This window comes from Lygodium microphyllum, chromosome 4 (genome assembly GCF_053477565.2).
Source record: "Lygodium microphyllum isolate KBCC chromosome 4, Lygodium_microphyllum_v1.1.10, whole genome shotgun sequence".
NCBI lineage: Eukaryota > Viridiplantae > Streptophyta > Polypodiopsida > Schizaeales > Lygodiaceae > Lygodium > Lygodium microphyllum.
The window spans coordinates 149,648,816-149,720,904 of NC_141138.1; positions in this window are offsets into that span (position 1 = coordinate 149,648,816).

The following is a 72,089-nucleotide window of genomic DNA, read 5'->3' on the forward strand; positions in this document are numbered from 1 at the left end:
CTCGTAACGTTTTTTCTTATGGCCGACCAATAGCTTATATAGCTCAATATATCGATCATTTCTTTGCTATAGCAAAGTTTGGACAACAAGCATATGTTGTGAATGCCTACACATTACATGCCTACAAACACTTATGAGATTATACATGTGTGTATTGATGCTTCGCATTCATATATATGCCCAGATATTCTTATGATTATGCTAGTTTGCATTTGAAGCTATAATTTTGGATATATATGAGTTGGAATGCATTAATGATGTATTTGGGATTCCCAAATTCTATGACACATGTCTTGATATTTTTTTAATCACTTTACATTTTGAATTTTCTTCAAGTGGGAGACCTTCATATTAACATTATAGAACTTGGTTTAAAGATGATGCAAGTCTATTGCTTATGTATATACTCACTTGACCTATATATACATTATTTTTATAGATAGCAACTCTTATGGGCTGATTTTTATTTTGAGAACTTATACATTGTACATATGATTGTCAATGGGTTATCAATGGTTGATATATGCTTGATATGCATTAGATGTATGCATATGGGTATTTGACACCCTATATGTTTTGAAAGTTCTTAGTACTTGGTTGCTATATTGCTAGTTGCATTTCATATATCCCAACTGCTACCTAGATATTCCTAGTAGTGGGAGCTTACTTCTTTGGTCATTTACCTATAGATGTATGGTTATTTCCTATATCTAGAATGCTAACTACTAGTTATGAGCAGTTTCTTTAAGAGTAAACACCTTATTTGAGCACTCTAATGCCTATTATTTGTGGGGAGCTATATGCTTTTTTATTTCTCACTTCCTACCCTCAAATTTGGCTTAGTTTTCAAGATATGGTTTTGCACTTGTAATAGCCCATACTCTTGTACTTTGTAGTCCTTTGTAGACATAATGCTAGATACTTCAAATGCACCAAATGATAATACTATTTTTGGCATTGAGAAGTGGATGATAACAACTTCCAATATCGAAAGATGAAAATATGGCAAGTATTGGTAAAAATTTAGCACATTAGGCCATTGAGAGTCAATGGCATGAAGCAAAAAAAGTGAGATAGAGATGACAGGATGAGGTTGATGAGTTATACAAGTGGACTATCATATAATGTTTATCTAAGCAGGTGTACATTAATGTCATTTTGACTTACCATAATGACATTATTTATTGAAGAAGATATGTGATATTTATGACAAGTAGAGTCTTGGATCTCAACTATATTGATTGAAGAAGCTTGTGGACCTTTCCATGAAGGAGGGTGTCGTTATGTCTACTCATTTGAATGAGTTTCACTCTATCTTCAGCCAACTTTTGTCTCATGGCATTTAGTTTGGGGCAAACATAAAGTCCTTGTTCTTGCTTTTCACACTACTAGAGTCATGGGACTCATTATGTCCTCTTACGAATACTAGTCCTCTTGAAGGTGGTTTTTAATATAGTGATGTAGAGAGTGCTTTACTTAAAAAAGAAGTAAATAGCAAGAATATTGATGCTACCATACTATGACAAGTTCTATTAGATTGGGAGATGATACTCCATCGGATATCATTGGCATAGATGGTGTTTAATTTCAAATTTATACTCATGCTCTTTTTGTGCTTCTTGATATACATCATGTTCCACATTTGACTAAAAGTCTTATTTTAGCTCAATAGTTTGATAATGACATGTATCAAGAACCTTTTGGCACTTATGGATGATGATATTTATCAAGTACCCCTGTTGCTTGCTAGTGTCTGGGTCTATTGACCATGTTTTGATTGTGATAACTCTTCCACATGTATCTCTCTAGCATTGCCATGTTGGCACATGTCTTTGAGAGAAATAAAAGTCTTTGCTCATTTATAGTATCACCAACCTATTGATTTTTCTGATTTTAACTCATGTGATAATTATTGATATGGCAAGCAAACTTGAAACTTGCATAATAACTCTCCTTCTACATGTGTGCATGAGCCTTCAACTTTTTTGCATTTAGATGTTTGTAGCTCCATGCCTTGTTAGTCATAATTGTATGGTGCAAAGTACATTGTTATATTCATAGATTCTTGTATAAGGTTTCAACCTATCCTCTTGAGTAGAAGTTTAATATTTTACCTATGTTTTAGTATTTTTTTGCCATTGTTGAGAATGACTCTGGTAGTATTAGACTTAAATGTTCACGATCTAAACATGAGAGAATATGTCTTTAAGGAATTTAAGTAGTTTTGTGATGAGAGGGGTATTAAGCATCAATTGACCTCCCCATGCATTTCACTGCAAAATGGTATTATAGAATATATAGATAGGATTATTTAGGTAAGAGCCCATAGTATGCTCAATCAAGCAAGCTTACTACAACACGTTTTGGATTAAGAAATTACTACTACTATGCATTTCATTAATAGATCCCCATGTACTATTGTTGGTTGTAAAGTTACAAAGGAGGTATGGTCTAGCAAACTACTCTCATATGCACACTTGTGGGTCTTTAGATCCAAGTTACTTCATAAAGGATGTATCAGAGTGTCGTGCTTAGATTGTAGTGGGGAATCCTTTTTGAGGAAAAATAAGATGAGTATGTGAGCTATCTAAATAATGTATCTCTTCCCATTGATTATTTTGTACATTCATTGTATTAAAAATTGATTGATACTCAATCAATCAAAGAAATAATGGAACCCTACTTTTCCCTTGGAACCTCCAAATTGTAGTTTGACTTTAGCTATGGAAAACGATATTTATTTAAAATTGTTCCAATAGATTAAGCGAGAAATAATTTCAATATCAAACTCTAATATGAACACTATTTCATTTTTGTAAAGTTTAACTTGGGAATTGTTGAAAATTTCCCAAAATCGTGCGCCCACCATAATTCCCAAAGAAGCCGAAGAGAAGAGGAATCTTTTGAAGCAAGTCAAACCTTTGGAATTTGATGGGAGAGGTGAGAATGTGAAGGCCGATATAGAGATTTGGATTGAATCCATGAAAGATTATTTTACTGTTGCTGAAATTGTCCCAACCAACCAAGCCATGATATCTAAGTTAAAATTAACTGGCAAGGCTCGACGCTGGTGAAAAAAATGGTGCCAAGATCAACGTGTCCCTAAAAATACCATTACTTGGGATTTGCTAAAAGAAGCTATAAGAGGAAGGTATTTACCTCCAGCTTATCGCACCTAGAAAATGAATGAGTTTCTTTAATTTGAAGCAAATGAGAGATACTCTAGAGGCATATTACTCCAAGTTTGTTTCACTTCTTAAATGTGCACCCTCCATGGATACTGTTGAACTAGTGTCCAAGTTCTACAATGGGCTGAATGCTCGTTTGAACCCTTGTCTAGAATCAATGTGCCCAATAGACCTCCAAGATGCTTTGATTTGAGGTGCTCCTATTGTACATGAAGTACAATCAAAGCCTAAAAATAATAAGTTCATGAATTCCAGCTAATATGTATATACTTCCTTGCAAGAATCTAGCACCAAGACGAACCTTGTGCTACTAGATCCCTTATAACTAGAACAAAGAAAGATTCAAAGTTCAAGAAAAAAGAACCCAGTGTCCATTTCACCAAGGTCAAAGGGAAAAGGAAAAATCCAATACAATTGGAAATTTTGTTCCTACCTAGGGAAGCAAGGATGGTCTTAGGTGCTTTCACTTGTAATGACGCAGGACATTTCAGGAGAGATTGTCCAAAGCTTGGTGGAAACCATTGCCAATGCCAATTTTGAGGTCAAGGTAGAGCCGGCCTAGGGGGAGGTTAAGTAGCTATGGCAAGAGGAAGATCGCCAAATATTACCCTTTAAGAGATTACTAAGGTGGATTTAGCAAATGGAAAGGAAATACTTTCTACATAGCAAATTGCCAAGGTAGAGTTTAGTCTAGGAGAAAACCTTCCAAGTATGAGGTTTAGGGTAATGAACTTAGGAGCTTATGAGTATTTACTAGGAATGGATTGGCTGATTCCCAATGATGCTCATTCCCAAGGATTGGCAGTTTCAGTTACCCTCGACTGCCTGCCTAACCCTAACCAAGGGGGTTGTTGACCGCGCCAGGAACGTGGACCGAACGCACTGCGAGAGGTCTCTTTGTTGAGCTCTACTTGGAGCAAGAGGACACTTGAGTGCCAGGGGGGGCTCTGGCCGTAAATCCCTCACCTTCTGGGTCCTACACGAGAGGCTAACGTGACTCGGGATTGGATCTCGAGGCCTGCATACTAGTCTACGGGCAGAAGCTTGGAATAGTGATCACTATGGATTACTGGATAGCCTTCGGGCAGATTATGGACAAGCCTACGGGCGGAACTCCTTGTATTTCAAAGATAAAAATGATGATATATTAATAAAGAACTTGTTTGATATTGTTTTTCTATGTCACGTGATAAGATTACGTAAAGAAACCAGTGTTTAACGGATTAATTAAAGAAGCTGGTTGTTACATGTCAAACTAATGTGTTAGATAATTACATAACTAAAACAAACCGAGGAAAGTGCGGAGAATGGGCCGTAGGTCTCGTCGTATGGTTGGGTGGTCACGGTTAGCCAGGAACTTTTCTCAAAGAATAGCGGGATGATTGTCAAAGAAAACGAATAACGAAAGCGATGACCTAGAGTTATGTCTTAACCAATTTATGTTGTTTTAGGGAAACGAAATGGGACTATGCCTTATGGCAGAGAGGTTGAGCTTTGCATCCCTCTTGTTTCCCATTCTCCTTGAACCAAGTGCAGTGTGAGTCCACTTCGGACTTGGTGTTTCTGCGTAAAGTAGTTCGCTTGGGTCCGACGCTAGTTGCTGTTAGTTAAAGACCAGTTAGGAAAACCCTAATTCCGGTCGATCCTAAGTGGGAATGGCCAGGATACTTCCGCTACGTGGCAGACGCGGAAAGACCTAGATCGCAAATCCCATAACATTCCATGGGAGTGCCAGGTGGAGCTTTCTAGACATCCCTTCCGATGGACTGCTAAGACGTGTCCTAGATGATACGAAGAGGACACGTTACAGTTGGTATCAGAGCCGACCAATAACGGAATTGCTTTTATAAAATTTCAATTAAAAAAAGTAAAGAAATTGTTGCTGTCCAAAACATTTCGTTACCTTCAATGTTGTCTTGCAGAATTATGAAGCATGGAACAAGTTTTTGGTATTTCAGGTCATGTTTATGACTGCAATGCATTCTCCGCTTTATAGACAAAGAATTGGGATGATGAACATCCTGGAACAGATTTATAATCCATCACCTTTGAACATAGAATGAAGATGGACGCGGTCTTCAAGAATCTACTATATAGCCGCCCACCGGTTTGCTTATCTACAGACCAACCTAAAGAGGATCAGGTGGTTGGAAGACTTGAAGGTTGTGAAGCTGTTCATTTTTGTGGAAGCTCACGTAAATTCAACTCTATATATCCGAGGTCGGAGAATTGAGATGAACTCATACGTATATGAGGAAGTAACCCGTGTAATCCCGACCGACAGGATTAAAGTGTTGGGCCGCCATGAGAAGTATGGATTCCAACGGAAAGGGTATCCTGAACTTCCAATGACTTATCGATTCCTAAAGATCCATGACCCAAAACCCTACTATTACTCAGTTCCTGTAGATAAATGCAATACAACGTTGTTCTCCCCAAACTAAATGTAGCAACTGACTTATCATCACACGGAACATTGTATTCAAAAGGGCTATGCCCATGCAAATACAAATAAAGACTTCTTATTATCAATATATGGCTGTGCATAAGAGTTGTTAAAAAGTTACGTAGCTACATTGTTTACGAGATAGCTGAACTAAAAATGAAAGATAAGCTAACGTCGATTATCATATAATAACGTTAAAAAAACCTTTATTCAAGCACAACCCTAGGTACAGGTTCCAAATTCCCCTTCTACATCAAGTACTGCTGTGATCCAGGAGAAGAAGTTCCTTCTCAAGCAGATAAAGCCACCCGAGTTTGACGGGAGAGGCAGGTTTGTTCAGGCTGATGCTGAAATTAGGATTGAATCCATGGAGGATTACTTCGAAGCAACCGGTACTGCACCCTCCAATCAGGCTATGCTTGCCAAGTTAAAGCTCACCGGTGAAGCTAGACTTTGGTGGAAGCAATGGTGTAGGGATCAAGGGATTTCAGAGGGATCCGTTACCTGGGAGAAGCTAAAGAAAGCCGTGCAGGGAAGATACTTACCACCTGCATATCGCACGCAGAAAATGAACGAGTTCTACGAGCTAAAACAGCTAGGACTCACTCTTGACGCATACTACTCTAAATTCGTCTCACTTTTAAAGTATGCACCATAGATAAATATGACGCAGCAAGTGTCCAAATTTTGTGCGGGCTTAAATCCACCAGTAAATACCTGTCTCAAATCTATGCGTCCATCAGATCTTCAAGATGCACTCATTCAAGCGGCGCCTATAATTCAGGAGATGCAAGCTAAACTAAGGGGTAATAAAACTTGGTCTTATAATGACCCGAACAGAGGTGCATCAAACCTCAAATAAAGAGAGTTCAAGGTCATAATGAGGGACAAAGAAAGAAAGCAAGAATAAATAGCATCAACAACTTTGTTCCTACTCAAAGTAATGGTTGAAACCTTCGTTGTTTCCACTGCAACGAACCCGGTCACTTCAAGAGGCAATGTCCCAAGCTCAGTGGAGGACATCGCCAAACGCCTTTCCAAGGAGTAGGCCGCGGCCGAGGAGCCGCCGCCTGTGGAAGAGGAAGAACCGCTTGCATTGCCAATAGGCAAAGATGCGAAGAAGAAGAAGAGGAAGATCCGACTATGGAAGCAGAATTCAAAAGAGTGACAGTCCATGCTGCTTTACACAAGAAAGGGCCGAATCGCCAATTCTCGGTGATTCAGACACCTTCAGACTATCAAGGTAAATGTTTCAAAACCTTGATTGATTATGGCAGTACACATTCCTTTATCTCACCAACATGTGCAAAAAGATTAGGAATAGCCACAGTAGAAGCACCTACCCTGCTTGTGGAATTGGCAAATGGTCGTGAGGTAACTTGTACCAGGCAAACTACTAAGGTGGAATTCTTTCTGGAAGGAAAGAATACTTCAGTCAAATTCAGAGTCATGAATTTAGGTATCCATGAGTGTCTACTCGGAATGGACTGGCTTAAACCCAACGATGCCCACATTCACTGTGGAAAGGGTCAAGTTTCTTTTCGAAACTCTGAAAGGGAATTTGTCATAACTCAAGGTGAGGCAGGAGTGCCAAGAATCCAATTGGCCAAAGTATCTCGGATCATAAAAGGAGTCAGAAAAGGATTACCTGTTTACATGATCAAACTTAACAAGTTAGATCAAAAGCAAGAGTCTCATGAAGGACCTTCTTGGCTAAAGGAATACGCTGACGTATTCCCTGAAGAATTGACTGAACTTCCGCCTCAAAGAGAAGTAGATCATGAGATTAGGTTAGTGACTGGAGCTGCACCAATTGCAAAGAGACCTTATAGAATGTCCATACCAGAAGAAATTGAGCTAAAAGAACAACTCAAACAACTGTTAGATCATAGGGCTACATCCGGCCTAGCAATTCACCGTGGGGAGCTCCAGTACTATTCCAGAAAAAGAAAGATGGGACACTTTGACTATGTATTGATTACTGAGGGTTGAATCAATCAACAGTCAAGAACAAGTATCCTATTCCTAGAATAGATGAGCTTCTTGATCATCTTCAGGGTGCAAAGATCTTCTCCAAGATTGATCTTAGGTCAGGTTACTATCAGATAAGGATTAAGGAAGAAGATATCCCAAAGACGGCCTTCAATACAAGATATGGGCACTTTGAGTTCCTAGTTATGTCATTCGGGCTTACGAATACACCTGCTACCTTCAATAGATTAATGCATGACATTTTTAGGCCATATCTTGATGATTTCGTGCTTGTCTTCTTCTATGACACTTTAGTCTATTCTAAACAGGAAGAAGATCATGAATCTCAACTTCGGATTGTCCTTGAGACAATGAGGTCACATAAGCTGTATGTAAAAATGAAGAAGTGTGAATTCTTCAAGCATTAGATTGAATATCTAGGATTCATAGTATCATCAGAAGGAACAGTAGACCCAGCCAAGGTCAGAGATGTGCTTGAATGGCCAACACCAGTATCTCTCAGAGAAATACACAGCTTTCTTGGATTGATAGGATGGTATAAGATCTTCATAAAAAACTATGCTTTGATTGTAGCACCTCTGACGAATTTACTAAAGAAGCAGACTTCCATTACATGGTCAACTCCTGAACAGAATAGCTTCGACAAATTGAAGCAAAGTTTGGTATCAGCACCTATTCTAAAACTTGCAAACCTCAATAAAGAGTTTGAGGTAGTAACAGATGCTAGCATTCTTGCCTTGGGGTGTGTACTTATGTAGGAAGGTCATCCAGTAGTTTTCTTTTCAAGGAAATTGAAGAGTCATGAAAAGAATTACGCCACACATGATCTGGAATTACTAGCTGTCATCCATCATATCAGCCTATTGAAAAAATATGTACCCAACCCTAACCATGTACTTGATGACCAACAAATTTTAATGCCTAGTCAAGGAGTCCTTAAACTAAGGCCAGATAGGATATTAGGTGTTAGGAAGAGACAGTTAAGATCTAGAACCTTGAGAGAATGCCTCGTCCAGTGGAAAGATTATTCCGAAGAGGATGCCACTTGGGTAGATGAAGGCACTCTCAACCATCAATATCCCCAGTTTATCTCGAGATGAGGACATCTCGATTCTTCTAAGGGGGAGAGAATGTAATATATTGGGTATATAAAAAAAGAGGATTTTTGCCCCCCACGGCGGCGTATTGAGCTGGCGTGTGTGAGGGGGGATGGAGGACCCAGCAAGCTCCTCACTGGAGCTTGCTTGGCTCCCTCGCCATGCAGCCTGATAGGTAAGGGGGGGAGGATTCCCTCCCCTCTCCCTATATAATTGAGGGTAAGAATCGAGGAGGGGGAGGCCATTGTGCGCTATCGGCTAGAGAAGGAAGCTAAGCCTCTACTATCGCTGTCATTGACCGTGAGGGAGGAGGGATTGATGAGGAGGATCTGCCGTTGAAAAAAAAGTGGAGAGGGAAGCCATTAGAGCTGCCGAGGAGCTGTTGCTGCAGTCCGCCCCGGCTGCCAGCACATCAATCGCTACCGTGTAGTTCTTCCCCCCTGCCACGTGATAAGGAAGTGGAAGCTTCCTAAGGGGGGGGCTAATTAAGCCCCCTTTTACCCCCCTTATATCCCTTTTAACCTTTTCACCCCCCCCCCCCCCCCTCATAACTCTTTTTTTACACAACCCCCTAAGCCTTTTTTAATTCCCTGTGTCCCCATTATTTCTTTCTTTTCCCCCCCCCTGGACCCCAAATCCAAACCATCATCATGGGCCCGGATGTTGTCCTGTGAGGAAAAGATAAGGAAGGGAAGTAGAGAGGAGTAAAGAAGAAAATAGTGGTGTGAAAGAAGTAGAGAGTGGGAAAAGATAAAAAAGAGTAAGAAAGGAGTAAAAGAGGAAGAGTAGAGAAGGAATAGAGGGAGGTAGAAGGGTAAAAAGGGAGGGAAAAAGAGGAGTGAAGGAGGAGGAGTAGGGAAGGGGAAGAAAAAAGTAGAGGAAGTGCAAGGAAAGAGAATAATTTCCTTCTATACCTTTTACCCCAAGCCCAAAGTTCTCCAAGGATTCATGTGGTTGCAAAACCACACTCACCCATAAACTTTTTGCCAAGTATAGACCCTATAGGGCCTTCTTAGGCTTTGTAAATATTTCCCTCTCCGAAGAATCTAAGAATCTAAAGGTCCTATCATTCCTTCTCATGATCAACCATTCAAACGACATCTTGCCTCGAAAGAGAGTCGGTGGAAATTTGGAAGAAAGAGTAAAAGCTACCTTCACATTTGAACTGCGATGCCGCCTAAGAAAGTCCAAGGAGTAGCTGTGGGAGGGTCATCTCCCGGTATCCATGTGGATATCTCACCCCAAAACCAAGTTTTTCTTCTTGGCTTTAAATCGGTTTTAAGTCAATCATGCAAAGAAAATGTTAGGGATAGGATATATTTGTCCGAGTTATTTATAATGAAGGAGTTTAGCTTATTTGAATAAATGATGATGTATAGAACATAGTTTCCTTCGAATAGCATCATGCATTATAACGAATTACGAGCAAGATTATCTATTTACTATAGTAGTATATTGCAGTTAAATCCTGAGGGTATAGGAATTGTATCTTGCACCATTAGTCCTATTCCTTTTTGCAACGAATCATTGTAAATGATTAAGTTCATGAAAGGTGTCTTTCGTTGCTCAAATTACTAGGAAGTTATCATTGCTAATTGCACATCTTAGCAAGGGAAATGATTGTTATTTGGCATGAGTTCATCTGCAACAAAAAAAGAAAGATTAAATTGAATTGTATCGACTGAAAAAAATCAATTGTCACAAGGATAGCAAAACCGTGACAAGGCGATCAGTATTACCTTTCAAAAGATAACCAAACCAATCTAAATTTAGAAATACCACGTTAAAAAATATGCTTTGGAAATTATTTAAAGACCAAAGTAACATTTATACCTTAAGCACTTGACTACTTTCCTTATTGAAGGGTCAATAAATTACTAAAGATAAAGAACTAGGGTATGTCCCTGAGGTTCTTAAAAAGAGATCTAGGTCCGACATACGTCAGCTTAAAGGATCTAAAATGGATTATTCCATCGTAGGACTTGCGCAAAAAGTACGAAGTCATTTAGTCTTGTGATTGATTCACAAGGAGAAAGGGTAAATACCCTCAACAAGGATGGTAGATCCCTACGCAAGTTATCTTGCAAAAGGACGTATTTTTGAATATCCTTCTAAATAAGGAAAGTTATAAACCGGAAACTAAAGTATCTAATGAGCTTTAGGGTTGACCAAGTTGGGTTAACAAGGTACGCCCTAACCCGGACTATAAAGGATCTCGCCAAGTTACAAGACACCTTGGGAACAAGTGCTGATACACTAAAAAGGAAATAATAATTCCTTAGCAGTTTGCCAAACAACACGGTCAATTTAATGGAAATGTTTGTACTTGCTAGAGATTTTTTAGTACTGTTTGAATTATGAATTACAAATTAAATGAATATCTATACTTCAGGTTGAAGGCCTAAAGGGAGAGGCCCGCATACTAGTCTTCGAGGCCCGCATACTAGTCTACGGGCAGAAGCTTGGAATAGTGATCACTATGGATTACTGGATAGCCTTCGGGCAGATTATGGACAAGCCTACGGGCGGAACTCCTTGTATTTCAAAGATAAAAATGATGATATATTAATAAAGAACTTGTTTGATATTGTTTTTCTATGTCACGTGATAAGATTACGTGAAGGAACCAGTGTTTAACGGATTAATTAAAGAAGCTAGTTGTTACATGTCAAACTAATGTGTTAGATAATTACATAACTAAAACAAACCGAGGAAGGTGCGGAGGATGGGCCATAGGTCCATCCAACGGTTGGATGGTCCCGAATAGCTGAGAACTTTTCTCAAAGAACAGCGGGATGATCGTCAAAGAAAACGAATAACAAAAGCGATGACCTAGAGTTATGTCTTAACTGATTTATGCTGTTTTAGGGGAACAGAATGGAACTATGCCTTATGGCAGAGAGGTTGAGCTTTGCATCCCTCTCGTTTCCCATTCTCCTTGAACGAAGTGCACTGTGAATCCGCTTCGGACTTGGCGTTTCTGCATAAAGTAGTTCGCTTGGGTCCGACACTAGTTGCTGTTAGTTAATGACCAGTCAAGAAAACCCTAATTCCAGTCGATCGTAAGTGGGAATAGCCAGGATACTTCCGCTACGTGGCAGACGCGGAAAGACCTAGATCGCAAATCCCGTAACATTCCATGGGAGTGCCGGGCGGAGCTTTCTAGACATCCCCTCCGATGGACTGCTAAGACGTGTCCTGGATGATACGAAGAGGAAACGTTACAGAAGCTCCAAGCTCTAGATCTTCAATCTGGGCTGAAGTAATGCCGGGCCAAGCTCCATGATCAAGCTCTAATCCAAAGCTTTGATACCAGTTGAAAGGTAAGAAGGATTGAAGCTTTCTTAGAAGTGATCTATGGCAGAGAGCAAGAGCAAGAAGAGAGAGAGATACAAATGGGAACTCCAACAGTCACAATGTGTGACCGGGCCTTCCTTCATTCAAACTGCCACTAAAAGAATAAAGAATAAAGTGATGGTGATGGGTGCCCACCACGTGTAGTATGAAATGGCGGGTACTGTTAGTAAGGTAATATACGGGTGGCTAAACAGAGGCGCCTTTACCCCAAATACATGCCTGTAGACATTTGACTACAAAACTTGTCCTTGTAAGAATCAACTCAATTTTGCATCTCTTCAAATTTGATCCACTACTAAAAAAAATGTTGAAGAAAAGGACAAGAATGATTCTTAAAACTCTCACCTAAGCATTTGTGGTTACTTTATTTGTGTCATGATCCTTTGGCATTTCATATTTGATCATCTTAAGGTAGCATTCCACAAACATCTCGCAAGCTAGAAACCAAAAATGATTGGTAATAAGTACATGTGCTTAAACATTACTGATGGCACCTTTGATGAAAGCCATGCCATGGTGCTTGATGTTGCTTAATGTAGCCCTTCATGTTACTAGCTAGTTTCAAACTGTCCTGACTCCTCAGCATCACCTTCTTTTCGTGCCCTATGTTCTTAGTTTCTACTCAATGTGAGTGCTAGGGACTGCATGTTTTGGCTCCTCCTTGATATATAGGTTTTTTTATACATGTATTTACTATGCTACTCCTCATGGATTTTACATCTTCTGCATTTCCTACCTTCACAGCTTCCGCAAGAAAAGTCTTGTAGTCTTCTTCCTCATCTAAAAGATCGCCTCACGAAAGCTCGCCCAACAATCAAGCAACTGGTTGATATTGTAGGAGCTTTGGCCAGATCAGGCTGCATAGTGGAGGGCAGTCTTCTTGTACTTGTCAATGACCAAAATCCGTGCATCATTTTGACTCTCATGCTTGTGTGTGCTTGCACACATGCATGTGTACTAATTTCCCTTTTAGGGTTTTCCTAGTATAAATCCTCAAAAAAAATCTTGAGAGTATCCCTCTGAAAGAAGAGCCAAGAAAGTTATGTTGTATATAAGTAATCAGAATAGCTTTGACAAAGTAATAAGACCCAAACAAAAGAGAGAGAGAGAATATATGCCACCTCATGTGGAGGATCATGCTTCTACCCTGGTAACCTATACACCTTTCTCTCTCCTTCAACCTCACACAATACATATAGTAAACACCATTGTATCCACATTTGATTTTCTTTGGCCTTGTAGCTTTCACAGTATTTACTAGGATACCTTGGCGAAGGACCATATCCTATAGATTATGGATTTACTTTTGTAACATGATGTGTTGTCTCATAAATTTGTGTTTTTACTCTATTGTCCATAGTCCTTATTAGAGCACATGTATACTTTGAGAACAAATTTAGAGCCAAAATATGCATGCAATCATATACAAGATCCAAGGAAAATTGAGAGCCATAGATATCATATAATCTCCATAAGCATGATCTACCATAAAGTCCTGCTTTTTTTTAAATTTCATCCCTATCTACTTGAGTGAGGGCTCTCTCTAACATAATCAAAGAAGTAAGCATTTCATCACTTGATTTTTTTATTGCTCTATATTTTAATTGAAACATGTTTTGATCATATAAGTAATTTATTGATCCCTCACTTTTCAAGGTAGCTATCCCTTGTATCTATGATAAAAAGATTGACCACCCTCTTTAAAAGATCCAATCTTACACTAAGCTAGATGCTCACTAGTTACCATCATTAGCATAGCATGTGCAATGAATCTTCTACATAGAGAATTTCTATATTGTGATTGGATAATTGAAATCTACTTAAAATCCATCAACAAACATACTTTTCAACTCATCAATCAATGGTTGTATGAAGATATGAAAAATCTTGCTAGATTTCCCATCACATTTTTATAACTAAATGGGATAAATTGAACTAGTATAACTCCAATAAAAGAGTTTTTTTTAGCATTGAGGACGTTGATCTCAACAACTCCACAATTCTTCTAGATTTTCTTCGAGGCTTGAAACCCATGTTAGTCTAATAATAAATAAATAAAATTGGATCACCCTAGTCATTAAAATAAAAAATGTAAATATATTAGTAATCTATATCATTCATCGGATTTTAAAATTTTTGCATTGGAACAAAGTGTACCTAGCTATAGAGCCTTTTTTCCTTATCTATGTGAGTTTGATATGCCTTCCATATAAACTTGTAGCTTTTCTCTATCTCATTCCAACCATCTACAAGTGCTAGCAACCTTTGGGAAGGAGACCATGCTTTATATACTTGCTTGTAATGCATATTATTACATATCACTAGAAGTTCAATGTATGATTCTAGATCCTAGAAATCTTTTACACTCTTGACCTTTGTGTCATCCCAAAACTCATTTATATGTTAAGTGCCAATTGCATTATCCTCTATCCATAGCTTTTCATAGTTTTTCTCGAATTTCTTCACATTTTCAATAATTCATTACATAGGGTTCTACTTTTGGTTAGTAATTGCAATTTTTTGGTAACTGAGATATAATCAAAAGAAAGCATAACTTTCCTAGGTAATAAATAGTTGGAACACTTTTCATACCACTATGGACAATCACGCTTTAACGTCTTCTTTCCCATGGCATTGAAGTTGCATTGACATTCAAGAGTGTCCCACATATAGTTATTTTCCTTGCTTAGTTAGTATAATGATGGTGCATAAGAAGAACTCTCATGTCCTTGATATATATTATGTATCGTTAAAAGTTTATCATACCAAGTCATGTAAACATGGCACTAAGTTGCTCCCAAAAAGTACAAATACTTATACCACCTAAGTCTCCATCCCATGTGTTAGGTAGCTACACTACTAGTTTGCCTAATCTTGGAGCAAACATATTGTTTTTACAAGTTTGAGAAGGCTTCCTCCCAACAATATCACCAAACAAAATTTGAAGCATCTTGTTCTGAAACTCCACCAAATCTTGATGTTCATCCCAAAGTGCTTGCATTTGAATTAGTCTTTGAATAATTTTATCAAACAAAGATAGCTCAACATCATCATCTCAGACTCCTCATCTTCACCTTCATCCAAGCTATCAATCTCATATTAGGACTCATTATGGGCTTTGTTATCCAACTCAATGTAACACCCTTCTAGAATGTTGTCCAATAATAAATCATGAGGGTTACGTAGATCTAGATGGGTTGTAAGAATCTTGAATCTCTCCTCAATTTTTTGGTGTCATGCATAAGTTGAAGAAGGAACCAAACTTCCACTACCATAATATGTTTTGCATCTACACCATACACATCTACATCTAGGTAATGATTGAGATGATACATGACTTTCAACACGGTTGTAATCACTCATAGTAGCATTGTCTCTCAAAGTGTTTTGACTAGTTTCATAAGCCATATCTGATGGATGCATATTGCCATTCATATCTTGACAACTATGTGCATAATAAGTTTGTGTTGTAATATCTTGATAGCCAAGATATGAGTGCTTGCACTTGTTATTGCATTGACATCTTATGATATGACTCATTATAACTACCTGATATATAGAGATTTATCAAAGGTAATCAGTCCATACATTCAAACTTTATATCAAACGCAGAAGCTTTGTAACATAAGGACAACATCTTCATGAACACTTACATCAAAAAGACCAACACAATATTCAATCATTATTGTTGCTACATAAACATAAGTCATCTCCATACTAAAGATGCAAAACCAAAATTGCATACTAGATGGTTTGAGAATTTTCAAGAGTTTTCTGTAATGTTTTGTAAATTTGTAAAGCAGTTTTTACTTGAAAAATGGTGTTTTTTAAAACACAAAGAATTGTGTGCACATTGGGTTTTGAAAATTTTATAGGTTTGGGGCGGTTCAAAATCATGAAGGAATTTATGTTTTTATTTTTAAAGGAATTTTTGGGAACTTTTTCTTTTTTATTATTATTTACAAAGTTTGAATGTATATTCATTAAGTTTTGTAAATTTTACCAAATTTTTAAAAACGTTTTGTCTAGGTTTGTATTTTGATTTGTGGGATTAAAGTAACCAGGATCGAGAGACAACATGATACTCGACAACAACTACGTGTAAACAATAGCTCCACAGCATGGGCAAAACAAGACACACGTCCTCGCGCATAAATGGGGAACCTGAACGGCACACGTAAACGACCATGCACATGCAGCACGTGAATGGCAACAACCAACACACACAAAATAGTCAAGACGCGATAGCGTACCGGAACAAGCACCATGATGACCGCACACAGGGGCGAGACAAGGACAAGGGGCACACAGGCGGGTGAGTGGAGTGTAGGTAGGAAAGGGGGACCTCGGGATGAAGTGTGTGTTAGGGGGGTGGGAATGGGGGTTTGAGATGGGGTGGGGGGATTATGGGTTTCGAGGGGCGCTGCAGGGTAAGGTGGGGGAGGGGTGGACGTGAGAGGTGGGGGAGGTTGGAGAAGTGGCGGAGGTGGAAGAGGTGGCGGGAGAGGTAGAAGAGGTTGGAGAGGTGTAGGAGGAGATGGGGGAGGTTGGAGACATGGGGAGATGGAAGAGGTGGCGCGAGAGGTGGGGGAGGTGGCGAGAGATTAGAGAAGTGGCACCATGCGTTGCGGGTGACGCAGAACGGGCGGCGAGGTGGCAGATCAAAGCCAAGGCGGTGGGGTCCAGCAACGTAACAGCTTGATGATGTGGTCAAGAACGGCAGCGTCGGCGACAGCTGCTGCAATGGGTGGGTGGCGTATTGCAGACGGCGGGCGGGCGGCGTGGACCCGAGTGGCTGCTGACCGGGGCCGAGGGCGGTCTCAACATCAGGGCAGCGGTGGGAAGCACCAAGGTCTGGCGGTGTGGACCCGAGTGGCTGCTGAGCGGGTCCGAGGGCAGTCTCAACATCAGGGCAGCGGTGGGAAGCACCAAGGCCTGGCGGCGTGGGCAGTGTCCTAATGGGGACGCCAGGTGGCAACAGCCGGCTTACAGCGGCGAGGCGGGCGGGCAAACATTAAGGAGGTGGCCGAATGGGGAAGAAGGAAGAGGAAGGAGGGGGAGGAGAAGGAGAAGGAGGAGGGAGGAGGAGAAGAGGGAAGAGGGAGGAGGAGAGGGTAGTGGGACCGAGGTAGGGAGGAAGGAGGGGGGGATAGGGCATGCATGAAGAGAGAGAGAGAGAGAGAGGGTAGAGGGAGATACGAGAGGAAGAGGGTATGGGGAGAGAGAAAGAGGGGGGAAGGAAAAGAAAGAGAGAGAAGAAAGAAGAAGAGAGAGGATAGAGAGGGGGAGTGGGTGGTTATGGGAGGGAGGGGACTAGGGTTTTTTTTGTTTTGTTTTTTTACGGTCTTTTTTGTGTAAATTTAAATCTTAAAATGTAGTGCCTCCTATCTCGTACGTATGTGTGAGGTGGGGGTAAAAAAATTTGCATTGTGGGGAATGAGAGGACAGGCGAGAGCACGAAGAAAGTGATGAACACAGTGACAGGCAATAGGAGACAAAAACGAGGGTGCTCACGCACAAACCCGTGCGACGCCGGGACGCAAAATCAAACGAAAATGAATTTCAAAAAATTTGTATGCTGAAACAAAGTGCAAAAATAAGGAAGAGTGGATAGGACGACATGCTGGACAGGCCCATCACATCAAAATGTCGTTCTGATAGGGATAGGATGTGTTCGCATGGTAAAAAGGACTAAAATTCGAATGAAAAGAGAGTCACAAATTAATACGAAATTCATGAATCAGAACGGAGGGCATTGAAAAGGAAAAATTTCAAGGGAAGCTTGTAGGAGAGGGTCGTCAAGTCAAATCATAGTTTCGATGGCATTAGGGAGTATTCGCATGGAGAAAAATAGGAAAAACAAGCACAAAAAGTAACAAATAAATCTAATAAAACAAAATCATGGATCGGAATAGGATTGGGGAAAAAGGAAAATCGGGTAAGGAACCAAGCAGAACAAGGCTATGCAATCAAAATTAAATTCCTAGGTGGTTAAGAGAGGTTCGCATGGAAAAACGGTCAAAAATGCACCTGAGAATACTTGAAATGATAGAAAAATTAATAACCGAACATTGGAAGGAATGCACTAATACACCATCAATTGTGCATGCTAGAATACTCCTAAACCATCCTTCTTGTCAATTTCTAAACCAAGTGTGAGATACGGGTCCCATTCAACTCCTCTCTCTGAGTGATGTGAGTTACGGGAGGAGTGAATGATCTATCATCCTTCCATGAGTGACTGTGGCGATTGAGTATTGTATTCTTACCGGTTTTCATCAACCACAACCTTCTTGGGTACTGTTTCATGGTCCTTGCCATGATATAAGTGTACTATGGCAAGCCTTGGTACCTCCTATGAATGTCTTTGATTCTCCAATGCATGTCCACAATGATCTACATCAACCAATTGAATGGACCGAGCATTTCTAACCCTATCTCTTGCATTCATTTATGTGTATATCATGTCTTAAGTGTAAGGATATATTGGTATGGTCATGGTCAAATGTTAGGTCCTTGTTGATTAGCCAACCTGATTTTTTCATGTCTTAAGTGTAGAGCTTGTTTGCATATAGTCATGAACACCATATTAATTGAATCTTACACAATATCTTGTTTTCCTTAGGTTGTGTTGAGGCCCCTTTCTCCCCACCTGGGCTATTTTACCCCATTCTTGCAGACTTCTCTTGCCATGTTGGTTGTTTCGTCATTTGGCTTATCCTCCATGTAAATGCACCCTATATTAATTGAAATTGCAATCTGCCTTTAACGCCCTATTTTTCCCTTTCAATTGTCTAGTTTTTCTTTTTACGGTCCTTGCTTTCGAGCAACGGTTCATGATTTATTAATTTTTGAAGAAATTTTCACGAATCTAATGTGTTTCCATACAAACATGCCTTTTTCGAATCTAAATTGCAATTTGATATAATAAACCTAATATTTTCCTTTTCTTGGATACTTTTTCTTTTTACAGCCCATCTTTTGATTCACTTATTGGTCATTATTTATTTTTGCATGTTTGTAGGTTTATTTTTACATGATTTTTGCATTTTCTCTATGTGAATATGCTCTTTTCTCATCGAACTAGCATTCTGTTTAGATAGTCTCACACTGTTAGTCTCCTTGGATATTTTTTCATTTTCTTCCCCCTCCTTTTGACTTACCAATCTTTTGTTATTTATTTTTACTTGTGTTTTCCTATGCATTTTTGTCTCTTTTTTCACATGAACTTGTCCTCTCACCATTAGAAGCGCATTTTGACCTAATAGCCCAATTACCCACCATCATTCCTTGGACATTTTTCTTTTTTTTTTCTTGTTTTGACTTGCAGATTGTTTGGAATTAATTTTTGTTCCGTTTTTTTGTGTATTTTTATCATTTTTTTCCATGGGAACCACCCTAATTGTCATCGGAACTATGTTTCGACTTGATAACCCTACCCAGATTGTCAACTCAAACATTTTTCCTTGTTATTGCTATCCATTTTGACTTTTTAATCTTTTTAATATTAAATTTTTATTGCATTTTTAAGCTTTATTTTCTGTTTTTTTCATGTAAATGTGACCTCTCCTCATTGGAATTGTGTTTTGACATGAAAGGCCTCTCAGATACCTCATTATGGATAATTTTTCTTCTTTTCGCATTTTGTTTCAACTGAAAAAATGTTAAAATTAATTTTCACATGCTTTTTTGTGGCCTTTTTTTTTTGTTTTTCCATGTGAACCCCTTACTTGCTCTGTCAAATGTGTCAAAGGCATTGTCCATGCCATTCTTGTAGTTGCCTTGCCTAGTTTTTCTTTTTATGGCATGTTCATCGGATGCCTAGATCCATTCAAATTAATTTTTCCATGCAATTTTTATTTTCTTTCCCCTTACGGTCACGTGAACGATCGATTTTTGCCTTGAAATGTCTCACGTCAATCACTATGTACAAAAATGTGTATCATGTGAATTTAGAAAAGGGCAATTTAAAAAAAGATAAGCTTACATATATACATTCATAGAAGGAAATATTTAAGACGTATAAATTTATTCATAGAAGGGGTTTTTATATTTCATATACATGATTTTTACAAAAGGATATTGTTAATTTACAAAATTGATCTGGATCATTTTACAAAAGGGTATGATGAGTTTCAATAAGTGAACATAGTACTTTTTTTTTTCAGGGTACTAAGTTCACTTTTCCAAGTCATGATCTTATAGAGTCCTTAGGGGCACGGGGATTCACTAGGAGTAATAAGGAGACGTCACCTGCGTGCAAGAAATATATGAAAATACCCCTTATCTACCCCCTATTTATGGGACCTTACCTTATAAAATGTACCTTCCTTCCCTTAAATAACTCCCCTCCCTTACACTCACGTGGTACCATACGGTAAACCCTAGTGGACCCCCCAGGCTTAGGGGATTCATTATGGGATACTTAGGGAATCACATTAGTGCAAGGGTGTGAAGTTTCATCAAATAGTACATAAGTCTATATATCAGGCCCATACTCGCCCATATTATGGGTTGGACCCTATTAATTTTCTTCCCCATCTATACAAATAAGGGAGGGGGTTCAAAAATGTGTATCGCACAAGTCACTATGTATCTTGGGTTAGTCTTTATGTATGGTTCTCGATTATTATTGAGGTATATTAACACTAAAGCAAGGCAACTGTATTCAAGCTTAGGATCTAAGTCCCTAAAAATTTGTGTAAGATAGAGGCATGTGACTTGGGTTACTAGAACCAATCAAGATTTAAGTGGGAACTACCCCAAGGTAACAAGAGTGTTGGCTCAAGGCAAAGGTGTTGGAAATAAACCCAATGTAATAAATCTAATTGTATGCAACACCTATGGAAAAGAAGGTCTTTCCTCTCTATTGCTCCTCATTTCGAACATGCAAGCTTGTACTATCAATTTTTGGCTATGTGGCAATGAAATTGCCCAACCAGTCTCTCCATTTTTAGTCCAAACTTCATGGACTGAGAGAAGTTCTGTTGATTTTAGGAGCATGCAAGCCTCTTTAGTTTTAGTCAAAAGGCCATATCTAAATATAGTCATGGGCTTGTTTATACTAGCACTAAATGTTGGAAATGACCACCATGTTGTAGAAAAATGAGGCCTCAAACCAAGTAGTTACATACCTATTTTGTGCAACATTACTCTCTTTTCTCTATCCTTTTTTGGTGATATAACCATTTAATGGCTATGTTTTGATATTTCATATAGACATAGAATATTGTATAATGCCATACATGGCAATGTTTGGATTAAAAACCTTATAGGTCTTCATGCACGCCTTACATAAATTGTTCTATAAATCATGGTTATAAGAACAATAGTAAAATACTCATCCTTGCAAGCTTGGACATGCCGATGTAAACATAATCTTGGTCTAGCACTCTATGACCCTTGGATGAGAAACCATCAAGATTTTGAATGGTTATAGTGTTTGGACTAATGACCTAGATGGTTGAAATGGTCCAATTTTTTTGAGATATCCTATTACTCTTGTTACAAGAAAATGTTACTATTTGTATAACTTTTTTAAATGAGCAAGATGGTGCTTGCCTTTGACTGCCATAGTGAAAACAAGTGTCCAATGAGCCATAATCTTCATTTAGTAGTTCTTAAAATAGAAAGACACATATGTTGTATACTCTAAATAGCTCAAAAACCCTAGGATCTCTTAGTAAGACCCTTTATGGACTAACTTTTAGAGGTCCCTAGAAAGGAGGAATTACATTATATGACTATTGCAACCATAAAAAGTAAAAATAAAAAATACAAAGCAACATAGTTCAACAACCCATTGAGATGGCTTGGTTGGTAGTCATTGCAATAGAGCAATTCTCTAAATGAATGTAAGGATGGCACTATAAGCTTGGGTGGGGTCGTAGCCATAAATAAGAACTCCACTTTTTCTTCTTTATCACAACTCATTCTAGAGTGACGATGCTAGCAAACATCCATTTTTGAGCTATATCCATGTAATTCGTAAGGAACCTAAGCATATAAATTAAGAAAAAAGTTTTTGCCATTTGGATCAATGCTCTAGAATGACTAAGGGGCATTTCATATTCATTTAGGGACAAATGTGTGCAACAAAGCTATGAATTGAGGTTGCAATTATCCAATGGGGATAGAACTATCTTAGTGTTGCTAAAAAGAAAGAGCACCAAAATCATGTTTCATCTACCTTTCATTTATTTTGATTTATGCATTCTAATGTGTTTGTTCATTTGGACATCTATGAAACCTTCCTAAGCCAACAATGTTTCTCATGGGGTTCAGGTCCAAAAGTCAACTTTGGCTCTTTACATGCATAGCCTAGTATTTCTAACCAACAAAGCACCATTCCAAGTCTATTTCATAACCTAATACATCTAGCCAAGATTAAATAGAGCACCATTCCAAGTCTATTCATAAATCACACTTGTTGGCTTGTGGGGGCTCAAATCTTGTCTAACTTACAATGATCAAAAGTACAATCCAATTTGGTGATGAGGATACATCTAACGCAATATAGTTATCAAAGATACCATAAAGAAAATTCAATTACACCAATCAAAATACATCACGGAGAGAAAAAGTGGATGTGTGCAATATAGGAACAAAGTTTGATTCTCGTTATGGCATGTGAGCTTTTGGATGACTTGTGCCTATGTGGTTTCTGAAGTGTGCCTCAACCGCTTCAATATTATCGTGTTAGGAGCTGAAAATGGATCCCATTGGGTTTCATGTGCTAATGGATCCCTAAAAGGAATTTGTCGTTATTAAAGGTACATTATGTGCTCTTAGATCCACTTTAATTTTTTGGCAAAAAAGGACATGAGAAGTGGGAAATTCAATTGGTATAGTTGCTCTTGATCTGCGTCTAATATATTCAACAATCCATTTTTTGCATGACTTTACTAATATGTAGATAGTTGAGGTATATATATTTTATTTGAACTTTAAACTATCTTTCAACCTCTTGCTAGTTGTATGATAATTCCACTATGCATCATCAGGATAGAGGCGACTGAAAAAGACAAACAAGGGGCCATAATCTTGGATAAGACAAGGAGGAACAAATTGTGGTGGGTCCATGAGAACCTTGAGTAGGGGCTACTACTATCATTCAAGGGAGGCAAATGATATTTTGGACTTGCATTGAGAAGAATATCATGGTGAAGAAGGTGAGCAAACTATGAAAAGAGGTTGATACAAACAAAACAAGCAATTGTAGCAAATCATTAACAAAATGATGGACAATGTCTTCTGAAAGAAAGACAAATAGAGTGTTGCAGTAGGCTAAACCTAGTTGGGCTTCTCTTGCATTGTACAACCTCACATGCAAGTACTTATTTCTATCATAAGGGAATCTCTTTAAAAATACATGCAAACAGTCATCCATAAGTAGAGAGCAAACAAAGTGTAAGCATAAAGATGATCTATTCCACCTTGCTCCATGTCATGTTTGGTGACAGCCACTTGAAATCTAGCCCAATGGTATTCGTTCCATATTTCCCTTGCTAGCATGTGTAGTCCTTATATCTAGTCCACAAAGCCATTTGTTAAAAAACTTTGTATTGAAGGCTAAGTTTTAAACCTAAAGTTTAAAGAAAGTTTAAAGTTTTTGTATGTGAAAGTTCCCATATAGGCTATATCTTGAGCCAAATGAATGAAAATAATCAACGCTTTAGCTTATCACTTGTTTGCATATAATGTAGAGCATATAGGCTGGACCACCTCTCAATAGAGCATATAAAAAATGAGTGAAGGGATAAGCCAAGAGGGGATTTTTTTTTTTCACTCTGTTTCTACTAGGTATAGATTGGAATGAATGACAAGCATACTAGAGAAATGATTTCGCAAATATTTGGTGCACATATGGTTGACAGACATTGGTGCACCCTGATGTGCATAAAGAGAGAAATTTCTTCCCACGGATCCTTATGGTGCATTCCATCACAACTTTATTTATTTGTGGTTGTTGTAAACATCAATTGACCTTGGCATTACTTTGCAACATATTGACATGGCTTGAGGATGCTAGAAGGTTGCTGCTACTGTATTGTCGATTGCATTAACTAGTGGCCATACATTTGGGGCTCACATCTAGAGGAACACGATCTTAGATGTTTCTTTTGGATCAAATGATGTATGGTGTATCACCACCATCCTTGCTTCTTTCACGTTGCAAATTATAGGTTCCATGGTAGTAAAAGGGGAAAATTTCTTATGTTTCGAAGGTAGGAAGGAGATTATTCTAGTAGAAAGATAGAAGAGGACCAGAAGTCATCTTCAAGAAAAACAACTTCTATTATCCATTTGTAGGCACCTTTGACAGATTTCCAATATGTAAGTGGACTTAAGATCTTTTTTTTTTTGCACGAATTTTTCAAACAGTGATGCATATTGTTTAATGCACTATTCAAGGCAGCAATTCATAGTAAATTTTCAAACAGTGATGCACCTGGATATGGGGCTTACAAAATAGGGCTCGTAATCAATATGTCCTAGACCTGGACATGGTCTTTAGAAAATTTGTATTTTTATCTCTTTATTGGCACTATGTATTGATGCCTTCATTTGTTAAGTTTAAATTAATCAACGCCTATATATGTATTATGTCCTATTTGAAATCAACTAAGCAATCTCTATATGATTTTCTAGCTCAAAATTTACTATACTATTTCCTACTTAAAAATAAAATTAGGCATGTGCAAACTATAAACAAATCAAAGTTAGAGAAAAATTAGAATTACATAAGAAATTTTCAATATAGGGAAAGTATCATATGTAGGAAAAATTCCCTATGTAGGGAGACATAGTAAAATTTTCTTATGTTGAAAAATCCCTACATAGGAAAAATTTCTTGCATAGGAAGAAAAAAAGGGAGAATTTCCTATTAATACCCTAGTTAAACACACACATAAGTAGGAAAATTTAATCATAGGAAAAATAGAATATTTTCTAGTTAGAGCAACAAGGGAATCACATATTCCCTATATAGCAGATTTTATTTTTTCCTACATAGGAAAATTTTTCTATGTAGTGAAATCACATTTTTCTCTATGTAGGGAAATTTTCCTATGTACAAAATTTCCTATATGATTCCCTAGTTTCTCCAACTACGAAATGTTCTATTTTTCCTATGATTTATGTTCCCTACTTATGTGTATTTTTCATTAGGAAATTGATAGGGAATTCCCTTTTTTCTCCTATGTAGGGAATTATTAAAAGTTCCTTGTATATGTAGATGCATTTTTAGCAGCTTGAGAGTTACTATGGAATTTAACAAGTTCTATCCTCCTCCCTCCCATGCAAACCACTTGGATGTGATAACCAAAAAGCTACTAGTCTTGCAAATGACTATGTTACACATAAGAAGTCTAAACGTATTGTAGTGCATTATCATTATGTTTGATATGAAGTGAAGAAAGGCATGATCATGATTGAACATTATCCAAGTAATTAGATGACTACATATATATTTTCTAAAGGACTCAATGATGCGTGCTTCACTCTACTGTGCTCAAAACTTGGAGTTGTATCAACCTCAATATTTGGGAATTAATCTACTATGACATTATAGTGCCATTGTACATACTCCTTGTAGGTACCATACACTTCACACATGCACATACATCTCAGATCTCTTGGTCATCTCTGTACATATATATTTTGTTTCGCTTTACATACATGGATTTACTTTACATGCACACAATAATCCTTCTTGATCATGTTTGTACATTTGTATATAGGATCTTGGGTTTTTTCATTCGTATACTAGAGACCTTTGTTTGAGTGGGGGTGTTGGAGCTATATATAGCTCACCCTATCTAGACTAGGTCTCACCTATATATATATGTAGATTATGATCAATATGAAATAGTCTTTGGAAGTGTATATGGTGTGTCTCTTCTCTCTCTCTCTCTCTCTCTCTCTCTCTCTCTCTCTCTCTCTCTCTCTCTCTCATCTCTACATATCCTCTCTCTCTATATCTCAATAATTTCTTCAAGCTTCTATTGAATGCATTATGTTTAATGTATCTTATGTAAAAATTCTTACATCTTGTTCATTTTTGGAAATTAGCTCAAACTTTAAGCACAATGTTTCACTAACTTCATCTCGTGTATTGCCTTCTCTTCATGTCTTTTTTTAATGGAAATGACTCAAGAAGAGAGTAGCAAGAAGTCCAATGTTGATGGTCTTTTGAGAAGACTGCAAAAGAGGAAGTGTCGGCTACTATTTTTTGGTGGATATTATTTCTGTGGAGATTTAGTGCCTCGCCTTATTTTTGGGCACTTGGATTGTATTTGTACTTAATAGAGATCATCAGATTATCATGGATTTATTGCTTTCTGAGAGCTAGGCTCACTCTTGTACACATTGTATTCGTCACCCACACTTGTAATAGGCTAATGTCAAAGCATGCAATGATGATTGATTGGCCTAGATCCCCCAAATTTGACAGGATATGGGAGGATGCAAACCCTAAATGCGAAAGGGGTGTAAATCCTGAATGCAAAAGGGGTGCAAACCCTAACCCTAACCCTAGTTCTTGGTGTATATAAGGGTGGAAGGTCTCAGTTGTATTCACTCTTTTGGCACATCCATGCTACGGAAGCTCTATCAGTGTGACTACCATGCTTTCTATTCAAACCTTCTTGTCTATATCATATTGCTTCCATTGTGTTGAGAGTGACTAAGAGGGATCAAGTGAGAAGTGTGTTGAGTGAGGGGATAAGGGAAGGTGAAGATCTTCAACATTTTCTTTCTTTTCTTGTCTTCTCTATTAGCTCTTCGACTCATTGGTATGCTTGGTTGTGGATGGAAAGGAGTGACGGCACTAGATCGCATTAATCATTTTGATTTTGGTGCCATTGCCACGAGCTAGGATGGTGCAAGCGCCAAGGTTCTCACACTCCTACCATGCGTGAGGCTTGTGCATGGGTGTGGATGGGATCCTAGGGTTCCGATCATTTGCATTTGTGGCTACTATTGGCGGGCCTGGCACTGGCTGTAGGCACTAGCTGAGCCTCTATAACTCTCACAAGACAACCCCACACAGCCTCATGGCTAGGAGCGTCTAAGTGATACACCGCCCTAATCACTACTATAGATATCACATTTGTAGTAGAACTTAGTCCAACGATTGCCCTTCGTTACTCTTTAGAGGGAGATCCCACACATTTTTGTATAATATACGACGTAAAACAAACATAGAGGAGGCAACCTCTCCGGCTGAATGCCGTGACTCCACTATTTCTCTCCTACATCAAGAAGATTGGCCCGTCGATGCACTACTCTAACACAAATAGCATAGATGTAACAAGCTCCACTCTTGTTTTAAACGATCCAGGAGATAGAATTTCCTTACTTGACAATTTTCCAAAGATTCGATCATCTAGCCTATAGCTTTTGGGTTTCCTTACAACTTGGCGTGGGTCATGTAATTGGCAATCAATTGCTATGCATGTAGGAGTTACCATGTCATGCTCAATGCAAATGTGGAGGATCATTGTACTCAGGAATTTTTATAATTAAAGAAAACCAGTCACGTGAGGTGTAAAACCAATCCTTTAATGATTTCTAAGCTACTCATAATTGCGGCGTTGCTAGAGACTACCACCGAGTTTCCTCTTACCACTAGCCTGCTTAATTCAAATGATAATCTGCCCTATATGTTATGCATAGGAAAAAAACCAAAATTGAAATAATTCTTGCATGAACTCTACGACAATGTTCTCTTCTATCTTACTTGTACCTACCCAGCCACTTCGCCATTCATGTTGGTGTAACATATAAAATGATTCACTTTCTCCTCTATTATGCAATCCATTATCCTCTCTATTCCATTTTCCACCACCATAATGCATGTTAGTCGATCGTCATCCTTCAACATCCACATCATCCTATTATTTGTAACCACCATCGGTAGCTACTTTGAGATATACACCACTACCTATGAAAATAGCCAATACTTAGTCATATTTCCCTTGAGACGAGCCCATTGATGTACAAATCCCTTTAGGGTTTTCATTAAGCACTCCAAGAAGAACATTCATCTGATCCTACAATCTTCACTTCATCCATGAGATATACTAATAAGAGGTGAGTCTATCATGGGCGTATTCATGAGTGCTACTCAAAGAGATAGACTATCTCCACTACTCCTTGCCTTGCAGACTCAATGGAAGATGTCTTGATCTCCTTATGTGAGAGATCCACTACACTAAATTTGATAACTTATAAATTGTTGAATATATCTATGGTGTGAGACATCCCGCAAATCGAATTGATAGTATGAATTGCCAAAAAATTAATGAATTGAAAACTATTGATTGGCATAATGTAATGAAATATGAGATGGTCTTACTACCAAGGTCAAGACAAACCTAGCATATCTTGTGCCAATCATGGGATTTTAGTCCTATTAATTGGTCATCTTTAGAAAATACAAGCCTAAGAGAACACATCATATCCGTCAGCATGTGGATAGATTTGATCATTTGTTTTACTATGTACATGTCTTTACTAGATACTAGGATCTGTAGAGCACAAGGCAATTGCACACACGACCATCAAAGCTTCTTTGTGGCCAAAGTGCCTCCAGCTTCCCTACCTCTTCAAATCTATTTGTTTCCCTAGGGTATCTCTCTTTCCTATGATATAGTTCCATAGTAAGCTGCCAACATTCTTAAAAATGTGCATGGGATCCAATAAACGATTGATCTATAAATGTGATCCCATACTCATGAGTCTACTGATATTTGCTAGATTCCATTTGTGGACCTATTTTGCACATACCACATTGTCAAACTTGCCAAGCTTATTGTGTGAAATATGTGATAAATGTGTAATAGAAGTGAAAAGTGTTTGAGAATCTTCTAAGGGACAGTTTGTCCCTATGAATGATACACACTTTGCTCATTGTTAACTCAAAGTCGAAGACCAATTGATCAATAATTTTCAATTGAAATTCACTGAAGCATTGCACATGGTCTATAGACAAGCATAATTTTTGGTTAACCAAGAAAGAATGCCATTGACTTCATCGATTTCACAACAAACTTTAGAAATAGCTAATAGTGGACATGATTGAGCTCCAATAAGGCTAGCAAGGGTATATTCTTGCTAGAATTATGGTGAAGAAAGTTATGACATGTATTTTTTTCCCTATTCATGAAGAACCATAGGAGATGCCTAGCCTAGACCACATCAACAAAAGGTAACATATTCCAAAGTAAGGCCTCATATCTTGACTCAACCCCTTCTATAGACCCCACCATAGTTATTAATTCTAAGGCTTTGAGCAATACCCAACCACGACCTACAATTTCTCCCTTAAGAAATAGGCTAGAAGATGGTTCTAAGAATATGATTTGTTTGAAAAAATGATTAAAGAGGGTAAGAAAAAAAGGTAGAGGTGGATACCATGCTAACAAAGAAAGCATAGGTTGATAGGTATTAGAATTTGTACCATAGTGATAATACTTTGCAAGTTTCCAAAATACTTCATCTCATTTATAATGTTGTTTGGATCTGTAGCTCGCCATCGGCTCTCTTGCTTGAACTTTGCCATGACACCACAATCCATCGTGGAGCGCATTTTGTCGATGTGTTGGATACAGAAATGTTGCTTGTGTGACCACACTATACTATATATTTTGTAATGTATATTGAAACGGTTAGATTAGTTGTCACACATAAAATCTAGATACAACAACTTATAAAACATGTGGTCACCTTCAGACTATATCCCATCGAGAATTCCCACTCCTCAATAGAGAGCTCCGCCCCTTTGCGAGAAGCTACAATCAAAGCTCCATTGAGAGCTGGATTTTAGGAGCCAATTGTGGCTCATGCTTGAAGCATTTGAGGCCGTTTTTGGAGTAAGAAGTGCCCGTGAAATGCTAAAGACCAAATTTTCATGAAATCCAATCTTCCAAATCCAATCTTGACCCGTTAAGAGAGAGAGAGAGGGAGATTCTTAATCAGGACAGAGAGAGAAAGAAGATGACTATGTTTTCTAATTTCAATGGAGGATTTAAAAATCTAATTTGCTAGTCTTTCTCTCTTCTCTCTCCTTTTTCGTCTTAGCTGTTATTTATATGTATCAATTCAATAGAGAAGGGAGAGGGTTGTGATAAAGAATCTGGACCAAATGATGATGCTGGAGCGATGGAGGATGTAGATCAGGTTGAGAGAGCATGTCAACGATAAAGAGGAAGCATCGGCGGCTCCCCTCTATGAGATATGAGCCTCGGAATCCTAGTTTCTATTCGTGAGCGGTTCTTTTATTTTATGGGAAATGGTTTGGAGAAACTATTTGATTTTTTTTTCTTGATTTTCCATGTTGCATTCTCTTTAAAATATGAAAGAAAACCAAAAAAATATGATGATACAATAGTTTCGCGCAAAACACACAAAACTCATGATTCATGATTTTGATAAAATTAATTAACTTTGGGGTTTTTTGTTGAGTGTTTTGGGGTCATATGGGATAAAAATAAATATGAAAATGATGATGAGTGTCCTTGATCAATAAGAACTCATAACTCTGAAATATCACATTTTTATGAAGAAATAAATGGGAAAAACAAGACAAATGAGAAAAAAGTAGTTATTATGCCTCAAAATATTAAAAAAATACATTATATGTCACTGAATGTATAATAAATCTTGAGCATGAGGATAAACCTTATTTCTATGTTATAGTGTGTTTTTATGGATTTTTATATAGAAAATTACATGAAAATGAACCCTACATCTACCCAACGAAAGCAAAATGTAAATGGTAGAGGGATGAGGGTTTGTGGAAGTGGTTAGTTATTGAAAATGATTTCAATTCTGAATTTTTTTCGTATGCATAACATATAGGACGGATTATCATTTTAATTAAGGAGACTAGTGGTAGGAGGAAATTGGGTGCTAGTCTCTAGAAATGCCGCAATTATGAGTAGCTTGGAAATCATTAAAGGATTGGTTTTGCACCTCACGTGGCTAGTTCTGTTTAATTATACAATTCTTGAGTACAATGATCATCCACATTTGCATTGGGCATGACATGGTAACTCCTAGATGCATAGCAATTGATTGCCAATTACATGACCTACATCGAGTTGTGAGGAAACCCAAAAGTTGTAGGCTAGAGGATCAAATCTTTGGAAATTTGTCAAGTGAGAAAATTCTATCTCCTGGATTGTTCAAAATAAGACTGAAGCTTGTTGCATCTGTGTTATTTGTGTTAGAGCAGCACATCGAGGGGCCAATCCTCTTAGTGTAGGAGAGTTGTAGCGGAGTCACGACATTCAACCAGAGAGGTTGCCTCCTTTACGTTGTCGTACTGCTGCGCATCCATTGGAATCCACCAAAAAGATATGTTGAACATGGGACTGATGGAGAGGTACGTCTAGATGCTTTCATTTATCTTTACAACTTGAAAACTTGTAGCATTGTAGGAGCTTTGGAAACAGGACATGAAATGCATGTTGAAAAAATTCAAAGGGGATTTGAAAGGGGAGTTCCTTGTGGGAAACATGCTGGTAGAAATGTATATCAGATGTGGCTTTCATGGAGATGCTGCCAAAAGCTACCAGTTTGAGACACAGTTTCTGGACTGCGAAGCTTTCAGGATATGTAGAATGTGGGAAAAGGATTGCTATTTTCTGTTTCTCTAAAAAAGCCAAAGAGGGAAAGAAGGAGGGCCAGTTGATAGGGAACTTGATGTCCTATCTAGACAGTAATGACAATGACCAGCAGTCAAATAAAAATAGTTCTGATTATACAATCAATTTGATAGGGGAAGATGGGCATATAAAATCATCTAGTGACAACATGACTAGATGTCATAATGAATCGTTTGGTTCTGAGGTCTCCAACATAAGCAAGAAAGGTAGCAACAAGAGCTTGATTGATGAAGATGTGTTTGTACCCAGTGGCAGCTATGGGAGGACTGACAGTCTATTGTTATCAAATGACCCTGATTCCTCTACAATGAATCCTTTCACAAAACTAGTTGCGAGCTCCTATACTAGAAGGGAGGCTATTACCGGCAATGATAAAACACACACAGGGTTGATGGGTACTTCTGACATGTTTCCCTTCAGCCAAGTGTAAACACTAGAAGTTTTGAAAGACAAAACCTTCCTTCTGATTTATGATTCAAATTCAGTACATGTTTCAGAAAATGCTGATTGAGAAAATGAGGAGATCATTTGGTTTTGTCAAAGAAGCAGAGATCAACACAAAACTTGATAGAAAGCAGAATTTTATGCAAGGCCATGATAAAAATAGGTGCTCTCAATAGTCGTACCTTTGACTGCGAGGCATGCTGCATATGAAAGAGACCTGGAAGAGATAAAACGGCTCTTTGTTTACTGTTTTGAAAAAGGCAAATCACAGTAGCATGGTGGAGAGAAAAGCTAAATTGGGGGCCTGCTTTATGGGTCCGAAGGAAAAAGAAGAGCCGCTGGAAATGGAGAGGAGAGGTCGTTGTTTTTTTGGGGAAAAGGAAGTTTTTTTAAGGGAAAAATGAGAGTGCACGATGGGGAAGAAGGCGCGATACAGACACACAGATTGGGTCTTCTGCTTCCTGGTTCGTGAGGAGTCCTGCTTTCATGAATTTGACCCAGTGAGGCTTCATTCGAAGACATCATATTTTCTAGGAGGATTGGAAGATACTTCTGAAGGAAGAAGCTTGACATTGAAAGCAAACCAGTTCTCAACGATGACCAACATTGCGATCTCAGGGAAAGATCTCTTGAAGGCCTTCCTCACGAAGGTTTTGATTATACCTTGTGCTTTCTAGCTGACAACAATGAGGACAATATGGCATATGCAGTCAATGTGGCTCAATAACGTCTTATTTGTTGAAAAGCACTAATAGTGTTTGCGAGAGAGCTGCACGTATCAGAAAACGAACTGGAAGTCGTCAATTGGAGGGCAAGCATTACTCTGTCGACGAGGAGGGGCTAACCATCAACAGGTGCAGAATTGGTCTTCATGTTGAATGCTTGGCTTGCTGAAGCAGAAAGCATGACTCTTGATGTAATGAGGGAGCTGAAGCTGATGCGAAAGGGTGCAGAGTTGAAGGGAGCGATACGAAGAGGAAGAAAAGAGGAGATTCAATTTCTTTGAAGAGAAGATTGCAGGGGCTTCTACGGCTCAAGGAGTTTGTCATCAGCTTGAACGAGAGTATGCCCAATGCTCAGAAATTCATCATCCATGTGCTTGACGATAGCCGCCTCTTCGTCCAGCCCCATGTTGTGGACATGATCCAGAAGAAGGTTCAGGAATTCCGAGAACAGATCACCTTCGAGAAGCCCATGTGAGGCACATGGTTACAGATTTTTAGTAGCACATAAAGTCACTTACAGGGGCAGCATAAGAGAATTGGGTTTATATCGCAGCAGCTAAAGCAGCGGAATGTGCTTGAAAAGATGTTGGTGATGAAAGGCTAAGTAGTGGAGGTTAGACAACAGTTCATTTCTTCCAGTTCACAGAATTGAATTCTGTTGCAATCAGCCTCTAAAATTGCAAAAACAAGTGGAAATCAAGATGCAAGTTCTTTTGCAGCAAGTGGAATTATTGATACTAGATTTTTTACCCTAGGAGAACAGTGGAAAACCTCTTCAACAATGACATTTCAACCTCTAGAATCTGGTCAATTTTCAGGACGTACAGAGATAATGCCAGATCAAAAGCAGAAGTATCTTCAACATTTACAGCAGTAGTCATAGTTACAGCTACTACAAAATCTTCAAGCCTCTCAAAATGAAGTATTTCAACATCAACAGTTTTATCTTCAGTTCTTTTGTTCTCAAAGAACCTTCCCACATTTGGAGATCCTTATAGACAGTTGGCTTAGCACTTATGCTAGAGCATACACTGAATCCAGTTGTAAAACTCTATCAAAGCTTGGTACTCCACATTTCTATGAAACTTTCAACCTGCAATAGAGATCTCAGACTTTCAGATTCTGCATTATAATCTATAAACATCGAGTCATTAAAACTGAATCAGTTGTCTTTGAATCAGTTTAAAATAATATCAACATGGCAATGAAAATGCATGTTACACAAGTTTGATCTTATCACAATTCTATATGGTGAAGAATTACATATTTTGGAAGACCTATGAGAGAGTTTTAACTGTACAAGAACTGTGTATATCTATCCAAAATTACACCAGATCTGGATGGCTGCTATAGAAATTTTATCTATTCAAGAGAGTTGCAAATTATATGACATGAGTATTCATCAAGTTGTTTATTGGAGATGCTCCTAGTCAGATGTAACTGAATATATATCACATATTATCTATAATTGAACTTTCAAATTGAATCTGATCTCGCTTGATTGATCTTCTATGCTGAAATTAATCAAGGTCCTTTTTGGTCGCGACTTTTCTTTCGAAAACCCTTCGACAACGTTTGTCTTATATTGTATATTATACAAAGATGTGTGGGATCTCCCTCTAAGGAGTAAGGAAGGGAAATCATTGGACTACATTCTACTATAAATGCAATATCTACAGTAGCAATTATGTGAGTGTATCCCTTAGATGCTCTTGGCCACGAGGATATGTGGGGTTGCCTTGTGAGGGTTACAGAGGCTTGGCTAGTGCTTCCAGCCAGTGTTAGACCCGACCGACAGGTGGTGCATTTTCTGTGAGCTTCCTATAAGTGGCGATTTTCCTGCCTTCGTCGATTGGGTCCTATTTTCTAGTGCATGCTAGAAATTAGTGAGCTAGACTCACTAGACCGCCAAGAGAAGCTTCAAAAGCAAGAAAGGGTTTAATGAGCTAGACAGTAGGCTAAGATAAATATAAGATACTGTCCACAAAGGAGTGGCTCGATATCTTTGTAAGGGTGGGGTTTTAGTAACCCTAGCTCGGCATATAGTCCATTAAGGGGAGGAAGCCCTAGTTCTACCCCCCTTCTAATTAGCCACTCAACTTTGAGTGGAGCTCTAATTCCGGTTATTCAACCCCATGTAGTAGTGAATTTGGTTGTTACCATGGCGGCACAACCTATTTCTACACCTGCTAGAATGGTGGATTTTCTAGCTTTAGATTTCCCCTTGCCCATCTTTAATGGGTTAGTGTAGGAAGATGTAGAGCTCAACATTAGGGAGTTTCAAAAGTGGATGTTCAACTGTCGTATCCAAGATGGACATTTAATGATGTTCTTTAACACAACTCTCAAGGGAAGAGCTGCCATATGGTATCATGGCCTAGACACCAGAACCATAAGCACTATTGATCTATTTTTTAAAGCCTTTCGAATGGATTTTTCCCCTAAAAGGGGTGGTTAATATTTGCTATGTGTACTAAATGTGACGCGTCAAGATCCACATGAGGATATTCGAGCATACCTAAAAATCTTTCAGGATCTTCAGTATGATTACCATGAAACTCAAGAAAATTATCAACCATTTTCAACAATCACAAGAAATCAAAACAAACTCACATTCAAAATAACAACAATGTCAATTTCGGCACTCCTCAGTGGGGGCACCAAAAAATAGATGTTACACGAGCGGTGATTGAGAGCAAGCCTCACTCACAACCCAATAACGAGACATTAAGGAGTGCCGGTTGGGGTAATTGACTTTGTTGGATGCAGAACACAACTTGAAAAATTCAAATATTTAACAAAACACCACGAACCACACACGAAAACAAGACAACACACAATGCCTCTTATAACTCAAAAATCAAAAATCCATATGCGCATCACACAACCACACAATGAAGATACCAAAAATTCGAAAACAAACCAAGAGAAATATATTCTCATACCTTAACAACCTTGAGCCGATGCTCGGAGCTTTGACATCCAAAAGCTCCAACTTCCGAATTGGCATGACAAGAGCTCACTCTACCATGCGACCCTCCTCTCTCCTCTCTCACATAATACAATTGAAAGCAAGGGGGAAGGCCCTTAACTCTTCAATCTCCTCTCCTTATATAGTTTTCTATCCACACTCACAAACATTAGGCTTTTTGCTTTTATCTTTTGGCTTTTGCTTTTCTACTGCTTTTCACTACTTTCGTTTTTTCTACTTTATGCATGTTTGCAACTTGTTTGGATCATAACTTCGTTATTTGAACTTCGAATATAGTTGTTGGGATACTCAAAATGATCGGAATACATCTGGTCAGGCTCTCATGGGCAGAATTACAAAAATCCATCAAAAATGGGTAAAAATACTAATTTTTGTAAATCACATCATTTTTTCTTCATTTTTTATCTTGGATGACTTATTCCTTTCATTGGCCTGTTGTTCTTGTAATTGCATACACTTTTACCACACATATCCTCTTTTTCTTCAAGAAATACTCGCTGACGATGTAAAACATATGATCTTTTTCTTTGATCCTTGAGTCTTCAAAATATTCTCTAGATATGAACCCGTTTTTTTATGCAGTGTGCCCTAATAGGAATATGGTTTTTTGAAATGAACTCCATGCCCAATCATTCATGATTTGAAAAAACATGCAATGTTGGATCCATGATATGCAATCAATCAATCGATGCTACACACAAAAATAATGTATGCATTGAAAAATTTGTGCCTAGTCTATCTACATGTGCTTGTGCATCATGCAAAATGCAAACATAGTTCCTTGATTATTTAAAACCTTATCCTTACCTCTCAACTCTCATAAAGAAGATATGATATACTCCGCTCCACCCATCCAATATCTCACAATCACTCTAGAAAATGGTGGTTCTCAAGTTATTGACCAAATATGAACAACCCTTTTCATGATTGATGGCGTCCTTCACGACCCTCGAACTCTCCCAACCACCTTACACTCTCAACCAAAGGTTCCTGACTTTGTGATGAACATCCCAAATGGTGCGTGCAAGAAATATGCATGCTCAATGATAGGTGCTCTCTCATGTGCATGTGCATCTAAAATGTAATGCATATAGTTGTAGCGGACCTCATGCCGTGCTAGTGCTCAATGATGGTGCAAAACATGCATAATCCCAACCCATGGCATGGAAGTATTTGATAAGAACAAGAAACGACCACCGAGTGCAGTGCATCAACAAGTGCAATGTAAAGTGCTCATGAACCCATTATCCCCTGTGGTGTGCAAAAGTCTTGACAAGAAAACATACCTAGCTCCTCAATGTTCAGTAGCTATTGACAAACACAAGCTTCATACCTGTTCAAAAAAAATACTAAGCTCGACCAAGGCTATCAAGTTTCACACTCAACAAATCAAACAAAATGAGAAAAACAAATCCTAAGCTAGATAGACATAAGAAATCCAATTACGAAACAACAAAGTAAATTTTCACGCAAATAACTAAGCTAGCAAAAATCAATCCTAACTACAGTTAGACTAGGGGTTTTCAGTTTTAAAAAAAACGCTTGACAACGTCTGATTGGGCAATGCTCACCATTTGTTACCACTTCTTTAAACCACTTTACATCTAGTACATATATGAAGAATCGTTTGAAGTCAAGCTTCAGAATATCTTGCATCAAGCCACAATAACCTTCCATGGTACCATTGGCATCCTCGAAGTGAGCAAGGACACCATAATCTTGGGTATTTCTCTTTTTATCTATACGTTGAGTTCGAAGATGTTTACCCTCACACCAAAGTGCATTGAATAATGTGCACTACTAGTAAAAGATAAAAGATCAAACATGGCAATTATTTATATAAAATATAAATTATAGAAACAAATTAATTGATAGTATGTCTTACCTTTGATAAGTAACCTCGTCCGTATTCCCACTCTTCTTGAGATATATTAATTTCCTCCTCTTTTTCCATTCTCTCCATTTCCTCATGTAACCAACCTATATCAATATGACGTGGGAGCGCATTTAGATGATCTGGAAACGAGACATTACGTCCATATCTAGTGTGAGATTCTTGTCTTTCGCTTTTTCTTCTTGCCCTTCCTTTTATATAGTGTCACCCATTTGCTCATTACATCACTATTGAGCATATAAAAACTATTTAACTCATGAAGTTCTTCTTTTGTTAGCACTTTACTCATTCCTTTTCCTTGAGGTATTATAGAGGTCATCCTCAAGTCTTCATCATCTTTCCATAGTCGTGGTTGAGAGGGATCCACTTCAGCAAGATATTTAGAGATATAAACCAGGGATGATTGCACTAACCAACCCTCAGTCATGCTTCCCTCAGGCCGTGCTTTTTGCCTCACAAAATCTTTCAAGGTTTTCATAAAGCACTCAAGAAAAAACATCCAGCTTGCATGAACTACCCCACAAAGTGCGATCTCATCAATCAAATGTACGAGTAAATTTAATTGAGTAGTCAAAATGGATCGCGGAAAAATTTCCTCCACCAAACAAACCACTTCAACAGATAATACTCGAGCATCTTGCAATGTGTTTGGATCAATTTCCTTCGAGCTCACATATCTGTCAGGATGTATTTGAGAGTTATTTATTTTTGTGTAGAAATTCAAAGATATATAATGAAAAAATACAATGTGTACACACCTCACAAGCTCTCCCATCTTGTAAATGATATCACGTACATCTTTGGATACACAATGGGATATGCTAGTAGGAAGTACGAACTGAATGTAAACAATATTCATAGGTCAAATGATTAGTTGAGGAAAAAGTCATCATACCCCAAAGTTTACATATAGTTACTTCACTAATTAATATTCATGGTTAGAGATACCCTTACTTGAATCATTTTGTGCCAATCGTGGGACTTCAAACCAGATAGTTGCTCCACACCTCTTTTCCTTTTCTTTATGAATGCTCCCTTGAGACATCTCATACATCCTGTGGGTGTTCAAAAGCTACATATTTATTCCTTGACTATTTTTTCCTCGTTCTTTGACAACATCCAAGGTGCATGGGGTAGCTCAATCTTTCCTCTGGGTCCAATGCGTAGCCAAGCTTGTCTCATGGGACCAATGTTATGTAAATCCTCCCTTACATTGACTGAATCATGAGCCCCTATCAAGTGATCCCATAATGTAGATACAATATTTTTGAATATGTGCATGGGGTCCAACAGGTGATTGATCTTGAGTTTAGTGCACTACGGAAGACAAAAAAATATAGAGAACCTAACAAACAAACAATATATTATGTAAACAATTCATCATGCTAAATACTTTAAAGTCAATCGAGAGAAATGCACTTCTTACCGACTCATGTCGAGTGGAGGGTGGCTGTTGGTATTAATCCATCTCTCCTTCCAATCTTGAATGGTTAGAGATTGTGGAGTCATTCCATTAGTAGGGAGAACATATTTGGGATGGTCAATAGGAAGAAATCGATGATGATTGTCGTAGATAACCTTCTTTAAACGTGCCGGCCTAGAGGAAACTAGAGAGGGACCGCAAATAGGACGTGCATGATATCCTGATGTGGTTAAACCTGAATAAACAAGTGAATTAATAAAATACAATTGATTCACTATAAGATATAGACCTTATAGCGACGTTTAAAGCGACGAAAATACAAACAACAAAATTTGCCCCTATTGTCGCAAAAAGCGTCGTTATTGACGACGCCATAGAATCGTCGCTATATTCGTCGCATTTGCGACGCATATAACGACGGTTACAGAGAATTTGCGACGCTTATAGTGATGACAATAGCGACGCGTGCAGTAAATTTGCGACGCAAATAGCAACGGTAACAAAGAAAAAAAAGATTTTGTGGCAGGGCAGCAAGCTACCCTGCCACATATAGCACTGTGTGCTGTATGAGAGCCATACAAAATAGTTTCTGCACTGCTGCATACAAAGCGTTTGCAAACAAAAAGAATGTATACTGAAATCATAAAACTGATAGATGAAATAAATACATGATATCGCATAAAATGCGATTGGTACAATCATAAAACAATATCACTAATACATAGAAAATGTGTACATAGATCGGGCGACTAAAAACTAAAGGTATGTGAGCTCTAAGGATCCAAGGGCGAGCTACAAATCCTCGTCCCCCGAAAGCTCGTCCCGCTGCAAAGGAGCATCGAATGGATTCTGCAGAAAAAGAAACAACATATCAATCCACCATACAATAATGCATTCAAATATCTCATGGTAACTACGGACAAGAAAGATGAGTGACTTACTGGGTCGCCGCGTCTATACAATCGGTTGATCAATGATCTAAGACCTTGCCATTGCATATCGAGTCTCAAGGCCTTGTGGATCGCGATTTGTAATGGAGTGCTGCAAAGAAAACAAAATGCTAACTGTTAGAAACATGATTGTCAGTACAAAGAATATCTCAAAAAAACAAATAAGCAAAACAAAAGAGAAACTTACAAAGTCCTCCAAATATATCCTATGGCCGCCACTCCCAAGATGATGTACCGATTCGGCCTCGATTCGTGCCCTCGCTGCCTCCCGCTACTGACTCCAACGTCCTGGCGAATTTATAGCCTCCTCCCTCAGTCAGTGCAAGTCATCTGCATCTAACCACTCGGGCTTTGGAGCCCCACTCTTGATTGCCTTGCGTGTGTCGGATCGTCTATGTAACATGTATGCACGCATGCAATCCATCATCCAGCCCGTAGAGAATCTATCCACTACGGCTGGCACCGAGAACTCCTCCTGCAAGGATGCTACTATGTACTCCTTACTCCCCTCCGGTATGTTCCTCCAATGATCCAGGACGTTGTGCCGTAAAACTTGTTGGCACAACTCCCTCATGCGAGCCATCACCCTCCTCCCCTCATCATTCATGATGATGGCTCCTGACCTGCCATCCACTAGGTATCCATAACCCATAGGAGTATGCCTAAGATGGGCCCTCTCCCATCTCCGTCCACGCTCCTGGGCATATCCAGGAGACCCCTGTACATCCGGTGTACCGACGGGGGTACCCTCTCCCAGAGTGCCACTCAAAGGGGTGCCACCAAAAGGCGTGCCATCTGCCGACGACTGCACAAAAGCCGGAGTAACTGGAGTGGACGTCCCCACAGGTGTGACAAATCCTGGAGGTGACGCAGCTCCAGCTGAACGACGAGATGGAGACACCGCGTCCTGTCTCCACAGTAGCACCCCCTGATCCTCCTGCAGTCGCAGTCCCTCCCTCTTGCCCAAGTCGCGAGCATCGAGATCGTCGAAGCATCTGATCGCGCTGAAGCTGATCTAGCAGAGCGCCCTGACGAAGAACGAGACAGCTCCTGATCTGCCATCTCTTTGAATCTCACGAGCTGATCTGGAGACATGCGTACCATCATGTCCTGAAACCCCTCATCGCTTATCCCTCAACTCATCCTGAAAATGTCGATACCTGCACAGATAAAAAATGATGTTAGAATAATCAATTTAAACTATACAAAGCACATTAATATAAATCATTTTTGAAAAATCCCTCTTAAAATGCATATATTATCTACCTTTATGGAAGATCTAAACAACGAATTGAAGTATTCTATGATCCCATGTTAATCTCCTGACATAACTCTGCATACAGTGGAAGGTCGATAGACATGTCACCACAAAAGAACGAGTCTGCCTCGTTCTCAAAAAATTCTATGACTTCTGTATTTCCATCATTGTTAGCCAATGCGGGCTCCAAGCTTGCGGTGGTCTCCACCCCTTGTAATTTCGATCCCTCTATTTGCATATTTTCTTCATCTATGCCTGGAACATCGCTTTGATCGTATACTCTCGCACCTCGAGGAGTTGAAGGTATAACATACCACCATCGAGGTTGTCGGGGATTTGGATAGAAGATTACCTGTTCACAAACACTTACAAAGCGGCTTCAAACCATTGTGACATAAACCATGTCGTATTACAATTAGCAAGCAAATGACTATTTGTACCTGTTCACAATGGGCCGGCAACACAAAGGTGTCGCGCAAATCCATCCATTTTTTTTCGAAATCTATTTCGAGAAATCCAGATGGACCTCGTCGAACTGTTGCGCCAGCTCCTCCAAGTACCACTTTGAACCACTGCATATCAAATATTATCATGGAGAAGCTACGGTAATCCACCGTAATAATACTTTACAAGTTCCCAAAATACTCCATCTCATCCACAATCGTGTTCGGATCCGTTGCTCATCGCCAGCTCTCTTGCTCAAACCTTGCCATGACACCACAGTCCATTGTGGAGCGCATTTGGTCAATACACTCCACCCGAAAATACCGTCCGCGCGACTACGCTGCACTATATATTTTGTACTGCACATTGAAACACTCAAATTAGATGTAGCAAGCAAATTTAGATACGACATATTCTAAACCCCTCATTACCTTTGGACTACATCCCCTCAAGAACTCCCACTCCTCCATTGAGACCTCTGTCCCTTCGCTCGATGCTCCGGTCAAGGCTCCATGCAACCATCGTGTTGACATAAACCATGGCATCTCCTCCATGCCTTCGGGATATCGAATCAGTCGGTGACGCGTACTACGTCGAAATTCAGCTCGTGCTTCCTCTCGATCTTGCCTTGCAATCTAGTACTTGGCAAGCCACGTCTCCATGGAGGCATGGTGCAACATACAAAAGCGATTCACCTTCTCTTCCATTGAGGTATCCATTCTTTTTTCTACCCCATTTCCAACCACCACATCTCCAGTCAGCCTGTCATCCTCCTTCAGCGTCCATAGCATTTCATTGTCTGGTTCCACCGTTGGTAGCCATTGTGAGATATGCACTAACGCCTCTGACACCAACCAACCTTCCGCCATGCTACCTTCCGGACGAGCTCGTTGTCGCACAAAGCCTTTCAGGGTTTTTATGAAGTGCTCCAAGAAGAACATCCATCACGTATGGACAGGTCCAGCAATCTCCACTTCGTCCACAAGATGCACAAGAAGGTGAACTTGTATCGTGAGCATGCTAGTGGGCAGGTATTTCTCAAAGAGACAGACCGTCTCAACTGCTCCCCGCCTTGCGGATTCAATAGAGGACGTCTTAATCTCTTTCTGTGAGATCCATTGCACCAAAGTCGACAACTTGTAAATGGCCCCGCGAATTTCTGGAGTTAGGCATCCCGCGATCGCGATCGATAGGACAAACTGCCACAAATGAGAAAGCATAAAGAATAATGGTCACTTTTCAAATTTCAAAATGTCCACGCTAATTAAAATCCATTTTGTTCACAAACTTGACATATCTTATGCCAATCATGGGATTTTAGCCCAGACATTTGGTCATCTTTAGAAAATGCAGACCTGAGAGAACGCATCATACCTGTCGGAGTGCGGATAGACTTGATTACTTGCTTCACAATGCGCTCTTCTTTAGTAGACAAAACCTAGGCAGCACGAGGAAGCTGCACTCCCCCTTTAGCACTCGACTGCGGCCAAAGCGCCTCCATCTTACCTACCTTCTTTAAATCCATTCGTGACCCTATAGTGTCTCTCTTTCGTGTGATGTGGTCCCATAGCAAGCTGCCCACATTTTTGAAAATATGCATGGGATCCAACAAGTGGTTGATCTGTAAGTGGGTCCAATATGGCAACTCATAGAAAACTGAGAACCGTCGCATTCCATTTGGATGTGATTCCGGGTTTACCATTTTCAGCTCGTACCAGCTTGCAGCGTTCATACGTATTGGAGGTCGTCGAAGAAAACCTTCCCTGAGTTCATGATCCTCCGGCAAGAAAGCGGCGTGTCCTTGATATACCATCTTCTTCATGGTTCGTGATCTTCGGGAGTCTAACTGTGGCCCATACAATGGACATGCATGATAACCTGAGGTAACGAGACCTACAAGGCGATCCACGACCTAGTGAATACTTGATTGAATGAAATAAAATATAGATATTACCAGCAAGAACAAAGGTCTACTCACCTCAGCACTCTCCCAATCCCGAAAAGTCATGCATCATCCACATGAGAATGGCTCGAATGTTGGTTGACTGCCGACCATCGCGCCTGCTCATATCTTGCACCGTGACCCCCTCCTCCCACAAAATCTTAAGCTCATCGACTAATGGACGAAGATATACGTCCATATTTTTTACTTTGTAGCAGCCCGGGACGAGCAAGCTAAGGATGAGATGTCCTTTCTTTGTAGAAAGCCGTGGAGGAATGTTGTAGTTGACAAGCACTATAGGCCACACACTGTAAGAAGTCAAGCGCAGACCGAATGGGTTCACAACATCCATGGTGAGACCGAGCCGAAGATTCCTTGACTCTCGCGCAAAGCCTGGGAAGGTAGAGTCAATGTGGCTCCATGCGTGCGAATCTGCTGATATTCGTTGCACTCCATCCGTGGACCTATTTTGCACATGCCACGTTGTCAAGCTTGCCATGGCAGACGTGTGAAACATGTGGTTTATGCGGGGGATGAGCGGAAAGTGTCTGAGAACTTTTTGAGGGATGGTCTGCCCTTGCAAGTCCTGTCGATACCTGTGAGCACCACACTTTGGACATGTCTCCATAGTCTCGTATTCATCTCGAAACAATATGCAGTCATTGATACATGCATGAATGTTATTGTAGTCCATGCCAAGCTTCCGTAAAACATGTCGTGCATCATCACGAGACTTAGGCATGGTGTTTGCAGGTGGAAATATATGATATTTCAATAACCTGAAAAAATCATAAAACACCTTGAAAAATCCATCCATGTTTGCAATAATACTGTTTAAAAAAAAAACAATGAAGTCTGTGTGCAAGGTACCTGAATAACTCAGTCACACTCATATCGCTCCAACCGTATTTTGCTTGCACACTTAAGAGTGCAAGCAATGTCTTCAACCGAGATACTCGGCACCCATCATATAATGGTATGGATGCTTCCTCTCTAAGCGGGTCAGATGTCTCAACATCCATAGGAATCAATGCATCGATCATTGCCTCCATCTCAGGCTCCAAGATTGTAGGCAAGTCGGGAAGGTTGTCTGTCTCTTTTAGTATTGACGGTATAGATGGGAGTTGCGAGTGGTCGATTGGCTCCTGCAATCCATCCATTGCACGTCCACGAACTCTTCTAGTTGGCCGCAAAGGGTGCACTCCCCCTTGGGTCGAGACATCACCCCCCTGGATACAAAATTTGCCAACAAGACCCAATCTTATTGTGTATGGTTTTCAATTAGCTTGAGAGTACAATGCATGAAAAATGCTAACTTCAAATTACCGTTTGCTGAAAATCTGCAATTGCCTTATCAATAATCTCAGATTGAAACTCGCCAAATCGTCGTATGTGTTCTATAGACAATCAGCGTTTTCGTCTAATTGCCAACTTGCATTGAGAGCAAGGACATGGGACACGCTGATTAAGATACGTCTCGCGGTCTTGAACAATAAGACCTTCTTCGTTTGCCATGTTATCTACATTACAGCAAATGAGGCTTAAATGGATAGCTTTATGGAGATGTACGTCAAGTTGCAAGTTGACCATAAACCTTGCATTGTATATAGTACTCAAGAGATTTTTCGATGTTATATCTCGGCCTTGTATCATGCTCAACGATTTGTTTGTCCCGGTAGATAATTATTTGTTATATCTCGGCTTTGAGTATAAGTAATCCATTTTAAAATTAATGCGCGCCATCTATGAAATTTTATAACTATAGTAATAAAATTTATTTCAATTAATTCTACTCATAGTCATAAGACCTGAGAGAAATTATCATATACTCAATTTAAGGGTTTCTTCTTCTATAACAATAATTTTGGGTTCATTTTGATGAAGTACATGGCCCATGGCAAAGCACATTGCATACCATTATCAATAAGTATATTATCTTAAATTTCCTTCCCCTCCCTCTCCCTCTCTTTCTCTCCCTCTCCCTCTCTTCCTCTCTTCCTCTCTTTCTCTCACCCTCTCCCTCTCCCTCTCGTTCTCTTTCTCTCCCTCTCTCATTTCCTTCCGCTTCCCCTCCCTCTCCCTCTCCCTCTCCCTCTCTTTCTCTTTTTCTCCCTCTCCCTCTCTATCTCTCTTTCTCTCTCATTTCCTAAACAAGCAAAAAATAAAGTGATTTAAACATCCTCCAAGCAAAAGGGAGAGGGAGAGATACAATGCACTCTCCCTCTCTTTCTCTTTCTATCCCTCTCTCATTTCCTTCCCCTTCCTCTCCCTCTTACTCTCTTTCTCTCTCATTTCCTCTCCTAAACAAGAAAAAAATAAAGTGATTCAAACATTAAACAAGCAAAAGGGAGAGGAAGAGAGAGAATGCACTCTCCCTCATTCTCCCTCTCTTTCTCTTTCTCTCCCTCTCCTGTTTCCTCCCCCTCCCTCTCCCTCTCCCTCTATTTCTCTTTCTCTTTCTCTTTCTCTTTCTTTCCCTCTCCCTCTCCCTCTCTCTCTCCCTCTCTTTCTCTCTTACTCTCTCGTTTCCTCTCCTAAACAAGCAAAAAAGAAAGTCATTTAAACATTAAACAAGGAAAAGGGAGAGGGAGAGAGAGAATGCACTCTCCCTCCTTCTCCCTCTCTTTCTCTTTCTCTCCCTCTCCTATTTCCTCCCCCTCCCTCTCCCTCTCCCTCTATTTCTATTTCTCTTTCTCTTTTTCTTTCTCTTTCTTTCCCTCTCCCTCTCCCTCTCCCTCTCTCTCTCCCTTTCTCTCTCTCTTACTCTCTCGTTTCCTCTTCTAAACAAGCAAAAAAGAAAGTAATTTAAACATTAAACAAGCAAAAGGGAGAGAGAGAGAGAGAGAATGCACTCTCCCTCTCTTTCTCTCCCTCTCCCTCTCCCTCTCCCTCTCTTTCTCTCCCTCTCTCTCCCTCTCTTTCTCTCCCTCTCTCTCCCTCTCCCTCTCATTCTCTTTCATTTCCTCTCCTAAACAAACAAAAGAGAATGATTTAAACCTTCAACAAGTAAAAGAAAGAGAGAGGGAGACTCACCAATGAGATATGGCGAGTGTGGGCGGCTTCTCTTTGCAACAAGGGCTTCTCCTCTCCTTCGCGAACAACGGCGGTGGCGGTGGCGGCGACGACAGCGGCAGCAAGTCTCTTCCTCTTCTTCTCTCACAAAGCCTTGGCTCTCTCCCTCGCTCTCGCTCTCAAAAGGCGAAGAAATGAAAATGAAAACGACGCTCTGGTTTCGGCCGCGCTTTTTTCCCTGCAGCGTCGCTATCGGCGACGCAAATAGCGACCCTAATAGCGACACTAATAGCGACGCCTATAGCGAGGCCGATATCCACCGTCGCTAATCGGCGTCACTAATTTCCCAATTCCTTGTAGTGATTCAAGTCTTGAATTTTAAATATAGAGTTATATACATGTACCTGAACACTCTCCATATCCTAGAAAGTCATGCATGGTCCACAACAACATGGTCTTCAATGTGAAATCTCTAGAGGATGCAGATGCACTTGTATCTTGCACCTCAATACCTTCCCATAACATTTCTAACTCTTCAATCAAAGGTTCTAAGTAAATGTCCATGTTTTTTACCTTGTGCTTTCCAGGAATCAGAAGGGACAACATTACATGTCCCTTTTTAATTGCCATGGATGGAGGAATATTATAGTTCACCAATACCACTGGCCATACACTGTATGATATGCTTTTGATGCCAAATGGATTGATTCCATCCATACCTAAACCAAATCTCAAATTTCTTGGCTCTTCTTTGAAAACGGGCCACAAATTATCTATATGTTGCCATGCCAGTGTGTCTATAGGGATCCTCCATTTTCCATCACTTGAACGATGATTAGCATGCCATGACATGAGCTTTCCAATAGACTTACAATTGAACATAAGTTTTATACGTGGAACAATCGGAAAATATCACAAAACCTTACGAGGCACATCCATTGACTTCATCTCCACTTCGTATCTTGATTCACCACAAATAGGACACTCTCGTGCGAACTCATGAATCCCACGAAATAAGACACAATCATTGACACATGCATGGATCTTGACATAATCCAGGCCTCCCAGCGATGTCAAGTAATGTCTTGCTTGCTCTCTCTTAGCTGGCAAATTGTTTCCTTTTGGAAGCATTTGTAATAATAACCTACATATATTTTTAAAAGCGAGTTAAAAAACCACCAATATATATTTCTATCTGATTTCAAAATAGAACAATTAATATTATGATTCATAAGCCAAACTGAATTGATACCTACTTCAATAACGCATCCAAACTGACATTACTCCATCCATAAATTCTTTGCAAGTTAAGTATCTCGAGGGACGCACGAAGAACGGATCAGTACGTACAACCTTCATACAACGGAGTAGATGATACTACGTATAGTGGATCATCTGGCTTCGTAGAGTGACCTTCTCCCTGAACCGATTGCGAAAATAGATGGTGTACCATGTTGTCCAAAATCTCATCCTCTACGACTTGATGGGGCATTTCATGAGGTGGTTTATCATGGTCATGAGTCTTTACTCTTCTTGAAGACTCTGCCTCGTTGCGTTGATGTTTTGCAGCCTCTTGACGCTCGGGAGGGAGCATCTGAGGATGTGGTACCGCATCTTACTCAACCACAAAAGGGAGTTTCATGTGTGTTGATATATATTGAGTAACATAGACTAACAATCTTAGTGGTAAAAAAAAACAATGAATACCGGTGATTTTTCTCGGTCCCATTCTCCATACAAGTTGAGGTGTGACATTGCAATTCGACGTGCTCGAAAAATACACCCTCGACAACGATCACACATGCATTTAATTTTTCGTCGTAGCCATACATCTCGATTATGAAGACATAATGTTTCATCCTTACTTGAGGATGTGCTTGTTGACTCATCAGTATGCATCGCACTAGGTGATGACGACGACATGATTAAACCTAATTCATGACAATATCAAAATATTTGACATTCATATGTTTACATAAAAACTTCAAGCTAGCGTATTAATTATTCTAAGATCTCAATTTTAAAAACACAAAACTCATCATAAATACATTAAAACTTATGATAAGAATTCACTATCAAAACTTATCTTAAAAACCAAAAAATTATGATAAAGCGTAAATGCGCGTCTATATCCGCGTTTACGTATGTATCTATATTAGCATCTATTTGCGCTCTATGTTTGCGTCTATACTCGCATTTACATGAACAATAGACGCGCATATACACACCAAAATAGACGCACACATCAAAATTCAAACCATACTTAAATCATTTCTTTTCAAAGTGTGCCTTTCCTTTCCTTCGTTTTTTGCAGTTCTGAAGCTTGATTTTAGTCGACATGCAGTCTCTTCATGCCTCACCTAGTCTCTTCATGCCTCACCTCCTCATGACTCACTTCTTCTTTCATTTCAAACACACAAGAAGGGAAAAAGGAAAGCCAAGGAGAGGAAGAAAGAGAGAACAAGAGAGAGGAGAACAAGAAGAAGCAGCAAGCAAGCAAGTAAGCAAGCATCAAGGGAGGGTAACTTACCAAGGAGAGGAAAAAGGAGAAGGAAGACGCTCCACCACCCGCCACAGCAAACACCCAAGGTGAGTCTCTCTCTCTCTCTCTCTCACTCACACTCTCTCTCTATGTCCCTCTCTTTCTCTCTCTACTATGTCTGTGTATTAGGATTTCTGATTCCATTATGTATTGCATTTTGTAAATTATTAATGGCGGTCGTCGGACTAGAATCAGCCGACTGAGCGCGTCTGCTAGAGCGTCTATATTTCAGTGTAGACGCATGTATAGACGCGAAAAAATGTTTTCTCTCATTGCATCTAAGGACGCTGTCGTATTGCTGCGCATTCACGGTGTGAAAACCACCCAAAAATTGTGTGTGTGATTTGATACTTTGTACATACTTAGTTGTTGTGTTTACATTTATTTTCTGCGTATGAGTATAGTGGGGAGGAGTTGGAGGCATAGTGGTAAACATGATGAGATGCTTTCAGCCTATGTTGAGCAAGGTCAAGTGGAAAGCACAACTGATGCTGATGAACATGTTACACGTATTCGTTCAGGACTTTGTCTTCTCCTTCTCCAGCTACATCAAAAATACCTAATGATACCAAACCTCCACATCCAGGAGTTGGAAAGGAGGCCAAGCATTGAAACGTGCTATGAGAAGCATGGGGTATGGAGTTGTCACTGCTACAGTGTGTGCTTGTTTTGGGTTACAATGTGTTGTTTACATGGGCGCCAAAGATATGGAAGGACAGGCTCTTAATGTATTCAGAATGAGACTCCTTGGAGCTGAGGTATGTGCTGTCCAGTCTGGTACAAGTACGTTGAAAGATACGACATCAGAAGCAATAAGAGACTGGATTACAAATGTAGAGACCACACACTATATTTTAGGGTCCGTAGCTGGGACCTCACCCTTATCCAATGTTGGTGAGAGATTTTCATGCCATTATTGGCAAAGAGACTCGACGACAGTGTTGCTAATTAGCGGATTCAAAAGCTAAGGAGGGAGGGAAAAGCAAGCGTGTGGGACGAAAAGGAAGGAAGGCGATGCTAATTGGGAATGAAGGGAAGGAAACGCAGAGGAATAGGCATTCGGGGATCTACGAGGGGAGATAAGAGAGTTTTTTTTCAATCTAATTTTGTGGATGAATCGCACAAAGCATTAACTGAGTTTGATCAAACTGATAAGGGCAATGGCACCCTGCACGTGTTTCCTTTACTATGGCCAGGGCTCGATAGAATGGTTATCACCACCGCACCGAGATGAATAAGAAGGTTTACAAAATTGGGAAGTCTGGGGAAAAACGGAAGCATCACCTCGTCAGGAATGGGATTCCCATGGGGGATCGAATTTTCTGCAGATGGCGCCTTTACTTCAAAACTTCTCAAACATCATAATGATGTCGTTCTTATCAATCCGATGGATCAACTTGCGATCCTGTATGACTGATTAAGAACCATTGTTCAGCCCGATTTACTGAAGAGTGTCTCGTTCTTCATCCCAAATACCTATAGAAAGACAGGCACGTGGAAGTATTGCAGAGAATGCCTCTAACACTGAGTTTGTGACTAGTACTGGCAAAATATTGTCTTTCCTTGTCATCTTTACAGATTTTGTCCATACCGGACCTGCCAAGAAAATAGATTGCATTTAGTATTTTCAATCGAAGCAAGAAAAGTTGAATAAAGTAAACAGTGTTTCGATTATTGGAGGAGGGCCTGTTAGTTTGGAATTAGCTGGGAAGATTGTCGTTGATTGATTTGAGAATAAAGTTGTCCTTATGCACAGTGTTGCATATACTTTGGCTGGAACTGCCAGTCTTTGAATCAGAAAGGATCTCTTCTATTAACAGCTTGTTTATACAGTGCTTTTAATTCAAGGATTGGATTTGATCAAACAGTGGACTGGACAAAACTTGGATTTCTATTCAGAGGGCTGATCACTGCTAACTAGGGTGGTTGTGAGAAGCCAGGACTGCAAGACTTGTTGTTTTTTTTTATGGAACTCCAATTGGTAGAGCAGACAACCAGGAAACAGAATTTGCTGAGATGTTCCAGGAGTTGGTTGAAGCTGTACGGGACATTGTGAACTTAATGTTGTCACAAAATTCATTGAAGCCTTGAAGAAAAAATTCCAAGAATTGGTGTAAAGAGATAATTTTAGAATTTGTGCAATATCTATGCTTTATCATTGCTTACCTCGAAACTCCTCAACCGCATCCTTTATAGCCTATACAGTTGATAATAGAGCAATAATGGAGGTTCTATCATATTCATGACATCCATCATAGGTACAAAACGAGCTTGTTTCTTGGTGTTTCTGTTATAGGAGCCTCAATTGCAGCTGTCAATTATCTCATAAGATGAGTTGGACAAATACTTGAATTTACAAGATTTCACCCTTTCTTTTGAAGTCTGAACCATATACACAATATTCACTTGATTGGTCTTCTATCCTGAAATTATTCAAAGTCCTCTGTGGATGCAATATTGCTTTTACGAACCCTTTGACATCTTTGGTGAACCTGACGTGAAAGCGTCGCAGAAATTTCAGGATGGGAGATACTTCAGCCTCTATTTCAGCCTCTTCTACAACTCCAGCTGCGTCTACTTCAGCTCCATCAATGACTGCTGCGTCAAGTAGTTCAACAGAGGATCTAAAGCAGATTTTGCAGAATATGTCCATGTATATGCAGCTCCAAAATCAGCAGACACAATTGTATATGCAGCAGCAACAACAATTGCATCAACAGTAGTTGTCTCAGCAAAGGCAACTCTATTCGGAGTAGAAGAATGCAAACAGCGCGACTAAGGCGATTGAACCAGTTGAGAATGAGAAGAAGCTATTTGACGGCCGTAATGTTTCAGCATATTTGAAGACATATGAGATCAAGATGGGGTTTTCGGAGTTCCAGCTGGACTTATGAGTAAGTACTTCCTTCGTCTTGTCACACCCATTTTGAGGGCAAAAGTGATTGATCTTTTTATTCAAAATACACATTGGCAAGATTTTAAGAAGGCCTTGGAAGAAGAATACTTCCTTGAGGGCTTTGGTATGGCGACTCGATGGTCATTCCGAGAGTGGGTCTACATGCCAAACAAAGGTCTAGCTGCTTCAGAGTTGATTCAAGAATTTGAAGAAAGGTATAGTCAGCTTGATGCCATTGAACAAAGAGCATTGGATGTTGAAAAAGTTGAGCTTTTCTTGCAAGCTGCAGATCCTGCTCTTCAAGAAGAATTGGGTGAGCTTCTTGAGGATCGCACGAAGCCTATGGGTCTTAAAACTGATTGGCAGGATGCTCAGGATGCAGTCTTGACTTTGACCAAGAGGAGGATATGGAAGACTCACCTACAGAATGGTTCCATGACACCTACACCATCATCAGCTCCTATGTCTGCTTCTATCCCTGTTATTTCTTCTCCTCCTTAGCCACTTTCTTGGCCTATGCTAGTGCCTACTGTTTCCACTCCACCTATTCCTCCCGTTCCACAACCGATGCCTACACCTTCTGCTCCAAAACCATCCGCTCCATCGGTGCCTACCTCTCTTGATGACATAATCAAAGGCATAACAGATTTGACATTGGAGTCAGTCAAAGCGGAGTTGGTGGGAAAGTTGAAGGAGAAGTTTGCTTCGATTGCGCCTACTACTTCTTCTAGTGCTCCTACTGCACCTAGGAGTGCTCCTAGTGCACCTAGGAGAGATCGGAGATGTATTTGGTGCGATAGTACGGACCATCAGCATTGCAGAGATTGTGAATCTTTTCAGGATGCAAGGAGGCAGAATTTGGTATATTGGGGACAAGATGGTAAGATTTGGTTGACTGAGACAGGAGCTCCACTTGCTACCAACTTTGGTAAAGGTGGAATGAAGAAGTTAGTGGATGACATGGCTGCGCGTACTTCTTATGTGACAGCTAGAGGTGATGCTTCTACATATGGAGTCCAGATTGAGAAGGGATCAGAGACTCAATCAGCACTATGGACTTATGCTATGGAGACTGCAAACAAGGGGAAAATTCAGCAAACTGTTTTGACTAGTGCAGGCTCTAGCATTGATCAGAGACAGGTTGGAACTCGCCTGTTGACAGGTATTCTATTAATGCTTATTTAGCTAAGTCTCAGGGTGCAGATGTACTTGTTGAGGAGAAGCGTAAGAGGGATGATGAAAATCCAAGTGCAGCTAAGAAGACTAGAGGGGGTGAGTTTGTTACTCCACCTAGTGCAGGACTGTCTTTGAGACCAGGGCCAGATCGACTGATGAAGGATGCTCAAAAGAGAGAAAAGAGGCAAGAGCCTAGAGAGAGAAAGCAACCAGGGTTTAGATTGATGTCCGATATTGAGACATCTACAGACATGAAGAAAATCTTTAATGGCAAGATACTTGGCAGTGAGGTGACTTTCACTATTTCTGAGGTTTTGGGCATCTCCAAAAGAGAATTTCAGGATCAGTTTCAAGAGGTCCTGAAGAGGAAAAGACATGCATTGTCTACCACTGATACACAGGGAGTTTTGATTGGGGAGTTGGATGAGGATGAGGATGAGGTTATGGTTGATAATGCTTCTGTTTTTCCGCAGGTAGAGAAGAGGGTTCAACCTATGCATTATGATGAAATTGATGAGCCTATCTTGATACCGCGTAGTCACTTTTCACGGAGCCATTGGGCTAGGGCAACTACAGAGGCGATGATAAAGATTGGAGAGAAACAGTGCCTTATGTTGCATTGGTGGATCATGGTTCAGAGATTAATCTCATAGTTTGTGGAGTTTATGAGGGTAACAGATGGCCTATGGATGTAGAGCATGGGTGGCGTATGAGAGCTGCCAATAACATTGCAGGTGATTTGTATGCTTCTTGTCCTAGTATCAGGGTTTCTATTGGTGATATAGAGGAGGATTTTCATTTCTTTGTGCAGGATTCATGCTCTTATCCTATAATTCTTGGACAGCCATTCATCACAGAGATGCGCATGGAAACGAAGGTAATGGATGATGGTTATGCTTATGCACGGATTCGCAGTAAAGATGGCATGAGAGCAGTTGAGTTTATGACTGTATGTGTGAACCATGTTAGAAACATGGATACTCTCAGAGATGCACCTTTGCCCACTATGAGGGATTCGGGTTTTCATTAGGTACCGCCGTTTCACGAGACGATGGTGGTACAGAGCAGAGGAGATTGGAGTTCTCGCCTCCTGGCAGCGGTATTTTTTCCTCCGATTTTGTTGGGATTTCAACAAACAGTTCAATGAGCTATCAGAAGACTTCTAGGTTGCCTAGAGCTACCAAGCAGTATATATGCAGGAAGGAGAAAAATTTGAAAAATGCAGGAATTTTGGAGGATAATGAGCACATAGATAGGATGTATGACAGTGTGATTTGTGCAGATACGATGATAGAGATGGGAGATATGCTGAAAACTGATATGCAGAATTGTCACAGTAATGTATTAGTGCAGCCCCTAGACATGTTTCATGAAATTGTAGATTTTGTGTTACAGATTGAGTCAGAGGCTGAGGCAACTCAGCAAAGAGTGTTGAGTGCTGAAGAAATTCAGCAAACAGAGTTTCCAGCTGGTTATGATCAGCTTTCAGAGACATAGAGGGCTGAAAACTTTCAGCCAATAGAGTTTACTGCTGAAGTATTTCAGCATTCAGAGTTTAGGGCTGTTTCTATGCAGTCCATAGAGCAGAGGGCTGAGGATATTCAGCCATTGGTGTGCAGAATTGCTGATTTACAACAAGATTTGTGTAATGCAGAAGAGCATAATGAAGCCAGGGTTGACATGAAATACAAAACTGTGGATAAGAAGGTGAAGCCGGTTGTTGTACCGCTTCCACCTAACAGTGATCAGTAAATAGAGAGGGCTGCTAAACAGCAAATTTTGAGGAATCCGGAGCATATTGGTCATAAATTCTCAGCAGAGACTCTTGCCGAATTGAAAATTGGAAATGGTGATTTCTTGCTACCCATAGAGAAGCAATGCTTTCAGGAGATGCTTGAGCGTCATGGAAGGGGATTTGCTTTTTTCTCGCATGAGATTGGATGTGTGAATCCTGATATTGTTGCTCCTATGGTCATTTTTACTATTCTTCATATCCCATGGAATCTTCGACCTATTCCGGTGCCTAAAGCACACTTGCCAAAGCTGATTGATTTATTGAATGAGAAAATCAGGATGGGAATCCTTGAGCCTTCATCTGCACCATACTCAAACAGGTGGTTTACAATTCCAAAGAAGAATGGTACTCTCCGATTTATTCAGGACATCCAGCCAGTGAATAGAGTTACTATCAGGAATGTTGGTATAGGTCCAGTTGTGGATGAGTTTGCAGAAGCATTTGCTGGACGTGCCATCTATTCTTTAGGTGATTTGTATTCAGGATATGATCAGTTTCAGCTGGCTTTGGAAAGCAAGGACATAACCACCATGAGAACTCCTATTGGGCTTGTCAGGATGTGTGCCTTGCCTCAAGGTGCCACTAATTCTGTTGCGCATATGATGAATGCCATGCATAAGGTCCTTCAAGATTATATACCTCAACTTACTATTCCTTTCTTGGATGATGTGCCCATTAAGGGGTGTGTAGAAGAAGAGAAGAATGAGAGTCTAAATGAGCAGGGATGCAGATACTTTGTGGCTGATCATATTTCAGCATGTGAGAAGATTTTGGCTAGGTTAGAAGAAGTGAACTTGACACTTTCAGGGCAAAAATCTGTTTTTGGAGTGAATGAGGTTGTCATTGTTGGGCATATGTGTGGATATTATGGCAGGAAACCCTCACCTGATAAGGTGAATGCTATAGGCAAGATTGCGGAGTATTGTTCTACCACTTTAGAGGTACCGAGATTCATTGGAGCTTGTGTGTTTTATATGATTTGGATATATCATTTTGCACACATAGCAGATTGTTTGTATCAGCTGCTTCGAAAGGGGCAGAAATTCTATTGGGATGAGAGCCACACTAGAGCCATGCGGAAATTGAAGAAGTTATTGTAGAATGCTCCTACCGTCAGGAAAGCGGATTATAATTGTGAAAGGCCTATTGTATTGACAATTGATACTAGTCCAATTGGCATAGGTTGGGCTGTGGGTCAAGATGATGCAGATGGAAATAGGTATGCTATTCGGTTTGGGGCGAAAGTCCTAAATGAGAGATAGAGGAGATATCCGCAAATCAAGAGGGAGCTACTGGGGATTGTTACGGCTCTCAAATGTGACAAGGAGTACTTTATTGGAGCTTCAGTTGTGGTAGAGACAGATTTCTTGCCATTGATTGGTATGATCATGAGTTGCTTTACTCCGGATATAGCTATGCTAAGATGGATTGCATATATCAAGTCATTAAATCCGAAATTTAAACACATAGCAGGGAAGGATAATCCAGTGGCAGATATGTTGTCTAGAGCCAGATATAATGATGAGAAGACTCTACTTGTAGAAGAGGATGATGCAGAAATTTCAGCCACTATGGTTGATCATGTTTGTCATGTCTATGATATTGTGACTTTCATAGAAGAACTCTATGTTGTGTTGAGATGGCAAGCTCAACACATGTGGACATGGATGATGGACCGCCTGGTTAGATGGGTCCACACGTCTACACTTAGCACGTCGGTGGTCATTATGACTCTCACATGGCCACTGACTCATTACTTATTATATTCAGGTTGTTACACCTATTTACAGCTGGCATAGTTATAGCGCCAGTCGACTAGTGTAGTCGGTTATGCATTGTTTGACTTAGTAGGCCACTTTCCTTTTATGTTGTATCTTATCTATACTTTGTGTACATTGTAAAGTGTGTGGAAGAAGAAGAAAAAATCAGCAAGAAAACGTTTTGGCCTCCATCTCTCTTCTTGTCTCTTGAGTGAGCTTCTCCTTGTGCATTCTGTGTGTGTTCGGCGCAGCATCTTGAGCAACCCCCTCCACCACGCGATTCTTGACATGGTATCAGAGCCGCGCCATTGAGAGAGGCTGATTTCGAAGGTTGAAGTGAAGGAGAAGAAGCAAGGTTCGAGCAAGCAAGCTACGGGTAAGAATCTCTCCCATTCTTCCACTCCTTCTCTTGGATAGTGCCTGTGGAGGCACCGGAAGCAGGGCAGAGCAAAAATCTCAGATTGCAGTGAGATTTGGTGTGCGCAAAGAGCGCTGTGTATTCTGCAGACAAGCCCTTTAGGGCTTTCCCGCAGAGATTTTGGGCATTTGAGGCCGTTTCAGGGCCCGTTTTAGAGCCGCAAGGTTGCGGACAGCAGTTTCGGGGTACACTGTGACTTCGACTGTATTGACCGAACGTGGGTGCGCAGGTTACAGATTTCAGATCTGTAAGTTCAAAGGTGTTTACCAGTGAGTAAACACAAGGTTTATCTGCAAAAAGGTTGCAGATTGCATGTATTGTTGAGCAGACAGTAAAAAAGGCTGTCTGGTGTATTGCTGTGCACTACAGGTCAAGGGTTGCAGAAGATTTGCTTGCTGTTTGGTATTAGTTTTGTGATAATGGCAGAGAACAGTGGAAGCCCCATCATTGAGAAGCTCGACAAGAACAACTACCCATCATGGAAGTTTCGTGTCACGAACTTCCTTATTGGAAAAGGCCTCTACGAGTTCGTTTCAGGTGAAGAAAAGGAGCCGGAGGTGAGTGATCCTCCAACTGTAGAAGAGACAAAGGCACGAAAGGAATGGAATGCAAAAGACAAGAAGGTCATGTATTGGTTGTCTGCAGTAATTGACAATAACATGCTGGGACACATTAGAAATGCAGAGAATGCATATGCAGCTTGGACCATACTTGAAAGTATGTTTTCTGTAAATACAAAGGCACGAAAGATTCAACTCAAGCAAGAGTTGAATACATTGAAGAAAGGGAAGATGTCTATCAATGAGTATGCACTGAAAGTAAGAAGCATTGCAGATGCATTGGCAGCGATTGATGCAATGCCCGATGATGATGATTTGGTGTCGTCTACCTTGGGTGGACTTAACAATGAAAAGGCTTGGAAGTCTTTTGTAACTTCCGTATATGTCAGAAAGCCATTTCCAGATTTCGATGAATTGGTCTCCCTTATGATCACTGAAGAGATCAACATGCAGAGTGAGACATCTGAAAGAAGTGGTGAACAGGTTCAAGCTTTCTACTCTAGTTCTGGAAGGGGACGTGGCAGGTTCTCTTCAAGAGGCCGTGGTACAGGACGTGGTAGTGACAACCAGCAAAACAGATTGAATCAGCAATTTGGCGATATGCAGGTTTCAGGAGGTCGTGGTAACTTTAGAGGCAGGGGGAGCTTTAGAGGAAGAGGTGGATGGCAGAACAGAGGTTCTAACAACTCTGGTATTGTGTGCCACTACTGTGGCAAAACAGGTCATATTGCAGCCCAATGTTATGCTAAGAGAGATGATATCCGCAGTGGTAAGTTGCAGCAAGGAAACTATGCATCGTCTTCACGACAGAATGAAGACAAAAATGAACGTCTGTTTGTTATGCAGCATATGCTGAATGCTGTTACAGGAAAGGGAGCACATGACGATGTTTGGTATGTTGATTCAGGTGCATCCAATCATATGACCAGCCATGCAGAATGGTTTGGAGAGATGCAGAATTTGCAGAATGCAGGTTATGTGCAGACGGGTGATGACTCATGCCACCCAATTTCACACATTGGAAAAGTTCCCTTGTCCTTGCATGATGGTAAGACAAAGAGTCTTTCAGATGTATTACATGTACCATCTATTACAAAGAACTTGGTGTCAGTCGGTCAAATGGTAGAGCAAGGGCTGCAAGTCAGATTTAATGCAAAGGGCTGCTTTGTAGAAGACTTCAATGACAAGTGCAGGTTGGTAGCAAAGGGAAGTAGAGTTGGACGTATGTTCACTCTAGATGCTGGAATTCCTACTATGAATGCGGCTATGTATGCCAAAGGAAAAGGTGTTGTTGCAGACATTGAAATTTGGCACAAACGCATTGGACATGCAAATGTACAAAGGCTGAAATTAATGCAGTCCAAAGGGTTGGTTACAGGTTTGCCTACATTTAAAGTTGCAGAATTTCAGAAGGTATGTGAAGCATGTCAGTTTGGTAAGCAGGCAAGACAACCCTTTTCACATGACAGAGATGTAAGCAGAAATATCCTTGATGTTGTGCATACAGACATTTGGGGGCCTACACAAAATGTATCTCTTGGAGGCAGTTCATACTTTGTCACATTCATTGATGATTGTTCTAGAAAGCTGTGGGTATATTTTATGAAGGAAAAGAGTGAAGCTTTTGAGCACTTTAGAACTTTCAAGGCTGCAGTTGAAAGAGAAACAGGCTTGAAAGTAAAGTGCCTGAGGTCAGATGGAGGGGGAGAGTACCTCTCAAATGAGTTCAGTGATTTTCTGAGGTCTCATGGGATAAAGAGACAGTTCACATGCAGGTATACCCCACAGCAAAATGGGGTTGCAGAAAGGAAAAACAGGCATATTGCAGAAGTTGCACGCGCCTTGATGGCTGAAAAGAATATGCCTAAGCATTTTTGGTCTGAGGCTGTTCATACTGCTGTTTATATTATGAACAGAACTCCCACAGCTGCAGTTCATGGTATGACCCCCGAAGAATGTTTTACAGGTAAGAAGCCTGATGTTTCACACTTGAAAGTGTTTGGCTGCATTGCGTATGTTCATGTACCAGATGAGTTGCGGAAGAAACTGGATCCAAAGGCTGAAAAGTGTATCTTTATTGGATACTCTTTAGAGCAAAAAGGGTATCGCTGTTACAACCCTGTCACATGTAAGTTCAGAGTGAGCAGGGATGTCATCTTTGATGAAATGAGCAGTTGGTATGCATCTAGTGGTGATGCATTGGATGTTGATGATGATCATGACACTCATGTGCAGGCTGAAAGGCAAGAATCACGGACTCTTAGTGGACCAGAGACATCATCTGGTAGTCCTTGGTCTGGGAGACTAAGGAGTACCTCTACATCTTCGAGTGCATCTAGTAGCACTACAGGTAAAGACAAAGGAAAGAATAAAGTGTCAGAAGGCATTGATGCAGTTCTTGATGGAGACTCCAGTGGCTCAGAGAGCTTGGATGATGAGCTTGGCATTCCTTCAGTGAGGACTCCAGGTGTGCAGAGAGCACGTGTTAATGCAAAGACTCCATTGAGTGATCCAGTGGTACGCAAGTCTAGCAGGGTGAGATACCCTGTTAAAAGATTTGGTTTTGAGGGTTATGCAGCTCACCATTATGCTTATATGGTGAAACTAGTTGAGGATGTTGAGCCCACATGTTTTGAGGAGGCTGTTGGTCATGCTCATTGGGATGCAGCAATGGATGAGGAGATGGCTGCATTAGAGGCCAATAAGACTTGGGATCTAGTATCATTGCCAAAGGGAAAGAAAGCTATTGGATGTAAGTGGGTTTATAAGATTAAGCACAATGCAGATGGTTCTATTAGCAGGTACAAAGCTAGGCTGGTTGCAAAAGGCTATGCCCAAACATATGGCATAGATTATGATGAAACCTTCAGTCCAGTTGCTAGGATGGCAACTGTCAGATGTGTGATTGCTTTGGCAGCAGCCAAAGGTTGGAGGTTGCAGCAAATGGATGTAAAGAATGCCTTCTTGCATGGTGATTTGCAGGAAGAAGTGTATATGGATCAGCCAGCAGGTTATGAAGATTTAGAGCATCCCACGTATGTGTGCAGGTTGAAGAAGGCACTCTATGGGCTCAAGCAAGCACCAAGAGCATGGTCTGACAAGATCAGAGAGTATCTTGTCAATATTGGCTTTTATGTTTCTGATGCTGATCACTCACTTTATGTGAGAAAGGGAGATGCAGGTTTGGTCATCATAGTCATCTATGTGGATGACTTGATTATTACAGGTGATAGTGATAGTGGGATTGCTGAAGTCAAGGGCTATTTGAAGATGAAGTTTGAGATGAAGGATTTAGGTGAGCTAAGGTACTTCCTTGGCATTGAGGTGATCAGATGTGATGATGGTATATGGCTGTTCCAAAGACAGTATGGCTTGGATATGTTGTCCAAGTATGGTATGACTGCATGCAAACCACTTTCAGTCCCATTGGAGCAGAATGTAAAGCTGAGTGCTGATGTTGGGGATGAGATAGAAGACCCTACTATGTTCAGAAGGATAGTGGGGAGTTTGATCTACATGACCATTACAAGGCCAGACTTGAGCTATGCTGTTGGTCTTGTGAGTCAGTTTATGCAAGTACCTAGAAAGCCACATTTGGATGCAGTGAGACGCATATTGAGATATGTGAAGTCCACATTACATTATGGGCTTTTCTATGAGGCAGGTACAGACGTACAGGTGTTTGGATACACAGATGCAGATTGGGCTGGTAGTATGTCTGATAGACGATCTACCAGCGGATACATGTTCTCTCTTGGTAGTGCAGCAGTTGCTTGGAGCAGCAAAAAGCAATCTACAGTTGCTTTGTCGAGTACAGAGGCTGAGTATAGAGGTGCTGTTGTTGCAGCATGTGAGGTAGTATGGCTGCAAAAGTTACTGGCTGATTTGGATGTGCAGGTGGAAGGTCCAGTTGTCATTTATTGTGACAACATGAGCAGTATACAGTTGGCTAGGAACCCTGTGTTCCATGCTAGGACAAAACATATTGAGGTACACTACCACTTTGTGAGAGAGAAGGTACTAGCAGGTGAGATTGACTTGGTGTATGTCAGCACACAGGATCAGATAGCTGATATCTTCACGAAGGCATTGGGTACAGAGAAGCTTCAAAAGTTTCGAAGCTTACTTGGAGTTGCAGAGATACAGTTGAGCTTGAGGGGGAGTGTTGAGATGGCAAGCTCAACACATGTGGACATGGATGATGGACCGCCTGGTTAGATGGGTCCACACGTCTACACTTAGCACGTCGGTGGTCATTATGACTCTCACATGGCCACTGACTCATTACTTATTATATTCAGGTTGTTACACCTATTTACAGCTGGCATAGTTATAGCGCCAGTCGACTAGTGTAGTCGGTTATGCATTGTTTGACTTAGTAGGCCACTTTCCTTTTATGTTGTATCTTATCTATACTTTGTGTACATTGTAAAGTGTGTGGAAGAAGAAGAAAAAATCAGCAAGAAAACGTTTTGGCCTCCATCTCTCTTCTTGTCTCTTGAGTGAGCTTCTCCTTGTGCATTCTGTGTGTGTTCGGCGCAGCATCTTGAGCAACCCCCTCCACCACGCGATTCTTGACATGTTGGAGATTGGTTGCAGATTGGCAGGTACCTTAGTACACTAAGCAAAAGAGATGAATGGACAGATGAAGAGTTTAAGAAGATCAAGAGGAAAGCCTATGGTTATTTTCCAAAGGACGGATTTCTTTGGAAGCATCCGAAGAACAGAGGTGGATTACCTTTGCGGGTTGTCTGTGATAAAGAGACACAGTTACAGGTGATGAGGGAGTTTCATGAGAGTCCTTGGGCTGGTCATAGAGGAGTATGGGCTACTTATGAGAAAATCAAGGAGAAATATTGGTGGAAAGGCATGTACAGATATGTTTCTCACTTTGTTGAGACTTGCAGAGACTGCCAGATGTATTCGGTAGTGCGTCATCGAGATGATCTTCATCCGACCTATCCGCTATGCATTCATTATAAGTGGGTAGTTGATTTGGTTACCATGCCTATGGGTCTATGGCAGATGAGATACATTGTTTTGGCTAGAGAGGATCTTACCAATCATGTTGAGGGCAGATCTTTGAGAACGAAGACCACTAGTGCAGTGTGTAAGTTCTTATTGGAGGAAATTTTTTGCAGGTATGGTTGTGTGGGTAAGATCACTGCGGATCGTGGTGAATTGGATGCAGATGAAGCTAGGGAGTTTTTCTCTCAGCTAGGAATCAAGTTGGCTTTAACCACAGCATACAATCCAGAGGGAAATGGGAAGAGTGAAAGAGGACATCCACCAATAGTGAAAGCATTAGCCAAAGAATGCAGAGGATGGATTGGAGAATGGCCGAGACTTCTATCATTTGCTTTATGGGCTGATCGTACGACTCATAGTGTTACCATAGGATATATGCCTGCAGAGTTAATGTATGGTCAGAAACCTGTTATGCCGACTGAGACTTGTGCTTTGACTTGGTTAGTTTTACCTTGGCAGGAGGATTTGACGAGAGAGGAGCTCTTGGCTCTTCGGATTCGACACTTGGAGAGGAGACCTGAGGATATTCAGCTAGCTATTGACAGGTTGAAGGTTGCTAGACTAAGGAATAAGGACAGGTTTGACAGCAGGCATCGCTTGCAGCCTAGAGCAATAGAAGAGGGAGATTGGGTATTGGTCTTTGATAGCAGTCTTGAAAATCAACATACTGCACTTCGGAAGATGGTGAAAAGATGGTTTGGGCCATACATAGTCAGACATGTCTTTGATAATGCAACATATGAGCTGACAGAATTGGATGGGACAGTGCTTAGAGTGCCTATTGCTGGAAAAAGAATCAAGCTTTTCAAGAAAAGAGATGATGAGGAATATGCATTGGAAGAATTTGCAAGAGAAGAGCAACGAGAAGAAACTCCAATGGAAGAGACAGATGATATGACAGATAATCTTGTTGATATACCGAAAATGCATAATGAAGAGATTGATTTGTTTGTGGATCTTGATGATAATGATCATGGGTAGTTGGCCCATCCGAAGGATGCGCAGGATAAGAGGGGATGGATGTCGTATTGCTGCGCATTCGAGGTGTGAAAACCACCCAAAAATTGTGTGTGTGATTTGATACTTTGTATATACTTAGTTGTTGTGTTTACATTTATTTTCTGCGTATGAGTATAGTGGAGAGGAGTTGGAGGCATAGTGGTGAACATGATGAGATGCTTTCAGCCTATGTTGAGCAAGGTCAAGTGGAAAGCACAACTGATGCTGGTGAACATGTTACACGTATTCGTTCAGGACTTTGTCTTCTCCTTCTCCAGCTACATCAAAAACACCTAATGATACCAAACCTCCACATCCAGGAGTTGGAAAGAAGGAGGCCAAGCATTGAAACATGCTATGAGAAGCACTGCTACAGTGTGTGCTTGTTTTGGGTTACAATGTGTTGTTTACATGGGCGCCAAAGATATGGAACGACAGGCTCTTACTGTATTCAGAATGAGACTCCTTGGAGCTGAGGTACGTGCTGTCCAGTCTGGTATAGGTACGTTGAAAGATGCGACATCAGAAGCAATAAGAGACTGGGTTACAAATGTAGAGACCACACACTATATTTTAGGGTCCGTAGCTGGACCTCACCCTTATCCAATGTTGGTGAGAGATTTTCATGCCATTATTGGCAAAGAGACTCGACGACAGTGTCGCTAATTAGCGGATTCAAAAGCTAAGGAGGGAGGAAAAAGCAAGCGTGTGGGATGAAAAGGAAGGAAGGCGATGCTAATTGGGGAGAAGGGAAGGAAACGCAGAGGAACAGGCATTCGGGGATCTACGAGGGGAGAGAAGAGAGTTTTTTTAAAATCTAATTTTGTGGATGAATCGCACAAAGCATTAACTGAGTTTGATCAAACTGATAAGGACAATGGCACCCTGCACGTGTTTCCTTTACTGTGGCCAGGGCTGGACAGAATGGTTATCACCACCGCACCGAGATGAATAAGAAGGTTTACAAAATTGGGAAGTCTGGGGAAAAACGAAAGCATCACCTCGTCAGGAATGGGATTCCCAAGGGGGATCGAATTTTCTGCAGATGGCGCCTTTACTGCAAAACTTCTCCAACATCACAGTGATGTCGTTCTTATCAATCCGATGGATCAACTTGCGATCCCGTATGACTGATTAAGAACCATTGTCCAGCCCGATTTACTGAAGAGTGTCTCGTTCTTCATCCCGAATACCTATAGAAAGACAGGCACGTGGAAGTATTGCAGAGAATGCCTCTAACACTGAGGTTGTGACTAGTACTGGCAAAATATTGTCTTTCCTTGTCATCTTTACAGATTTTGTCCATATCGGACCTGCCAAGAAAACAGAATGCATTCAGTATTTTCAATCGGAGCAAGAAAAGTCGAATAAAGTAAATAGTGTTTCGATTATTGGAGGAGGGCCTGTTAGTTTGGAATTAGCTGGGAAGATTGTCGTTGATTGATCTGAGAATAAAGTTGTCCTTATGCACAGTGTTGCATATACTTTGGCTGGAACTACCAATCTTTGAATCAGAAAGGATCTCTTCTATTAACAGCTTGTTTATACACTGCTTTTAATTCAAGGATTGGATTTGATCAAACAGTGGACTGGACAAAAACTTGGATTTCTATTCAGAGGGCTGATCATTGCTAACTAGGGTGGTTGTGAGAAGCCAGGACTGCAAGACTTGTTGTTTTGTTTTATGGAACTCCAATTGGTAGAGCAGACAACCAGGAAATAGAATTTGTTGAGATGTTCCAGGAGTTGGTTGAAGCTATACGGGACATTGTGAACTTAATGTTGTCACAAAATTCATTGAAGCCTTGAATAAAGAATTCCAAGAATTGGTGTAAAGAGATAATTTTAGAATTTGTGCAATATCTATGCTTTATCATTGCTTACCTTGAAACTCCTCAACCGCATCCTTTATAGCCTGTACAGTTGATAATAGAGCAATAATGGAGGTTCTATCATATTCATGACATCGATCATAGGTACAAAACGGGCTTGTTTCTTTGTGTTTCTGTTATAGGAGCCTCAATTGCAGCTGTCAATTATCTCATAAGATGAGCTGGACAAATACTTGAATTTACAAGATTTCACCCTTTATTTTGAAGTCTGAACCATATACACAATATTCACTTGATTGGTCTTCTATCCTGAAATTATTCAAAGTCCTCTGTGGATGCGATGTTGCTTTTACGAACCCTTTGACAACGCGTCTCAGAGCGCGTGTGCTGGCGCGTGTCCTCTGCAGTCTACACGCGATGATACACGCGTGCTAGAGCATTGACCTCGAATATGCATCTGACAGCGCGTCTATACTGCATCTCATATGCGAATATAGACGCGCTGGAAAAAGGGTTGACTTTAGGAACGTGTCTGAGAGTGTGTCTAACCTGCAATTTAGATGCGGTCATACACGCGCTAACTCTCCCAGCTCTGATAAAAAACAATATATTTTTGCAATGATGAATGTGACCAATCCCATGTTTGTGTTTATCAGTTTTCTTGTTTATGAGAAGCATTAGCACTTAAGTTTTATGCTCAATGTCTAAAGAAAGCTCTTTGAAAATGTTTAGGTATGGATGAAGGTAATATATGATTTTTTGTATGCAAACAAATTTGTCTTTTTCCTGTGTTTTTTTTGCAGATATCGTATCCTAGTTCATCTAGCAATGACCCGGATTCGGATCGCATGAATGATGCATTGGCCTCCTTTGGCAGGGGGTCAATGCATTTTTTAGAGGTTTTCCTAGTAGGGAAGACTTCATGGGAGAGATGACCAGACACCTTGGCCACTCTCCCATAGTAGATGAGGTATTGAACGTTATGTTTGGAACGCCTTTGACGTCTTTTCCTGGCACTACTTCCCAAACTCCAATTGCAGGTACTCCATATGCAAGTACTCCAATTGCAGGTACTCCATATGCAGGTACTCCAATTCCAGGTACTCCACATGCAGGTACTCCACGTGCTGCACCTGTACGTGCATCGACTGAAGCACAAGCGTCAGCCGACGCACGTGCATCTGCAAAAGTACGTGCATCCAGCGAGGCAGAGGGTAGTCGACATAGAGGGAGGAGGGAGAGTCAAGGGGGAGGATAAGGCTTGTGTGGGGGTTGCCTAGGAGGTGGAGAGCGATCACCCTCACCAGTACATCATGTAGAGGAGCCAGTACACAAGTACTATAGAGTTATAGATACTGGTGGCATCTTCCATGATGATGAAGGAAGGTATGTAATGGCGTACATGAGGAGCGTCGTGCATGCGATGTATAAAGATTGTTTCATCTACTTCAAAAATCAGAAAAGCGGCTTGTGGCAAGAGGTGTTGAGGGTAGTCCATAGGAGGTAGCCAAATCTTGAGGGTCAGCGATTCTCGGATGATTGGGGACGCACAAAAGTGAGGGATTTGCTTTACAACAAAAGATCCCACCTCATGACATGCGCCAGGGACTCACTGCGGAGGTAGGAGGAGGGGCGTGGAGCCTATACCCAACCATCTATGTGCCACCACATAGAGTGGAAGAAAGCCAAGAAGAAAGTAGCAGAGAAAGTGAAGAGTCGCCAGCAGGCAGAGGCACGACAGATCCAAATGGAAACCATGGGATTGTCGCATTATGGATCGGGCGGCTGAGAGTCGTGGAAGGAAGAGTTTGTAAGTATATTTTGATTTCTAGTTTTTTAAAATTTATATTTCTTTCAATTCTTTATATAATTTGTTCTAATACATTGTGTCTCATAATTGTTTTTATATATCATAATTGTTTTGCAGACTACTATCGTTGGTAGGATACCTACTCCTCGAGAGGTAGGTTACCATCGAGGCCATAACAGTGTAGCCATATGGCTTCACTTCTATGAGGAGGGTCTCATCACCGAGGACCAATACAACCGGGCTATGAGGATTCGACAGCCAGAGGAGGTATATTTTTCTTACTTTCCTATTAAAAGTATAGCTAATTATAACTTTTTCTCCACCATGTCTACGTAAGCAACCTTGATCTTTTATGTGTGTAGGGGAACCCGGATGTGGAGCATAGCGAGGAGGGGAATAGTGACACTAGTAGCCATGGTGGTACTAGCGAAGATATTTCTTCTTGAGATTCATAGAGGAGCACCATACCTCCTCTATGGCCTTGTTTTCTTGTATATGTATTATCCATCTTTGAGCCTACTGCTTGCGGCCACACTTTAGGTCGCAAGCACTTAAACTTCCCATGTAAATGATTTTGATCTATAATGAATACATGGAGTTTTATTTTCAAATCTCGTGCTTTTAGATCCACTATCTCTTTTCCAAATGCACAATCTGATGTATGGGAGGAGAAAAAAAAAACCAGAGAGCATGTGGTTGCAACCACATGCTCTCTGGTTTTTTTCTTCAGTTCTATTTTGCGTATCTATCTGTGCGTCTAAATTGTAGAAAATGTGTGTTTATAAGTGCGTCTACAATGCAGAGTACACGTGCTAGATAATTCAAATTTCAAAAGGAAATTAAATATCTTTTTTTTAAAAATGAGATTTTTTGTTTTCTATTCGCGTCTACGGGTGCTTGTAAAAGCGCATCTATAAGCATGTCTATATGCCCATCTAACTGCCAAATAGATGCACTAATAAACACACAAAATAAATTAAATAAATAGCAATTTTGGTTTATTATGCGCTTGTATTCACGCATGTATATGTGCGTCTATTTTTGCGTGTAAATTCGTTCATACATGCGATTATAGATGCGACACTATAGACGCGCAAATAGACGGGCACATAGACACGCCCGTAAGATTTTCTCTATATTCAAAAATCGCGTCTAAAAGTGCATCTATGAGGCCTTTTTGTTGTAGTGGTAAATAACCAATTAGACATGGTACGCGATAAATATATTAAAACTTGAAAATTTTTAATTGGAAATTTTACAAGAAGCATATTCTTATAGTTATTTGCCAAAGTGTGCAATCATTAATCAATCTATAACTTCGCTCAATAAAAGGGACCACTCACATACTATCATCTCACAAACATATAGTCAACTTGCTTTAGCATAAGTAAAATTTTAAAATTTTAATAATATTTTTTTCAATACACCATGATAAAATATGAAAACTAAAATTTTTAAATCTTATTTTGAGCTAGTAAATTTGCAAGTGTTATTTATATCCTATACAATTAAATAGATATTTATATTTTTTATAACTTAGTATATTAATATAAATATAAAAACTATAATATTCAAAAGTAAATATTGACAATACAAGTATGAGCTACTATGTTTTTGTGAGCACTTAGCTATCATATACGAAACATTATAACAGATTGAGAGGGCTCACTTTAAGAAAAATGATGACTTTATTCATTTAGAAAGTCTATATTGATCAAATATACCAATAACTTGTCTTATACATCTACAGTTCAAGGTATTTCTCCATCTCTTTATTCTTTGTTTCGTTTTCTTTTTTCTTCTTCTTCATTTTCTCAATTATTTCAATAATCTCAATATGAATAAGCTTTGCAAGTTCTTTCAGTTTATTAGATAGATGAGGCAAGGACTCCTTGGATATAGGAATTACCTTTAAAATCCATGCTATGACCTTTCCATCTACTTTTTTTTCCTCAAGTGGGAATTCAAGGACACATTGAAATCACATCTTAATAAATCCCACTTGAAGCACATCCTTCTCCACAATAGAATAATGTCTTCATTGTTGAATAGTGCATGAGGTTTTATTCTTCTCATGGTGTAAAATTTAAATATATTATTTATTTACTATGGGCTATATATATCTTTGTTACATTATTTAAATCTTTCTTCTTAGTACAACAACTATCTTCATAAATATCCTGAAAACTAAAATGGCTCAGTTTAGTATTTGTTTCCTAGTAAACACATTGCAAGCTTTTACAAGGGACTATATGATGTGCTTTATCCATAGTGCATTAAGGTCTTGTCTTTCCATATTTCTAGTTAAGATGTCTTCCACAAGCCATTTGGGCGCTCTAGACTTACTTGTTGTGGAGGGCCTGTTTTACAAAAATAGATGGCAAATCACCTATGTTATGACTCGTAAATTTTTTTCTTGTACCTGACCGATAGCTTATATAGCTAAATATTTGAAGACTTCTTTGCTATAGCAAAATTTGGGCAACAAGCAGACGCTGTGAATGTCTACATATTACATGCCTACAAACACTTATGAGATTATAAATGTGTGTATTGATGGTTGTGATAAATATATGCCCATATATTCTTATGATTATGCTAGTTTGCATTTGCACTTGTTAAGTGCATTTTGGTAGTGGTGTATTGATATTGTGATTCTTTAACTATAAGTTGATGGATATATATGAGTTGGAATGTATTTATGATGTACTTCGGATTCCCAAATTCTATGACACATGTCTTGGTATTTTTTTAATCACTTTACATTTTGAATTTTCTTCACATAGGAGACCTTCATATTAACATTATAGAGCTTGGCTTAAAGACAATGCAAGTCTATTGCTTATGTATATACTCACTTGACCTATATATTATATATTGTTTTTAGAGATAATGACTGTTATGGGCTCATTTTCAATTTAAGAACTTATACATTGTACTTATCATTGTCAATGGTTTATTAATGGTTGAAATATTCTTGATATGCATTGGTTGTACGCATATGGGTATCTGACACCCTATATGTTTTGAAAGTTCTTAGTACTTGGTTGCTATATTGCTAGTTGCATTTTAGATATCCCAACTGCTACCCAGATATTCCTAGTAGTGGGAGCTTACTTCTTTGGTCATTTACCTATAGATATACAATTATTTACTATATCTAGAATGGCGACTACTATTTATGAGCAGTTTCTTTAAAAGTAAACACCTTATTTGAGCACTCTAGTGCCTTCTATTTGTGGGAAGTTATATGTTTTTTTATTTCTCGCTACTTTCCCTCAAAATTTCCTTAGTTTTCAAGATATTTTATTGCACTTATAATAGCCCATACTATTGTACTTTGTAGTTATTTGTAGACATAATGCTAGATACTTCAAATGTACCAAATGATAATATTATTTTTAGCATTGAGAAGTGGATGATAATAACTTCCAATATTGAAAGATGCAAATATGGCAAGTATTGGTAAAAAAGAAGCACATTATGCCATTAAGAGTTAATGGTATAAAGCCAAAAATGTGAGATAGAGATGTTGGGATGAGATTGATGAGTTATACAATATGGACTATAATATAATGTTTATATAAGAAGGTGTACATTAATTTCATCTTGACTTACCATAATGACATGATTTATAGAAGAAGATATGTTATATTTATGACAAGTAGAGTCTTGCATCTTAGTTATATTGATTGAAGAATCTTGTGGACCTTTCCATGAAGAAGGGAACCGCTATGTCTACTCATTTGAATGAGTTTCACTCTATCTTCAGCCAACTTATGTCTCATGGCATTTAGTTTCAGGCTAACATAACATCCTTGTTATTGCTTTTCATACTACTAGAGTCATGGGACTCATTATTTCCTCTTACGAATACTAGTCCTCCTGAAGGTGGTTTAAATTTAATGATGTAGAGAGTGCTTTCCTTACAAAAGAAGTAAATAGCTTGCGGAAGTTAGTATATGTATATCCTCTACATCACGTGAGTTCAAGGCCTATTTATAAATATATTTATTTGCAAAATTTTCTTGAATAAAATATAACCCTTTTCTATTTAAACTATAAATAACCGCTTTATATTACACACTTCTATATGTAAAAAATATTTAAATTTTACATTTTAAAATTACCTTATTTTGAGCTCAAGTGATACACACATATATTCATGAGTAACTTACCCAAGGCAAATACTAAGAATATTAATGCTATCATACTATGACAAGTTCTATTAGATTGGGAGATGATATACTACAAGGATATAGAGGCATAGTGACGGTGTTTTTCAACGCAAATAGCGACGGTACTCAGACGAAAAAATGCGGGCCGAAACTTAAGTGTGTTATTTTGTGCAAACGAACAAAAGAGAGAGCGAACTCCATCTTGCATTTGAGAGGGAGAGGGAAAGAAAGAGAGAAAGAGGGAGAAGGAAAGCTTCT